Below are 72089 nucleotides of genomic sequence, written 5' to 3'. Positions count from 1 at the left end.
GGAGATCATGTTCGACAAGCTGATCAAGTTCAGCTGCAACTTATCACTGTATTGTCCTCCAGGAGTTTTTCAACACCTCCATGAATATTCTTCTCCATGACGTAGGCATTTTAGAGGATGACTCATGACAGCTCCCTTAGACATTCATCTTCATATGGAATGAATTGGTTGGCTGAAGCACACGTATCTTTCCAGTTACTGCAGAGGTGATTCAGTAATTTTCTTGTAGGACTTCCAGCTGGGGTCTGCCAAAAGTCCTGTTTTCTATCTGCCAAACTTATACAGGTGATGTGGCTGTGCTGTGCAAAACTGAGATCTTTGGCATCTTTAGTGACACTAAATTACTACAATTAGGCAAATGTATGCTATTCTGTCTGCTTTATGTGCCTACTTTGGTGTGAGCTGAATATCTGCCTGAATTCCACTATACTGGCTAGATCCATTTGCTCTCTAATGAGACCATACCAACTCACATGGTGGTACTTATCAGTCAGTCACCTGTTTCCAGACTTGAATTTAAATGTGTGGAGTCTCAAGCTGACTTTTAGAGATTAAATTAATTACAACTAGCTTTTGAATGGGTGAATGCCAAGTTTATAATATGATCATGCAGAATACCAAAGCAACACAAAATTAAACAGATACATTAACGTCAAGAAACAAACAAACAAAAAAACCAGAACACCCAAATTAATTCATTGTCTATTGAAATAGGGGGTGGGGAGAAAGAGGGAAGTGCAGTTTAAACCATGGTTTTTCTTTCCCCCTTTTGTGTTTGGGATTTTTTTAAACTATTCTCTGCTTGCATAGAGTTGATCTGAAAACTATCCTGGAATACGTTTTTAGCCCACCCCTTATAACTTCTTTTTATGTGCTAGAAATATTACATAGAAAAAGTCCACTGGCTTGCATTCCCATATTTCCTGGCTTCAAACTTTTTGCACTGTTCATAGGTTCTTTATTGTTTTAAAGCAGAGATACATGCAAGTAGTTTGCTTCTTAGTGGAGTAAAATTAATAAATAGAACCCCAAGTATTATAAAGCATGACATAGAAAAACAGAGATCTAATTTTTCTTTATTTTTGTGTTAATCCTTCTCTCTTCTAAAGACAAACTAAAATTGAAATAGAAGATATTGTGGGATGTTTGTTTGTCTTTTAAATTGAAATGTCTTCTTAAAATATATTAACCAAAATGGTAAATTGCTTTTAAATATGCTACATTTGTTTTTCTTTAACCTAAAAGCTTTATATCTCATAAATAAAAGATTAGTAAAAGGCAAAATTTGCATGGTTTTTTTAATTTTAAATATGAAATGGATTAACCAAACAGTTGAGGATAGAATAAAAATCAGCTATTAAATGTATAATAAATTAAATATACATTATTGAGAAATAATTGAAAAAGTTGTTGGGGGCAGAAGAGGAAAAAGAAATGGTACAGAGAAGGTGAGCAACATGTCTGTTGGCATTTTCACCATGAAAGTACAGCCCCTGCAAATGACCAAGCTGTACCCACTTTATAGACTCCCTGACAGATGAAAATCCATTTTTGGCTTATTGTTCAACTGCTTGCAGAATCACTATATTAGGTAGATCCTGAAACAGAAAAAATAATGCAAGAAAACCCCTCTGTTCATCTCAGCTTCCCTAACTGCTGGAGAGAGAAAACATCCCCCTCTCTCATGCTTCCCCACCTCGGTTGCAGTCATTATGTATAGGGGAGATGAGATAGCACTGTAAATTGAAAAACTGGAATGAATACTCTGTAAATGAGCCCTAGTACTTTAACTGTCAAACACTCTAGATCTCCATCCTTTGCATTCAGAAGTTGTTTTAGAAGTTGTTAATTTGGGGCCTTTTTGCAGCTAAGATGTAGCAGACTGGTTGCTTGCCCTTTTCTTTCTTTCAGTGATCTATTTTCTTTTAGATAGCTCTCTTGTAGCTGTTTTATGTGGTTCTATTTCCAATTGATGAAGCACATACATTCTGGGAAATAGGCAGCTCTGCTTTGAATGTTGATGGATTACCTGAGGACCAGAGCTGGTAAAGATGCATTTTAGCAGCAGTTATGAAGGGATTGGCATGTTTGTCACAGGTTTACTTAAACCCAGGGCTTAAATATATCCAAATTCTAAGTACTACTTTACTACTCCTAGGATTAGGAGTAGGTCCTAGGACAGGAGTTTCCTTATTTATTGGGGAAGATAATTTTTTTTTTTTTGTTATTCTCAGTATGCTGCAGAGAAAAATAGAAATTATATTTTTATTTATTTAACTCCTGAGTAGTGTTACAGTGTTCTACATTGTATTTTTTCCTTTCTATGGGTTTTACACTTAATATTTTTTATTGTCAGTACTTCAGTGTATTTTTTGCTTGTTTTGACCATCATTTGCATGTGAAAGAACAATCAGAGTGTATGCTTATTATATCCACTGCATCCATTTATAAGATCTAAAAATGGACCCCTTTTACCTTGGTGAGGCAAATTAATTATTGAATGATATTGAAATCTGCGTTATTTTCATGACATTTGGGTTTTTTTTCCTCTTCATTATCTGACAAATAACTTAGTTTTTATAATCTTCCATGTTGGCATTAGGGTCTGGAAAGTAAATTTTGCCTCTATTCTTCCATATGGACTTTCGTCATGGTTCTGCATGTTCTCCAGGGTAATTTCCAGGGTAAATTCTTAGCTGCTTCTTTTTGAAATGCTGATTTCCTGTATGTTTTCTTAACACTGAGAACTCATCATGTTGATATACATTTTTGAAGCATATGGATATTTAGGATTAAGGTAAATGTTTCTTCCTCTTAAAATAAAATTCCAAAGGAAAATTAGACTGAACAAGACATATTTGACTTGTGAAACAAAGCAGGATCCTTTGTTTTACTTAATATTTTAATTTTGAATGAAGTACTGATGCATTTTATGTTGGTCACGAGAATATCATCCAACATCAGCATTAGAAAAGTGAGGCTGTAGAGTAGTAATTTTATTATTATTATTATGTAAAACTCTCAAACCATAACAAACACCAACAGAAAAAGTTTATATTAGGATTCGTTCTTAGGGTTATGCCACTTTTACTTAACCTCTTACATCAGCTGGATTCATTCAAGTGTATTAAGGATTTATATTTACTTCATTACTGTCTCTTACTCTATAGGAATACAACTTTATGGATGTTGATGTAAACATTGTTTTGAGTATTATTTGATTTATATACCCTGATTTCTTAGGACTTAAAGTGAAATTATTGTAAATAAAAGAAGTAGTCACACACAAAAAATATTATGAGGCTAAAATCATACATTATGCAATGTTTCATTTCTGTTTCAGACCACAAGTAGAGTGATATTTTGTACTCCACATTTGTCTCTTCAGAGTCTGTTTATTTCAAAATCAATGAGAAATAATAATATCGAATTATGATTAAATGAATGAAAGACTTAGGATGGGACTATCAGTTTGTGATGTAATTCTTTGTTGTTGATACATGCAATTAAAAAAAATCATGTAATTCATGAAGAAGTATAGTCAAAAGCAAAATTAATCTCAGTACCTTGTGTCAATGTATTGGTATCACAGGCAGAACAGGAATTTCACACAGAGTTCACTGAATAAGTCCTCCCCTGGAATCACAAGGCACAGAGAGGACCCCCCTGCTCCCTGCTCACCTTCTCAGAGAGGAGCCTGGGTGTGCCTGGATCCATTTTCAGCCCCAGACTCAGTAATAGTTTATGACTAAAGGATTACATAGGTGTAACTAAACATTTATACAAAAGTTTGTCTTTCAGGATCAAAAATGGAAAAACACACTTTTGTAAATAAATAATTTATTTAAATTAATTTTTATAATGATTAGACTAAAATACTTTAATCAGAATTATTTATTGTACCGTATGGATAGCTATAGTTCACTATTTTTAAGCATACTGAAGCAATTATAGCAAAGCTAACAAAGCCTCACAATTATTATTTAGGTATTTACATCACTCACCCATACCATAATACTCATACCCCAAGAAAAAGTGTGTTAGGAATACCTATCATTTAAATGTGGGACTGGGCTTTTATAGCATAAAGTGTTTTTCTGTCAGTTATGTGTCAGCTAAGCATCTTTAGATCAGTTTTCAGTACAATTGCTCATTGGTTCCTTTATCAGATCTGCCACATCTTCACTACGAGGAGACACTGATCTTCCTCAGGGTCTTTAATGTCGAGGTTGATGAGTAAGGCTCTTACCAGAATTATTCAACAGCAAAAGCAACATGACACTCCCTTTTCCAGTCACCACTGATAGTTTTGCAAAAAGGGTATTTGTCAAGCTGTGTTATCCCCACCCCAGACGCAGCATCCTGCTACAACTGGGTGCAGGTGCCCAGGTGTTGGCAAGGGGGACAGCAAGGACACTGTGAGGAGCAGCCAGGGCTGCCCCAGTCTGGATGCAGCCAATTCCAGCCAGCTTAATTGGACCTGGGCATGACTGAGCCCCTCAGCCATGCCTGGGGCATTTAAGGGAGCTCAGCCTTAAGAAAGGGTAAAATAATGTGCAAGCAGTGAAGAGCAACTGAGATGCCGCCCTGTGAGATCTAGGGTCAGGGAACAGGACTGGGAGAAGGTGGTCCAGGTGCTGCAGAAGGATTTTCCTGCAGCCCATGGAGGACTGCTGTGGAGCAGGTGGACATGCCCTGGAGGAAGCTGCAGCCCAGGATGAGCCCATGCTGCAGCAGGCTCTCTGTTTCTCTGTTTAGCTAGGGAGGGAGAGTGGGAGAGCAGCTGTGTGGGTGTCTGGCAGCCAGCCATGGTCAGCCCACCACAGCCAATTTCCCTTTTATGTCAAGCCCCAGAAATATTGCTGTAGTGCAGGGAGTATTTTATTTTCTTCTGACATCCCTAATTAAAATGAAATAGTATGCATACAGCACTGAAGCGTGATACCATAGAAATTGTCCAAACTCATATAATTATTTGGTGTGGATTTCATCAACAGTCCTGGTCTTACTTCCTCTGAACTCAATTTATTGCATTCAGGGCTGTTTTTGTATCATTTAATGAAAATATTTCAAGATATGAACCTGACTTTTCTGTGTGTTTAAATGGGATACAGACCTCTGCTTTTCTTTAGTTTTCATAAATTTCCTTATTTCCACATCTTCATACTCCTGCTGTTCTTTGTATTTTTAACACCTCTCTACCACTCCATATTATTGGCTACCCACCGTTGTCTTCTTCTCAGATAAAATAAATATATCACAATGTAGCATTCATTATAATTCTGTAATGCAGAAATTAAACATTAGAATGTATATTTAGAATGTTATTTTCTTCCTTTTATAACTGTCAGGACCACAATTTTTTTTAATCATGTATCATCTCCATACAAGACCTAGTCTCACCCCCATGAATCAACCCCTGATTACAGGACATATTTGGCAGCCATAGTGCTCTAGTTACCATGACAAAATTAATACTTATATTTCATACAATCTTTCCACACTATTCATGTGCTTATTCTTTCTGCTATTTATAAATGGCAAACCAATTATAATTTAACTTCAGTTACATTATCTGCTATGTCTCTTAAATATATAAGACAAAAAAACCCCTAAAAATATCCTCACACCATGCCACCTAGTTAGGCTATGAAAAACAAAAGGGAATTTTGCATTTCTAATACTTATAATACACAAGGAGCACAGATTTGTCATGTCTATAGTATTCAGGGATCTCTTAAGTAGGAATCATTCAAAACACTAGTCAACTGAGTCTTGAATGCAATGAAAGATAGTTACCTTCAACATATATTTGCTCCAAAAATTCTGAAAATGTATTAAAAGTCTTCCCCACCTCCCCTCTCCCCCTCTATTTCTTGTTTCAGACCATTCCACATGAAAATTCCAGGGGTTTCATACTCTTCTTATCCATCAGGCATGTATCCAAAAACTGGATGATTTTTTTTTTCACCCTAGTAATGATAGAAAGGACTTAAATAAATATAACCAAACTTCTGATAATTTTCTTCTAATTTTAAATAAAGTACAGTCATGTTTTTCTTCAAGCTTTAGAAAACTCTTATAGCAATAATGATTTTTTAATAATATTATTATTAATAATAATATTAAGAATAAGGATATGTTTAATGTTTGTCCAATAAAACCAAGGAATTTCCAAAAGTGAAATTACCTGTTCTATCAGAATTTCAAGAAGTTTATAATTAATATCCTTTTCACTTCAGAGTTGCTAAATATCTTTAATCCCCACAAGTTTTCAATACCTCTGTTTTGTTCTATGCAGTTAATGTATACATTTTTAAATGCAGCAAATAAAAACATAATTTATTTTTCTTGTACATTGATAACAAAGGTATTGATTAACTAAATAGACATTTGACTGACAACAGTCTGATACACTTTTATCTATATTGTTTCCTACTGTGTACTTAGAACATAATTTACTTCAGAGTTAAGCAAATTGTGAAGTCTCAGAAAACAAAATGAATGTTCAGAATTTAATCTTATAATAGAATCTTTCTTAAGCTTCATTTACAGCATTTTTATCTGTTTTCCAATAAAAAAAACCCAGAAAATAGTAAATTTTATCTGTGTTTGGAAAAACACAGGCTTTCTTTAAACAGAAGACTGCTTACCAAGTGTTTAACAAGAAATTTTAATATTTCTGAAGCTAATTAATACACATTTCTGATGGATTGAATTTCCATGTGTAAGTACCCAATTCTGTATAGAATGATTTATGACTGCAGGAGCATCCTCAGACACTCCTTGGAATATGAATCTCATGTTTCTTTTACATGGATAAAATTGAAACCAACTCATGCAAATTTTCTTCCTCTCTTGTGGGCCAGGAGTCTTGTTAGTCATGAATCAACATTATTAAATTGTTCAGTTGTCAAATTATTCTCTACTCTAATCTAACCCTTTTTTCTTCTTATTCCTCTTGTAAATAATCAGTTTTTAAGGAGGCATTAAAAAATAAAGTAATAAGAAGAAACTATCATGAAAGTAAAATTCAGAAATTATTATTAAAATAAACCTATGTTTATGAGCAGAATTTTTTATGTATGCATGACTTAGGGGCTTTTTTTTTCATGCTGTTGTAATTTTATACCTGAACTACTTGAGACACTGTCTTCTAATGGAAGTGGAAAGAGAGATAACTAATTTTGATTTAATGAAATTTATGAGATGTGAAAGAACTAATAAAAATTCCCACAGAAGCATAAACAAAGTGTCAAAATTACACATGAGGAAATGAGAAGTGCTACAGAGAACAGCTGGATACAATAGTGATCTCTTTTTAGTTTTCTTCAGGACAGGGATAAAGTGTAAATATGATAATGCAGTCTGTGAAATTTGTTAGTTCTTTAAATAAGTGAATAATTCATCTTTTTTCCCTGTGCATAAAGACTATTTTTATGTGAAAAATACTCTCTCTATAAGGACTCTATGGCCACTCCAGCTTTATAGTTTTGAAGCTCTGTTATTCAGAGAAAATTTAAAAAAAAAAAAAAAAGGTAGCAATTTATTTCAGGGGAGATTTTATAAACTGAGTGCTGAACTGTCAGATATGGACATTGAAGTTCCAACTATTAAAAAATTGAAAATCTGCGTTAGTTTTTTTGTAAGTAACAAAACATGTTTTTTACAGACTCTTTCTACGTCTCTGCTTTTGGATTTTTTTTTGCCAGTACAATTTCTAAAGAAAAATAAATTGTTCAGACATTTGTTTCTGAAGCTGATAGAATGAAATCTCACAAAATAATTCTCTTTTAAAGGGATACTTTCTGAAATGTACAGGCAACTTTTGCAACTAATTCTGTGTCTTCAAGTAATTGCTCTGATTTCAAGAATATTGATTTGGAATCAAGCTGTCTTTTCAACAACTGAATGTCATGTTATACACATTTCATATTACATATGCAATAGTATTTGTAATATGATATAATTTTATATGCATATGCTATATGCTAAGATAAATTTTAATATGTGTATATACATTTTACTATCTATATAATAGAAGACATCCTAGAAGACAAGCTTTTTGTGATTTGTTTCCTTCTTGCTTCAGGGACCACAGTCAGTGGAAATAAACAATTATTTTAAGAAAATGTAGAATTCTGGCAAGAATTTTAAATAAGGTGTCATATGTTATAGAAGTGCTAATTTCTCTCTACTAATTTTAAAGCAACAGCACATCTACATATGATCACATAAGTCCCAGTCTAAGTGTCTACTGCATCAAATCAAATACCCTTAAAGTATCTATCCATATACAGGCACTTATTTCTCTTTAAACAGTTTTGAGTATGTACAACTTCTTGTAATTTCACATGTAATTTCATGTAATTTCACACAAGAAAGTGTGCTGGTTTTAATTTTTTCCAAACTCACTCACGCTAAAAGATTTTTAAACAGCAATTTCAAATGTATCTTGGGAAATATGAATTATTTAAGTCACTTAATTGTTATCTTCAATTAGGTCTTAAAATAGAAGTCATGTTTAATCGTGAGATGTCCTGAAAAGCCTGGTTTTCAGCAAAGTTGCAAAGTATTGTCTGTAGATATGAAAATACAAAGCCCTGTAATCTCATTGTTGTCCACTAGACCAAGATACCTTAAATATCTTAAATATTTCCTTCCAGGGACCTCACTCAGGTGGACTTGATGGGTGATGTTACATCTCTGGCAACTGTTTTTTAATGCATTGCTAATAAAATATCCTTTGTACCTTTAAATCACACTGAGGTTACAAGTAAAGTGCAGTTAGTGTGGGAGAAAGACTCCATGAAAAGCTGAAACCCATTTTTAGTGCTTTTCATTTGTTTTCTGGGCTTCCTGTTTCAGGTACACATTTTCCCTGCACTAGACACAGTAGTTTTATAATAGAGCTCAGCGAAGCATGAGCCAGGCAGCACCTATAAATCACATATATTTAGTCTCTGTCTTATTGAACATTGTTATATTAAAACCAAATAAAATAAAACAAAGCAAAACAAAAACAAAAACAAAAACAAAAACAAAACAAAACAAAACAAAACAAGACAAAAAAAAAAAAAAAAAAAAGAGAGAGAGAGAGAAAGAAAACCCCCATCATGGAGAAAGGAAAAAAAAAACCGTCTTCTGCTTCAATATCTTTTCCCAGTCTGTATTTTACTTGAAAATAAATTGGACCTAGATTACATAGATTTATGTTTTACCTCAAGAACGCTGATACTTCAAAAAAAAAAAAAAATTATAGTGTTTTCCAACTGCACAGGACCTTCTTTGCTAAGACTAATAGCAAGAGTAGCTCGAGTAGTGTTTGCTCAGCATATTGTGATTATGTTTTCCTAAATTGGATGGAGACATTAAATATTCAGAATTCACTAAACATAAAAGCATATAAAGGCAATATAAAAATATGAAAACATTTAAGCTATTTGAGTGAAAAAATTCTTTTAAAATAACTGTCTTTATTGCGAGATAAAATCACAGCAATGAACATAATGACAGCGACCCAATTAAACATAAAATGAAATTTAAAAAAAAAAAGAATGTGGAAGCCACTAGTGTAATCAGGCTTCTCAATTAATATTACATAACTTATAAAAAAATTCAGCTCTTCTTGACTGTCTCTACATTGTGCCTTAATAACTAGAGGTTCCTTGTTTGTATGGTTACAGAAAATCTCCAGTATGCATAATATTTTCTCCTCTCATGTCTTGTTTGATTTATCATCTGTTGTTCCAGAATGTGTAAAAATTGCTCAAATGAAAACAGCTGAAAAACAACAAAATCTTGCCCCAGAACATGTTATATATAAACAAAAGTTTTATGAATATAATTAACTGCAAAAAGATGAGTAATATCGTCTTACTCTGTTCAGCCTCTATATAAAGACTTGATTCTTACTGGAATCTGAAATGTTACAAACTTAAATGACTTCCCAAAGAATCAAAATTTGTCTTCTGTTTTAATCAGTAGAAAAAGTGCAGTATATACGGACAGATGGAAGAGTAAGCACATTAAGATTTCCAGGATATTTTGATGGTAGCGTTTATTAAAAATAATTGTCAAAGACTTGTTTAAAGATGACATATATAAACCTGAAAATTCTCTCACCTGCTATATTTGTCTCTAGAGTTTTTTATTCAGAGTATCAATGCTATGTTGCAAGGATTTAGGAGTATTTTTAAAAATAATTAATTTACAATCAAACCATAGGACCTGTACTTACTCTGATAAGACAGAGAAATGCTTGCCTGACCTACATTATTCAGTTTTATCAACATATGTTTCAATAGACTTGCATTAGAAATTAGCCAGTACTGTAAAATACTTCTACAACTTTGATGGGTTTTATCCAGAAAAATATTTTGGATATATTTTTCCATATCATATGCTCTTAATATGGATATAGTTATTATGAAAGCAGCATGAAAATCAACCCTTTTAAAACACTGAGTTTTATGATTCTCTCACACTGCCTCCCACATACCAAGACCTTTTGGGGTTTGATTAATCTGTAACTTATAGAGGAAGCAGTAACACATAATTCTCCTCCACTGGATAATCTATGAGCTATAATAAACGTTGCCACTAAAACTGTTCTTATAGTTAAGAAAAATTATAATACACTTCACCTCTCAATCATTACTTTACAGATTATTTGAAGAATCATTGATAAATCTATACAATCCATTTTTCATCACTGTCAGAAAAATAAATATCCATCTAAAAAATTAAATAAATTATAAGAATATAATAATAAATTATAATAATATAATTAATTTGATTCATAATTTTTAAGAAGGATCATTATCATTATTCTACATATCAATTCCTTTGAAAATGTAACAAGTTTTAAATACAGTATTAGTGGTTGTGCCAATTTTAATTGTTTGTTTTGCTACTGTTTGACCTGAGGTCACAGAAGAAGAAGGCAGATTTTTTGAATGACATTTCTTTTACCTAAGTTTTTACTTATCTAAATAAATAATCAAATATTAAACTAAAAAATAAATTACTTGTAATATTATTTCAAAAAGGAAAATTACATACTATCAATCAGGTTTTATTACATACTAGTAATAATCATGTCTTATATTACTATGAAGTATTCTGCCTCTTGGAGAATGGTGATAAATACTTTTCTAAAGAGAGATGAAAGGCAGCATATCTGATAACCTGGAAAATGCTTCAAACTCACAAGTCAGTCCAATGTGTGTCCTTATTTTAATGGTGAGATTTTGTTTGTTAAGCATAAAACATTTATCCCTTCAATTTCAATCAATCAACGTCTATTATGAATTCTCAGGGAAAAGAAAACCAAAAAGCCTATCTAAATGGAATAAAGGACATATTAAGATAAATATTTTTTGTTGCTATTTTAAATCACAGTAAGCAGTGGAAGGAGCATTAGGGCACCTGTATAAACACAAGAATGGGTAAATCTCTTCCCTTGCAGAAGTCATGATTTCTGTTATACCAAAAGACATAACATAGCATAACATAACATGTCAGGAAGCAGTAGACCATAAATGTATTGGTATAAAATGAGTAAATAGGTGAAAGAAAAAGAATGTGAGAGAGCAAGATCTATTTTAGAGCATATTTTGGAGAAAGGAGGAACCTCTTATAGTTTGCAGTTGTTTGTATCATTTGCCTTATTAATTCTCTGTGCTTATTCTATTTTAGTAATGGAACCTCTGAGTGGGGCAACAATTGGAAACAAATATACACAAGCCAAAGCAATATCTTCTAAAAATGCCAAAGAATTGTCATCACATATATCTGTAATGTATATGTGCTGGTGTGTTAGGAGTACTATCATTCTAGGTTTATGCTATATCAAACACTATCAAAACTTTCGAGCACTGATGTCTGCAATATTAGCATTTTGCTTTTCTGTGCAAGACCTTTTTGGTATTATTCAATGATCACCTACATTGGATTCATAATCCCTTCTCAACTCCATTGCTCCCCTCCCTTGCCATTCATAGCCAGTCTGACCCTTGGATTTAAGCATCCTAGTTTAGAAATAAAAACTGCCCTTATTTTCTCATCCCTTTTCTATGTACTCCCTCTCATTTTCTTCCTCCTCTCTGAGGAAAATGTTTCCTGCAAGCAGTGCTTCCCTATGAACAAGGAGAGGAGGAAAGGGAGCTATTGCACCTGTGAGGAAATCAGGTGAGGCAGAGGTAGAGTGGTGGGTCAGAGCATCAAAAACACACTGTGACAGGGGATGAAGGAGGCTTGTAAACAACTTCTGCAACACCTGTTGTGAAGTCCCAAGGAGAAGGTCCCAGTTTCCCAGGAATATCAGGACTGATGATGCAATACCTTAATAAAGAAGTAAGAAAGATTCCTGTATTCTCTTACAACACAGATTACCCCATCACATCCTCTAAACACTCCTTTGTTTGCATAAAGATTTTTACTATTGACATTTTCAGAAGTTAAAATGTACTCCCTCATATTTCTTAATCACATACTCCACTTATTCAATATGGTAAGTTTCTTCATGCTAAAACTGTGAAAAAGACCCAATGATCTTACAATAAAAGTAAAAAAATAAAGCATACAGTATAACCCTTTCAAAACACAGATATATTATTGATCATTTTCCTCAAATAGTGTATTTTTGTAACATGTAAAAGAAAAGGGATCATACATGGAAAGCATGCTGTATGAATTTCAATACTGCTCATTGTAACATCTCATAAAGTAGACAACAAGAAGCTATAGGATATTTGGTATAACAAATGTGGTTGCACTGTAAAAAAAGCATTTAAAATGACTTATATGTTGGAAAGTAATTGTTAACCTTAAAAAACCCATGAACCCAAATTATCAAAAAACTCTAAAAAACTCCTAATGCGACCAATCAAATCTTGTATTTCTCAGGTTCACAAACCATAAAGTCAATAATTTCATATTTTAATACTGATGACATATCAGAAACTTTCTTTTTTTTATTGCTTACTTCAAGGAGTCAGCAGTGGACTACTGAGATCTGCTGCAACAAATTAAGTCTGCATTCCCATTTGTGTTCTTCTTCTCCATAGATTTCTTTTTTTTTTTTTTTAACCTTGTAATTACTGCACGGGGGAAAAATCATATTAAAAAACTAGAGATTGTTGGGTTTGGTTAGGTTTTTTTAAATCCAGTTATAGAAAACTAAGTGCACTCTTAGTTTCCAAGAATAGTGTACAGGTTTGGGTTATGATAGAGCGAACAGTATTTGTTTTTCTATTACTCCTATAAAGAGTTTTGCTGACTCTTTGAAGTCTGCATTGCCCCTCTGCCACACCTTGGAACTGCCCTGATCTTTGTTCATCATTTTAAACAATGGAAGAAGTGTTTTAGTTCACATGGAAGGTTGCTCTCTGTAAATCAAATATTTCAGCTAGGCCTGTTTATCCCATTATAATAATGAACCACAAATGGATTCCAAAAAAAAAAGCACCTTGCATTTCAGTTTGTTTTCCTTAAGCATAACTTCAGAGATCAAAATGCAAGACGAAATTTTGTTGACTTGTATCCTTGGTGTATTATGACAAGTGAATTACTCCAGGCCTGGAGGAATACATTATGGGGTATATTGCAGTCCTGAGAGCCTGTAGAGATCTGCAGGAAGAGAGATTTTAGCTATTAAGTCTACGAGTCTTGTCAGGATGTGCTGCTTGTCTTCTATGAAGAAGCGCAGGGACCTCAACATTAGAACCTGGTTGTGATAAATGGGTACATTTGGATTTTGAGAAACTTCTCATGGGAGCTGAATTTTATTTGAAGTTGCTAAGAGACAAGGGGTTCATTAAAATACTCAGTTTCAAAGACAGTGAGCTAATTACACTTTCATCAAATTCATCAACTGCGAAGAATTTTATTTCTGGTTTGGAAAAAAACGTATCCAGAGATATTATTTATGGAGACCGAAAATGGGAAGCAATTTTCCCAGTCTAGGGGTCTACATATCCACTGTAACAGTACATCAGATTCTTTATGGAAGATAGACCTCCAGCTGAAACTTCACCCCAGTGAAATAACCCATAGGACAGCTGAAATGGAAAAAACTTCATAATATTGTTGCATTTCATTTCTTCCATGCTACACATGATCAGTAGGAAAAGAATTCCCATTAAAAGCTGTGAAGCCACCACTTCACTTACATTCAAACCCCTTATTAAAACATTATGATGATGAGGCTCATAGGAAGCTAATCACTAGGCAGGTGGCAAACTTGAATAACTTTGATTACTGATGCTACCTTGCTTAATATACCCATAATTTATTCAATGAATCCTGCAGTTTGTCTCACTAATCTACTCTGGTGCTTAGAAGCTTTTGGGGACTGTGATTAACATTTTTCTTTTAAATTTCAATCAAAAGACAAAAAAGATCCATTTCTAAAGACTTCATAATTTTCAAACTTTTCTCCTTTCTGATTTTTGATTAGCCCTAGAATAAATTTACAAACTTAATTTTCTCTCTTTGTATTCAGAAAATCAGAAAGAAAAAGTGATATTATAATTTCCTGTTTGTCTTTCATATTGCCATTGACATTTCCCATCACTATTTTGTGAAATTTCTTGAGTCAGCATGACAATGTCTCTACTTCCCAGACTGCATGGATCTTACATCCAATAAATTATATACAGTGACCATACAAGAAACAATATGGGAAGATTATTTTATATATTAAGATTCAAATACTTTTTCTGCCATGGCTAGAAATATTACTGAAAATGTACAACATTGCTTGATTTTCTAGAGATCAGGGACATCTATTAAGATATAGCAAACTGAGGTTTGTCTTCTTTTTATTTTTCATTTTTTTATGTCAAAATTAAGTAATGGATCACTTCCTGAATACTAAAAATTATGTAAAGAATACTTGGAAAGGAATTTCACTCTCATTGTTCTGAAAAGAAGGAAGTTGCATATGGGTTGTCCACTAAAGTTTTAACTTTCTGTTTAGCATTAGTTTGGGTTTTCAAGATATCACCATTCATGCTGTGATTGCATAATATAAACTAATCAGGGATAAAGAACACTTTGCAATCAATGTGCATAGCATATTGTGAAGTGTTGTACAAAATAAAAAAAGAGTGCTACAATGAATAAAGCAAAGTAGCAAAAGGATGAGTTAATGGCAGTGAGATATGAGAAAGAAAAAAGTAAAAATGTAACAGCAGTAAAGAAAAAAATAGCTTAGTTAATAATGAAGAAAAAAGACAAATTTCAAGAACTAGACCAAATAAAAGTATTAAAGGCAAAAAATGGTAGAAAACAATTGCCTTGATTTCAACTTTATTCTGTTAATAGGAGTTACACAATTAGAGATAATATTGTGTAAAGACCTCTAAATCAAATAAATGGACGGACCAAACCAGAAAAGATTACAAGCATTTAAAGCATTTAAATCAGACAAGCCAGCTGTAATAAAATGAAGTAGGAACACATTTAGAAATAAAGAATTAAGAAGTAATTTATGACTGCTCCTACCTGTATATATATAAATTACATAATAGACCACTGAAGAAAGTAATCTACAGAGCTATGTCTTCAACTGGTAAATGAGATGCAAGAATTTACTACTTCATGAACACTTGCTGAATATAGCGAAAATAATGAGGAAGAAAATGGCACAAAGACAAAATTAAAAGTTCAACTAAACCATTTGCATATGTGTTTATTGTTAATGGAAAAATTACTTAGATGCAAAACCAGAAACAGGTTTATCTAAAGACACATATCTAATTTATGAACCATTTAAAGTCAGCTATATGTAAATGCTTTCATGAACCATCTTCCTGTAAAAAGTATAACCAGACTTCCAAGTCAGACTTTTAAAAATTCAAAATCTAAATTCTGAAATTAGTACCATGAACGTCAATAATATAAAGTCTAAATACAAGAATGTGAATGACAATATTCCAGCAACATAGTATTCAGTCATCCAAAGGATGACCCAGGTAACATGACAAATAGTTTTGCAGTTATTATATTCTTAAAAGAAAAGAGGCAAAGATCCTCTTCTAAAATTAAGAATATTAGCTCTAAGGTAGAATGTCTAGTCTATTAATATTTCCCTTCTCTTTTTCACTTTTTTTTTCTTTTTTACCTAAAGGAATGCTCAGAATAACAACTAAACTTTAATTACTAAAGGGAAAAGAAAAATAGTAATTCAAAATTATTTGAGAGGAGTGTGGGTATTTTCACACAAAAAGAATGCTTTTACCTCTTCTCTGCTTAGAAGAAGTACTTAAGTAGTTAAGGCTCAAAGAACATTATTTGGGACACATTGCAGAAGGAAATGTCATATGCATGCCTTATGCACTGAAGAAAAAAAACCATAATTATACTAGCTCACTAATAAAATTGGGATCATTAGTTCACTAAATATAGAAACTGCATTAGTGAATAGACAGAGGATCTGTGAATTTCATTAGGCTTTTTTTGTCTGAATGTAGCAGGGCCAAAGGAGGGGATTGGTATTTGGGTATTTTTTAGTAAAAGTAAATCTAATTATTCAGGAAATACAATAAAGGACAATAAATTATATGTTAAAAATGGATTAAAAAGAAGGGCAAAACCATGATAAAAATAATAGGTGCTTGATTTTTGTTAAACATCTTCCTTGTGATTCCCAAAGATTCCATTTTCCACAACAGAGAAAGGAGTAAACTCCCAGAAATAATACTATGTTATAACACTGACCAGCACCACTTTGTCACATTAAGCCTGAAGTATTTGGTTCAAAATGACATTTGCAAGAAGCTAGAAAGTCTTTTGTCTGGCTGGCTTTCATTTAAGGAGTTTTCAGATGTAAGTCTTAAGAGTATTTTGAAATTCCCTATATTTACATTTTATGTTACTATTTTACTTTAATAACAATAATTTTGGTCTCAACAATGGCAAGGCTAAAAGTATTTCTCTAAGAAACTAGGGGAAGAAGGGGATAAAGCTACACTATAGCCAGGACAGACGAGACTATGGATAATATTGCAGGCTGCAGTTCAGGGAAATCCAAACAGCAACAATATGAGACACTTCAGACTTTAAGCCTTACTCGATAAACCCATTTTAAAAAATGAGGATAAAGTGTTTATGTTTGTGAAGCTTTTGATATGAAGGTTCTATCAAGTATCAATTCACTATCTCATCTGGAAATAGCTATTTTTTCAATAGATTTTGACAAAATTGACAAAGAGGTGTCAAACGCTACATGGTAGATTCTTAATGAAAAAAGATGCAACATCTAAATAACTATTCTAGGGTGTTAATTAGAACAGATGTTGAACTTTTATGACACTTCTATCAGCTTTCAATGCTTTGACTTCATACCAGCATATTTTTTCCCACTTTAAGTCAATAACTTGCATGTTTATATGATAAAATTCTGGGAACAGCAATGACACTTCAGTAAATTAATTAAATGGCTTAAATACTTTTGAGGTTACAGGTGAAAATTAATTTGGTCTTTGCTGTACTATTTCCAGTTTTCACAGAAAAACCTGCATTGTCAGAAATCTGTGCAAGGACAGGCAAAATTTGCTGCTTAGGAAATACTTAGAAATGGACTGCCAGAAACAGTAAGTCGTGCTGTGAAGTTGTTCTGACAAGACTCTTATCGTCTTTATGTCCAATTCTTTGAAAACTTTATTGGTATGCACTTTCAGAAGCAGTTCATTCAAATATGAACATATATATATATCATTGTATATTCCTAAAGAAAATTGTAGCTAAGTGAAGCTAAAAATTAGAGTTAAGTAAGGCAAAATTTCAGTATTTCTATGTAATAGAATGTCACACAGAATTAAAAAGGGAGCCAAATAAACAAAACAAAACAAGAAAAAAACAGAAAAAAAAACAACTAAAAAAACCCAACACAATAAAGCCAACAGAAATCTGATATACTTTGGCATATTAAAAAAAAAAAAAAACATGGAAAAATCATTACTTGCATATATTCAAATATAATTTAAAATCACGCTGTTTATATTCATATAAATGAACTTGGCACACTCAGATATAATCCTTGCAAAAAAAGACAACGAAAAAAATTTATTGAAATAATTTTATATTGGTGAAAAAGCTATTTTACACTTAAAATACTGTAAAAAATAGGCATTGGTGGGATCACAAAGAGCTAGAAATCAGATTTTCCCCCAAAAAGAGACAATCTGGTAGAAAGCAATATCAGTTTCAAAAGTGACTGAAAAAAACCCAAAAATGCTTGTACAATCAGGTAGCAAACAACTCCTACAGAAAGCTAATTTCACTCATTGATTCATTTGCATTGCCAACTTCCACTTATTCTTTTGGTTTGGGTTTTTTCAGTAGTTTAGTCTTTAACCATGCTTTAGCACTTGCTGCTGTTAACTAGAAAAAGTATAACTTGGTTTTTTTTCTGGGGCTTGTGATTTTTCAGCAGGCTTGAAACCCTTTTACAGACTTCTTAATGCACAGAAATCTTCCAAGAAACAAAATGGGTCTATTATGGAATTGTATCAAATAGCTGCTTGCAATTTTATTTGGTGTAGACATGAAAACTTGAGCAACACAACTGGATTGATTGAATCTTGCTTTGAAGTAAGAAGTTCATTTCAACCTAAAACTCAAAAAAAATAACCAGAGTACAAGACCAAGATGAATAAAACTAGTGAGTAGGAATTGTATAGAAGTTCTTCACATCAAACTGTAATTTATATGTCTCTGTCTGTAACTTATTTTCAATCATCTTTTTGATAAATTATTAGTTATTTTGAATTATAGAAAAACAATCTTAAATTCACAATTAATTTCTGTCATTCCTCAGATGTACTGAAAGTATTTTAAAGGAAATTTTGCAATTATACACCACAAATAAGGGATTACCTGGAAGTTAGAAAATAACATCTCCAATTATCAGATGGATGTTGTTAGAGGAAAATATAGATATTGCTAGAGGAAAATATACTGTGGCCAGGATGAGGCTGCCATGGCTCTGGGTTTAACCAGGTTTAACCAGCAGGAGGACTGACACCAACACAAGCACACAGAGCACAGGTACCAGAATCACAGATGCACAGAGTGTGCTGACACCAACACGAGCACACAGAGCACAGGTACCAGAATCACAGATGCACAGAGTGTGCTGACACCAACACAAGCACACAGAGCACAGATATCAGAATCACAGGAGCACAGAGTGCACTGACACCAACACAAGCACACAGAGCACAGGTATCAGAATCACAGGAGCACAGAGTGTGCTGACACCAACACAAGCACACAGAGCACAGGTATCAGAATCACAGGAGCACAGAGTGTGCTGACACCAACACAAGCACACAGAGCACAGGTACCAGAATCACAGATGCACAGACTGCACTGACACCAACACAAGCACCCAGAGCACAGGTACCAGAATCACAGATGCACAGAGCATACTGAGTTGGGAGGTACCCACAAGGACCATTGAGCCCATCTCCTTACCCCACAAAGGCCTGTCCTTAAAATTTATGCCAGGTACACAGGTAACAGGCAGACCCTCAGGGCACTCACACCTTGCTGCTCCCAAAAGGCAAACCCCACTCTGTTCCCACGCTCAGAGGCACACAGAGTGATCCTTCGGGATCTCCCCAGGATGGAGCTGAGCATACCCTGGCAGGACATTATTTGGTGCCTCACTTCTGGAATTGTCTCTCTGAACTCCCCTGTCAGTGTCTACATCAGCTTGTGTCATATAACCTAACATGTTGATTCAAAGGTGACTCAATTAATCCTCTTTGCAGAAGAATAAGAATCTTCAAATCAGAGTGAAAGGTCAGAGTCAGGTGAGCGAATTAGGACTCAGTGTTACATTTTCTTTGGCTAAATGCATATGTATTTTAAAGAGATTCTTTGGTCTGAGAGGTTCATCTAATGCGATGGAAAATTACTCATATGATGACATAAAATTCTTCAGGTTTATCCTGTATTAAGTATCACTAGAAGAGACCAGAATTTTAAAAAAAAGGGTTAAAAAAAGGGTTACATTTTCTTCACAACACTTCTTTTTTTTCATGAGGCTTTATTCTAACTAAATGCTGATTATTTTTCTATACATATCTACATGTATATATAGATATTTAGCTGCATTTTGATGAAATAAAATTTGACAAATCCTTCATTAAAAATCCTAGTCTATAAAATGGCAATTTTTTTCACTAAACAGTTGTGAAATTCTGTTATTAATGATATTGTGATTAAAAAATTGTTTTAAATTAGAAAGATATCTATTTCATTAAAATAATATTTTCTGTGAAGTAACTACAAGGCTTCTGTTTTTACAGATCATTAAAATTTCCTGAAGCTACTTCGTGGAATTTTGCCTAAATGGTTTCTTGGGAATTACACTTAGGAATTACCTAGAAATTTCTTTTTTTCTTATAACATATACAAACCAATGACAAACCATTAGCACTGAAAGTGGTTATTAAAATATGTTATCTTCTATTGCATGTCACCTACAGTTAAATAGATGCCTATCATTTAATTGCTTTATTTGAAATATATTTGCACCTGTTTATATTCTCCACATGAGTATTTTACACTTTTTATGTCTTTATGTGAATATGTAAGATATTACAGTTTTATGCTTTTAAAACTGATGGAGTTTGGATGCTTCCAGTATTTTTAATCAAAACATTTTCTTTGGAGAATGTACAAACTCAGAAATAAAGCATTTTACTCAGAGTTTGTAAAAATCCCCAGAGTTTAAGATTATTCATATTATTTCATTTACAAAGTACAGAGCAAACATTTTAATCTATAAAACCAATAACATCTATCAGATGAGTTATTTATATAGTGTCTATGTCACAAATTTTCTTATTAATAATATATTATTTCCATTCTCTTTTGCAATGAAACACTGTTTGGCTTTTACTTGCAGGACATGCCCCCAAGTTTGTTTATATATGTGTCATTTATCTCTATGATGTTTAGCCCCTTCCCTGTTCCCTATCCTTTTTTGTCATCTGTGCTTTCTGTCCTGGCTTTGACTAGCACAATTAGTTTTATTCCCAGTTGCTGGTACTTGTATTTTGGATTTATCATAAGAAAAGTGCTGATAGCAAAACAATGTTTCAGCTATTGCTAAGTAGTGCTTGCTCTAAGTCAAGGACTTTTCAGGTTCCCCTGCTCTGCCAATGAGCAGGTACACAAGAAGCCAGGAGGAAACAAAGCCAGGATGTCTGACTCTAACTTGCATCCTGTAAGGCATCATGTCCAGTCTCTAAACTGGAGGGATTTGGCTGAGAGCCATTAATTGCTGCTCAAGGACTGGCTGAGCATTGGTCAGTGCTTGGTGAGCAATTTAATGTGCATCACTTAATGTTCTTCAGTTTTATTTTTAATTCCTCTCTCTCTCACTCTCATTACTATTATTATTATTATTATTATTATTATTATTATTATTATTATTATTATTATTATTATTATTGTTGTTGTTGTTGTAGTTGTTGTTGTTGTTGTTGTTATTGTTGTTGATGTTGTTGTTGTTGTTGTTGTTGTTGTTGTTTAACAATTATTACACTTTATTTTATTTCAGTTATTAAGCTGTTCCTATCTCAAACGTCAAGATTTTACCTTTTTTTCTGGTTTTCTTTCTCATCCTTCAGGGGAAAGGAGAGGGGTGAGTGAGTAGCAGTGTAGTACTTGGTTGCTGGCTGGGGTTAAACCACAACACTTACAAGTCAAATAATCAACCTAAACATAAAGTATTAGTAGCAGCACGTGTATTTAGCTTTGAAAGCAGGTTTATCTGTTTCATTAATATAAAAAAAAATTATCTATGGAAAACTCTTTTTAAATCAAATTGGTCTAATAAAGCTATTGCCTGTCTGTGAGAATTTAATCTAGTTTATGTCTTTAAATCAAACCCACAGCAATGCCATCTTATTAAGAAAAGCAACTTATAGTTTTGCAGTATGAAAGCCACACATCTATAAACTGTAGATGTCATATGTAAGAAGCCTGAACATTCATAGACATAAGATGATTTAGCTACATCTATGCATCACAACTTTTTGAAGATTTGTAAGTACAATACTTTGCATCATCTACCAGACTATTGTAAACCCTGACATTATATCAATTCTTCTGTCTTGAAGAAAATTCCTCTTGGCACAGTTCTGGGTTTTGGGGATTTTTAAGACCCTAAAACATTCTGTAAGCCTGATTGGGAAAGAATAGTGCATAGAGAAAGTAGTTGACCAGTCTGGGTTAGTCTTTTCTAAATGAGATGAAACTACAAAAAATTCAATATTATTAGAATAATTTGTTTCATAAAAAAAACAATGTAGATTACTTGGTCAGTATTTTCTTTAAAGCCACTTTTACACAAGTAAGTCTTCAAAAACAGTCAAAATATTATGAATTTTGGGAAAATCAGACACATTTGAGAAACCAGGTGCTCAATTAAAAGTCTCTCTCTTCATTAAAATAACATTACAGCATAGTTAGCTCAGGTTGGCAGAAGTCACGTGGGAGAAGACAGATTTCCATCTGGAAGAAAGTCTAAAATAACTCCTAAATTAGCATGTCCTGACAATCCAATTTAAAAGCTTGGAGGTTGTAATTATGACACTATACATATGGAATTCTAAGCTAAAAAATAACAGATTTAAAAAGTAAAATCTGAAGTATTAAAGAATTTAATTACGCTAAATATTCAAAATCTAAAAAGACAGAAAGAAAAATATAATTTTTTTAATCCATAGTGTGACAGGATATAAAGCCTGTCTGCCAAAAAAGATGTTGGACTAGAAATACTGCATAGGAGCACAGAAAATCCAGTAGGATTAGAGAAGTTTCTGCCCCTTTATTGTTGGCTCTGGTGAGGTTGCATTCTGAATATTTTATTTAGTTTTGGTCCACTCACAACAACAGAGACATTGAGGTGCTGGAGCAAGTCCAGAGAAGGGCAGCAGAGCTGGTGGAGCAGAGGTCTGATGAGGAGCAGCTAAGGGAGCTGGAGATGCTCAGCCTGGAAAAAAGGAGGCTCAGGGGACACCCAATCACTCTCTAGAACTGCCTGAAAGGAGGCAGTAACCAGGAAGGGGTCGGCCTTTTCCCCGAGGTAACAAATGACAGGATTAGAGGAAAGGGCCTCAAGTTGCACTGGGGAGGTTTAGAATGGATATCAGGAAAAAGATTCTTCACTAAAAGCACAGTCAAGCATTGCCCAGCCTGCCCAAGGAAGTGCTTGGCTCACTACTCTGAAGTAATTTGAAATGTGTAGCTGCAGCGCTTAGGGACGTGGGTTATTGATGGAATGGAAGTGCTTGAGTTAGCAGTTGCACTTGATGATCATTAAGTCTTTTCCAACCTAAATGCTTTTGTGATTCTATGAAGAGATAGCAATGTTCCATGTATTGATAAACATGAAAATGAATAAAGAACTGCAAGAAGATTTTTTTTAAAGAAGAGTTTGATATAGTGCAGTTGTGGTAATTTTCTTTCAATGTTAAGCAGGCAATGCATTCTTAGATGAAGTTGAGGACTGTCTTCCTTAACTATAGTAGTGTTAAATTCCTTTTGAATAATACATGGGTTTATAGTGTCTCGAGATAAAGCTAAAAATTATTCTATGATTGTGGTTTAACCCACGAGGTACCTAAACATCACAGAGATGTTTGCTTACCCTCCTCTTGTCAGATGGGACAGAGAATTGGACAAAAAGTAAAATTCATGAGTTGAAATAATGACAGTTTAATGGGATAGAATAATATATTTAGTAATATATAGTAAAAACATATAATTGGAATATAAATAAGACATAGCAATAATAATAGAATGGGAATATTAAAAGCTTCTGAATGTTGAGGAACACATTTAGTGCCGGTGGCTCAGTGTGCAGCTGCTGTGTGAGCTGCAGGTTGAGCTCTGGGTGCCTGGAGCCTGAGACGAAGCCTTGAGCTGGCACCAACACTTTGGCATGAGAACCTGTGGAGATGAGCACTCAGAGACAGACACAGCAGGCGCTGAGGACTCAGCTGGAAGACCCCAGGCTTTACCATGCACAGACTGTGAGGGTATGAAAGCTCAGGGACTCCTCTCTTTAGGATGTCTCCTCAAAGGCACCATCTTGAGATGTTATTCTCTTTTTGAATGGCAGTTAAATTATTTTAAGGATCCAGATGTCTGAGATTCTGCTCTGTGAAACCTGGGGTTGAGCTGGTAAGAAGGCAGTGCATGTGGAGCTGCTCGCTGTGAATGTCCTTGGTCCTGGCTCAGGTGGTGTCAGTGTGATTGCCACAGTGACTCCTGTACAGTCAGACATGAAAGTTTCCCTCACAGTGATGCACAGTGCTATGGCTCACTACCAGCTGACTGATGCCCAGCCAGCTCCTAAGCAACATCCACTGGCCAGCCTTGCCCCCAGTTTATAATCTGAGCAGGCTGCCTTATGGTATAGAATATCCCTTTGGCTGGATCAGGCCTTCTGTCTGTGTCCCCTCCCAACCTCCTGTGCATCCCTTTTTCCTCCAGCATCCTCCCTGACCTGGACAGTATAAGAGACAGAAGAGGGACAGTGAGCTGTGTGGGGCTGAGCTACCTATCAGGACAAATCATAGCAGCTGTGCTCCCCACTCTGGTTCAGAGTTCTCTATGAGACATCCTGGACACTTACAGGCTCCATGCTCTCAGTTACTCCCACCTCTCCACACTAACTAGTGAAGGATGTTTGAAAGGACAGCACTGCTACTCCCAGCCAGATACCAAACTACTTGATATCTGTTCTCTTCCTGTGCTGAATGGAGGATGAGAGGCAGCACCTTTCAAAATTTGTGAGAGATTTCAGATTTTCACATCAGAAGATCTTGTCAAGATTAGCAAACTGTGAATGACATGACTACATCTCCAAAGTGGAATGAAATTGTAGTCAAGGACTGTTGGCAAATTAAAATTAATGGTGATTTGAATCGATCTATTTATTATTTTTGTCATTTACAGAATTAATTTTAATATCAGACCCTGTGACTTTGACCCACAGGTGACTCCAGAGGAAGTGAAATAATCATGTAACTTATTTTTGTCTTAGTTCATGTCCTAAGTATGTATTTTAAATTACAATCTGCTAGATGAGTGAGTAATGTAAAAGTTAATTAATTTCTTACAATATCTAATCAAAATCCACCTAGAGCAAAAATGCAAACTAACATCCAAGATCATTCCTCAAATTACAGCAAATCCAGTATGTATCAGATCAACATGTAAAGATTGCCTAGAAACCTTCAGCTTCTCACCTGCACATTTTCCTGGTTTTGGTTTTTCTTCTTTCCTGCGTCAAAACTAGCATAAATTATGCTAACAGGAATTGCTGTGTAGAAAAAAAACATGTAATGCAAAATACTTGAAGGCTTTCTAAACTGCCAGTATAAGTTCTACTATTATAAATTTATTTATCTTTTGTTTTCATATCTTAAAGTGATACATGGGGATGTCCATACAGTCTTTCATCTCCCAAATGTCTGGAGAAACAAAAAAGTATGAAAAGACATCTGCTTAAAAAAATATAGTCACATATGTTTGATACTGGCATCTTTTGAGGGAACTCGTACAAAAAGAATTTCAGAAACTAATGTAATCATAGTTATTGGCTACATTTGTCTATTAATCAGCAAATCTGTAGAGATTTTCCTGCAAAGGCAATTTTCATTGTTAAAATCTGTTAGCATACAATATTTTTTAAACTACATAAAGATCATTAATAAAAATAAATCTATGAAACACTGCACTAGGAAAATCAGGGGTTCTAGTCTACTTCCTCTGAGCCTGGGTAACTCTTTTTGACTCTAATGCTATAATTTCCATCCTGTGAATCCTGAAACAAGTTTAGTGATTAACATATTGGAGAATGAGATCAAATCTCTAAAATGAAAAGCTGATGCCAGACTATTGAAAAGCTGTTGGAAACTTGAGGTTATGCATAAATAAACCAGAATGTTTAGAGATGCCTGTAAAATGTCTGTTAAAATGTCTGTTACAGAACTTGAAATACCTGTGTACTTCACAGGTACAAAACACAAGGAGTTGTTGTCCTGAAAGAACTCTATCTAAACTTCATTACAAAACATCTAGCTGACTAAAGAATCACAGTGATCACTACTTAGCACTCAGTCTATATCCCTAAAGACTTCCTGTGTCTTGTATTTTTTTAACAGCACACAACCATATAATGGCATATTAAACAAGACTAGGAAGGAGAAGCACAGAGCAGCTTTTTTCCTCCATTCTTCATTTCTGCAATATCCTGACACTTCAGATCTGATATGTTCAAAAGTTCAAATTTTACCTACAAAGGCAAATAAATGGTGAGATTTCTAAAAATCTCTCAGTGGGAGACATTCAAGCTTCTTTTTCCTCTCCTTTGGAACAAGAATAAATTTGTCAAACACAAAATTTCCTAAAAAAATTATTTCATCATAAATATTTTTGATTTAGGGAGGGGGAAGATGAGAACATTACTTGTAGAAATACATATATATTGCAAAGATGAGAAAGGAAACTTAGTTCCCAGAGTAGTGCATACTTAAAAGACAGCCTGATACAGAGAGGGTATAATAGAAAAACACATTGTTTCTTACATGTTTGGTTGTTTGGGTCTTTTCACTCATTGAATATAACAAAAGTCTATTTTACTTTCTGTATCCATGACTTTACATAAAAATACTTTTCTCCTTTTTTTTTGTCTGCTCCCTCCAGTTCAATTTTTTTCTTCTTCTTTTCAATTTTCAAACTCTTGTTCCACAGCAAGAGCTGATAAGAGTACAGATATTCTTATATTATTAAGTACATTTATTTATTTATTTATTTATTCACCTACAATTGCAGAATTTTAAAACCCTTGTAGTCTGGCAGATTTAACTCCTTAACAGTAAGCTAAAAAAAAAAAAAAAAATAGTTTTACAGGATCATAAACCTTAACGTTTATTTGCATTTTACTCCCAAATGTTATTTTAGAGTCTTTGCTGAAGAACCAGAATCATAAACCAAAAGAATAGCATTCTTCCTAATTTTGGTCTGTACCCTGCACAGTTTTACTCCAAGTTCTAAGATATCAAGTACTTTCAAGACCACAATTTAATTATTCATCTGGATGAGCAAGAAGCATCTGGAGTCCATTCCTGGTGCTTAATGTTTCACACCAGATGAAAGAGATGAAGTTTATCTCTAAGTACTAACTGAAAAATCAAAATAAAATTTTATATGCTTACATTGATTTATATGACAGAAAAATTATGATATTTATAAATCATAATCTATAATCAGATATTATAAGAATTTATCTAGTTTACATTTATAGAACTGAATAAATATTTATAGCATATGTAAAATAGAGGTAGTTCCTGTGGCTGGCAAAGTCTTGCAATTACTGATATTGGAAAGGTAAGAAAGTAGTTTAAGGTTTTATGCTATACTTTACTGGATTTGGTGTCTTAATTACAAAATAAATTAAAAAAAAAAAATAAATAAAAAAAAAGAGGACTGCCTACAATCAAGATAATCTGATTATATTGTGGTTAAATTGTGGGTTTACTTCTGGACACAGGAAGATTATATGTATTTTGGGTGTCCTTGCAGGTTTTCCTAAGCCATGTCTAGATGTCCTGACTGCAACATTGATCTTGGCAATCTGGAAAGTCAAATCTTAATTGTCTTGAAAGAAAACCCAAGGCAACACATCCCATCAAATATAACATGTGGAGTAAACCATATTCATGTAAAACCTTGTAATTAGCCCACCTATGCCACTCAACATTTTTGATATTTTTTAGGTACCTGACTTGCCTGAATTGTGTAGAATTTTTGACCCACCTGGAAACTTATTGTCAGAGTTCCTGCAACATCAATAGAACACTGACCTCAAGACCTGGACCTGGACTTCCCAATGGACATTAACTGGGTGAAAAAATAATGTGTAAGGCTTTGAAGGTAGCAAGAAAAACAGAACAAGAAGCAATATTGCAGAATTTGTATGAAAGAAAAAAAAATCATCATTACATTTCAAAATGCTGAATTCATTGCTCAGTATAACTAACAGCTAAACACTGCAGAGCATGTACCATAAATTAGACTATCACCCTGGATATGTATCGCTCTGTATCTGGCAATTTATTTGCAAGATCATTCAGATGTTTTATGTTTATAGCAGCCATCAAGCCAGATCAGTCCCTCAATCTAAGAGCCATGTCTTCTCTCAGGGCTATCTAGTGGTCATGCAGAGAAATTCAAAGATGGAGGGTTTACTTTCTGGAGCCAATTAAAAATACTCTCAGAAAACATTCCTGTTCAGACAATTCCAAGGTGGAACTAAAGCACAGTGCTCAGAGAAAAATTCAGTTAAGAAGTAAACTGTCTCTGCTTACTTTTGTCCTAAAATGTGCAAAGAGGGAAAAGAGAACAGGAGCCTCTGTGCCTACAAGATGGAGAGCTTAATACCAGGAAGCTTTTAAAATTACCTTTGAATAATAGTAAGCAAAGAACAAGAAAACCTCACATACAGGAAGATATAGTTCTAAATTATTAATATATATATAATAATGAAATAGATATTTTGTTTGAAAAGTCTTATCTAGTATTTTGTGCTTTGATACCCTTAGAAGGTGCTTCTTTTCCTACAAAGTTATTCAGGAGCTACCTCTTCAGTGGGTTTGGTGCTGTGGATGACATTCAATGCCTGCCCTATGCAGGAATGCAGTGTCATACACTGGTGATAACATTAGCCAATGAAACAGACTGGGGCATAACTTTCCTGATATTTGGAAAAGCAGGCTTATGAAAATGTCCTGAATGTCACATGTCTTGATTTTTCTACTGAAGCAGCCATTGTTTTATAAAATTCTTGGTATTAAGATTTTTCTTCATTATCATAGTTGACTGTGAAAAAAATAACCACCCTCTCAAGTCCACTGTCCTATGATTCATGCCCTAGAGAGTTTGTCACCAGTGACCCTTGGTGAGCTACCCCCAGTTGCCTTCCAGATATTCCTTGTAACCATCATCTCTTCCTTTTTTAGCATTTTTGGTATACTGCAAGATATTGACATCAGTTGGTGCACATATAATCACTTAGTAGAATGGAGGTAGAGAGAGAGAGGTAACAGGGCAATGGACAGAGACAAGTCAGCCTTGGTCACTCTCATTTGGAGGAAGATCGTGTAACCATCTTACTCTTTCTCTCTTTGTGTATGAACAAAAGCAGATTTGCAGTTCATTGACGTTGAAGTTGCTTGTTATCTCAATCTTGCCTCATGGGAAACATAAAAGGACACCTACCTATGCTTGCAATGACCAAGCTTTTCTAGAGAAGCTACTGTGAGCCAGCAGCTACTCAGATGGAAGTTTGTATTCTCATATACTGAAGAAATGTGAGACTCAAAAAAGTGTATTTGTTAGACTTGAAGAGACTGCAGATTCCTCATTCATTCCAACAAAAAATTAGTTGAAATTTTGTGCCATGGGAGTTGATGTCTCAGTAGTGTAAGAGCAAAACTCATAATGTCAGGCTGAGTTCTTTCATGAGAAGCATCCTAGAGGATATTCCACTTGGCCTTTATAGAATTCCACAGTCTGCCTTCTCTTCCAAGTAGTCACCATTTTACCTCTACAATAAAACTGCAATGACACATATTTCACATCAGTGTTGTGATACTGCTTTATTTTAGGAAGACACAGATTTATGCAAATGCTCTTGTTACCATAAATTATGTCAACACTGTTGTCTTCTAGATATTCTATGCACCAACATCTGTTCTGTTGTCACACATTTCATTTGCAGAGGTGTATTGTGTATTCCTTCCTCTGTTAGTGACTACTTCTATTCACTCACATTTTATGTGCATTCATTTGAGAGCTGTAGGTTGCTCTTTTCTTTTTCACAAGAACAAAAGCTGTAGAGTACCCCATGAGTCAGCACAAAAGAGACTTAACTAGGCTGCTGTTCTCTGAAATTTTTCAAGTATTCCACAGTGAATCATCCGTATATTTTTTGAAATAATTTTCTTCTGTTTTACAGAGGAATTTATTTCAAAGAACAGTAATTTTTTAGCTTTCCAGCATACAGAGTCTTCTTATACATTATCTTTCTTTTGATGGTCTTGCCTAGACAATATGGTATAAATAAGAGTTCAAAATAAACCAAGCTTCCTTAATACAATTTTTGCAAGAACTGATGTCTGACACAAATTCTAAGTAATTTTTTAACTTCAATATTAACCTGCAATTCCCTTAGTCATAGAATTTTTTAAATGAATTGCACATACAACAACTCTCTGTTTTAATGTTGCATAAATTATTGCCTTCTTTAATTTAAAATACAGCACGACATTATTTATTTATCAGTGAAGTTCAAACAAATCCAATATTTTAGACTCTTTGTCCTAGTAAAAATTATTTGCTGCTTTTTTAACTGCATCAAAACATTGTTATGCCATTTATAACTAGTATTGTTAATAAAAAAGATAAAAAGTGTTTATGGCTTAAAAAAGTGATTAAAGAAAAATGTTTGTTTATGAAATAAAAAGGTAATCTCCCTATACACAGAAGAGTGTAGTGGTGCTGGGCAGGCAGTGAAGTGAAGAAGTGAAGGCAAATAACTTGGAGAGACAAACACTGCCCTGGCCAAGAGGTCAAATGAGAAGAACTTGTGTGTCTGTATGTCTGTCCACCCACACCTGAGGCACCTGTGGAAGAGCACAGGTCTAGAACCAGCCCGTGGATGGACTGTGTGTGAGATTACAGTTCTGGAGGGATCCAAAGTGTGTGTGTTTGTGTGTTAGTGTATGGCTACAAGGGGCTTGTACCAGAAACTGTGTTGGGGCTGCAGCATCAGGGCAGAGTGCACATTCCAGCTAGGGGGACTGGGAAACAGGAGCAAAGACAGGACAGACTAAATGTCTGAGCTAAATGGATCCATGTTGCACAACCTATATACAAATATTTTCCACCAACTGGCTGTTATCCTGATGAGTCACAAAGGGGAGAAGAAAGAGGTTGTTTGTGCTGTGTTCATGTGAATTATCTGTGTGGCTGTCTGAGATTGGTGTAATCAGCTGTGTATTTTTGTAGGTCTATGTCATTTGTGCCTGTTTCTGCACGTGCCCATTGAGAATTCATGCTGAACCTTCTTCCTTATTTAATGTGAGCTTGTGGAGTTGAAGCAGTCTTTTCTTCACTGGACTCCTCATTTGAGAGATACATAATAAAAAATGTAGATATTAGAATATCAAATAATATTTCCCTATAGGTTAGGTCTAAATGTTTAATTTGTATATCTGTTTTATTTTTGGTGTTCTCAAAATATTTTGTTTCTAATTCTAAACTTCTAAAATTTTTCCTTACAATTTTACTGAAGCTTGAAATTGTAATTAATATCATTATTTATTAGTTTGTTTTATAAATTCAGAGATGTTTACTTTGAATTAATCAAAATAGAGCTGCCAGAACAGTGTATGCAGAATACAGAACAGAAAACTATTCCAGGATAAGATGTACAGCCTTCTGTGCTGTTGTTTGTCACCAAATGTAAAAAGAAATTACTCAATGGCTCTCAAGAAAAAGGATGTTAAATTTTCATTTTTCCATTGGATGCCTTTTGCTTTGTTTCCTCTACCAAAATGAGAAAAATATCAGAGTTTAAGAATATCCCATGCAATGGGTTTTTTTAATACTTTCATGCAGAAGACTTTTAAAAATGTGGAGTAGTTGTTAACTCTGCTAAACAAAAAAAAAAAAAGGGTGGCCAAGCATAATTCAGTAATGAACTTCCTTATGACTTGCTTCCTTACCACTGCCTGCTTCTGCCTTGTGGTGTTCCAAAAATCATCTGTCCAAGAAAATGGCCAAATGTGCTTCAGAGGCTTTTCACTGTAAGGATCACTTCTGACAGATATTATAAATGAGGTTGTACCAAATGTGACTCTTTGCCTGTCCCAGGCACTTTAGCATTTTCAAACTATTTTTTATAAATTCACTTCAGTTTTGCAGGTAGTAACCTCAGTTTTTAGTATTAAAATTATCACTCTCATATAGTGTAAAATAATCCCATACTATCCTAGATACCTTGAAATGAGAGAATACCAATCCCTACTCAATAAACATTATTTATATCTTAGGTTTAGAGAGGCATTATATAGTTGACAGTCAGGATTAAAGGCAAAGTGTGGGCATAACAAGTCTGCAGTCCTATGATTTAAGTTGATTTAGGCATAAATGAACTCCTCTGCTTTTGTTTGGGAGTCATGGACAATTTCCTGGAGCATGTACATTTAACAATGACAATCTAACTTTCCACACATACAAGGCTTCCACAAGATTTATCTTCCATGATGTCTTGATGGTAGAGGGGGGTATGGGAAAGAGAAAAAAATGTGACACCTTCTGCATGTAAAATCTTGCCCTACAGCAGTTCACTGGGCAAGATTAACCTTACTAAGTTGCAACAATACCATGCAGAATCTATCTTCACTGAAAAAATACCCCCAAGTAAAGCAACAAAACAGCACGCTATGGGTACAGCTTCAGCATTTATTTTAAAGAATCTCTGTTCAAAGCTTGTAAAATAAGATTTTAAATATATGAACTTCCCGATAAAGGTAATGAATACATCTTACATATTTATGTGTGCAGCCAAATGTATTTTCCATGTTGGTTAGAAACTGCGGCACTCCCTGAAGCTAAATGAACTACCTAGCATTCCTCATGCTCTTTTAACACTAATGAACCTTACAGAGTTGCTCCCAGACTGGTTTTGCTTATGGCTATTTTTTTCTCAATGGACTTTCATATTTTAATCCACCCAAAAGCCTACCAATAGAATAATTCAATTTTCTGCTGATTTAAGAAGAATATTAAATTTCAGACAGGTGTGCAATAAGGCGTTCATGAAGTCATCTTTACTTAGGATGTTCTCTTCAGTCTGAAGCATTCCTTAATCTACTATTCCCTTGCCTGGACCAAAAATTTTAATTGCTTTATTAGGAAAAACTTTTATTTATTATAATTTAGGCATTTTTCACTATTTTTTTTTTCTTTTTAATTTATGATTATCCTTTGGAAAATAGCCAAAAAATTATTGTCAGAGTAGGCTGACTAGAAATAAGGTTTTGCAGTCATTATCCCAGATGGATTCAAGACTAAAATAGATGATGTTGTATGGCATTACCCCATATCTCACTGTTGCTTACATACAAACAATGCAATTCAAAAGAAATTTACAGAAATTTAAGAAGATGCCTTTTATCACATAGTATCCAAGAAATCTAATTTTCACTGGAAACAGAAAGGTATTATCTGTAGTTTGTAGGGGTTTGGGTTTTTTTTTGATTTTTGTTTTTTTGGTAATTGACTCATTAAACATAAAACTATAATTAGTCTCAACAACTGATTGCACTTTAATATGGAACTTGAGTAAATACCTCAACAGATGTGATTATTAAAAGGAAGTGTAAAATCACTTGATGTGTAAATACATGAAGAGTTTTTAGAAGGTTATGACGACTTTCACATGACAAACTCTATTTTGGTGAAAACTCTCAAGGAATAAAACTGACAATCTCTGTAAGGTCTCCAGTATAAACACATATGAGGTTACATATATAAGTTCAGGTGTGTGTAGTCCTTTTAAAAAGACATAAAGTAATTAGAGACATAAAACCATTTTCTCTTCCAGGCCTTGACTAGTTCAAAATGGGATTCCTTTCTGTAATTTTTTGAGGGATTCAGAAAAATTAATGAGCAGTGACCCAGGTAGGAATCTCCTCTTCCATTTTTTCTCTGTGTAAATAAAACACATTTATGCTTGCCTTCTCTCCTGGCAAGTAGGTAGTAGTAGTCCAGTGTTGTCAAGTAGACAAAATGGCTTTACAGATTTTCCAGTGATTTCTGTCAAAGATATTCAAATCTCTACCCTCCTATATTCATATCTTCCTAGCCCAAATTCCACTTCTGTCTTTTGCTATCCATGACATCAATACAGATTAGTTTCTTCCAAAAGTTTCATATTGAACAATCCTTGATGGGCAAGGTTGGGAGGGACCAAAATGCTTCATCTGGTCCAACCGTTCCTGCTCAAGCTGGGTCGTCAAAGAACACATTGAACAGGCTTTTGTTTTTTTATTCAATTCTTGAATATCTCCAATGAGGGAGACTCCACAACCTCTCTGGGCAATCTGTTCCAGTATGCAGTGACTCAGAAATGGAAGAAGTTCTTCCTTACATTCAGGTGGAACTTCCTGTGCATCGTCTCTGCCCATTGCTTCTTGCCCTATTGCTGGCACCACCAACAATAAGCTCGGTCCTGGCTCCAACCTCTTCCCACCCTCCCTTCAGATACTTTTAGACCTTGATGAGATCCCCTCTAAATCATCTGTACTTGAGGCTGAACAGGCCATGCTTCCTCAGCTGGAGATCTTAATTATCTTTGTAGCCCTCCATTGAACCTGCTCCTGGAGCTCCATACCTCTCTGGTATTGAGGAGCCCAAAAATGGACACAGTACTTCAGATGTGGCTTCACTGAGGCTGAGCAGAGAGGCAGAATCATCTCCCTTGAGATGCTGGCAATGCTCTTCCTAATGCACCTCAGGATATCATTGTCTTTCTTGGACACAAGGATAATGCTGGATCACGGACAGCTTGTCACCCACCAGGACCTCCAGGTACTTCTCCACAGAGCTGCTTTGCAGCAGGACAGCCCACAGCCTGTGCTAGTGCATGGGGTTATTCTTCTCCAGGTGCAGGACCTTGCATTTGCCTCTGTGGAATTTCAGACAGTTCTCTGTTCATCTCTCCAACTTTTTGAGGTCCTTCTGATGTGCACAGCCTCTCCTCCCAGCTTTGTGTCATCAGTGAACTTGCTGGGAAGCATCTGTCTCTTCATCCAAGTCATTGATGACAAATGAACAAATTTGAACCTTTGGGTGATACCCATAGTGATATTTCTGTCCTACTATCTCCATGATTTTCTGCTGATTACTGAAAAATGGATATTTTATGCATTTTTTTCAATTTCACATGTTAAAATTTCCATCACGCATTCCTTCCTCAGTGGCTAGATATACACACACATGTATTCATGTATGTATATATGCACACATATGGGACACTTCTTTGACAGTCTTCAAAATGGATATTTTATAATTTATCATTTTCTGGGAAAAAAACCCAAACACCAAATCTTTTCTCTCTTGATAAAGATTAAAAATCTTGAATATTACTTTGGAGATCTTTTTCCATAGAGACAAATATAAGGAAATGAGTTTTTTTGTGTGTGTTTTATATGCTGTTTGTGGGACACCCATTATTTTCCTGCTAAAGAAGTGGAAGTTATTTAATCATAGTTCAAGAGGCAATTGTGAGCATTGTTGGCTGGTGACATACGGTGATGTAGAACATTTTCAAAAGAAATGAGAGTCAAAAATCTGATATTCATAAGTAAAAATATTATATACAGAAAGCATTCATCATCACCCACTGAGGAAAAATTAAGCAGCAAAATACACCTGGGAGGATAATTAGAAGGTGTAAAAATAATGATTCAACATAATGGAACAATAAAATAAATAGAGTGACCAATAAAATTTTCTGAGTTTAAAAACTGGAGAAAAACTTTGGGGAAGGCATAGAGGAAAATCATATGAAAAAGAGACATTAGAAGAAAAACAAAATTAGATCAATTTATAAAGAGCCTAATCATTTGTAATATTATCTATCTCTGTGCTTTCCTCCTACTCACGCTTATTTTGAGCTCTCATCAGACAGCTAGATGCACCCTACTGTTTTTCTACTCTTGTGTTAGAAACACTGCCCAATAATTCAATAACATAAAATTACCTGCTGTGTCCTTTTCATACTGTGATAAGGGTGGACAAAACACTTTCTTGCTTGAGTAGCTCTGAACATTTTCCAGTCATAAAAGGCTTAAAACTTACTGAGATTAACTGCATGATCAATGCAAGTGAAAAGGTAATTACAAGTCAGAAATCATGACCAAGTTTTATGCAGTGGAAACTGATGAAAGAAAACAGGCACAAAATATTTGTTTAAATGATAATGGCATGTTTTGTTAAATAAAGTAATGTCCAAAAACTCGTGGCAGCAACTACTCACTGACTTTTGGTAGTATCTTTCCTGAGGAAGAACTCTCCAGAATAGTTTGGATATGATACATACTTCTTATATTAATAAACCCTTTTCTGCACAAACTGAGTAAAATTTTCAGGAAGAAAATGGTGTTAGGGGATTTTGGCATATTTTGTTACCATACAGAAATTAATGAACTGCACAGGACTGACGTTTAAAATGTTATATCATTTTGGAGAGATGAACATTAAGAGCTTCTTGTGAGAGCAGGAGGTGTAAGAGGACAGCTGGTAAGAAGTGACCAGTCAGCAAAGAGCTAACATGAAGAAAATGGAAATCTGGCCAAGCCCATCCAGGTTTATCCCATATTTAGCCACAAAATTTCATTTAATAGCATATTTTTCGTACAGCCTGACAAAGAGATTCAAACTTAATCAAGGATTTCAGGTTCCAGAAGTACTGAAAAATTCTGTAGTTCATGTTCAGCCATTCCAGAAAAAAATTCTACATCGTGGCCATGTAATCCCAGGCCTGGATGGCATTGTGCAGGTCCCTGGAAAAGTGAGCACTTGCAAAAGATTCAGCACAGTCCAAAAAGACTGGATATCAGTTGGGAGGTTCTTAAACTTGAAACTATCCTAAACTTACAGTAGAAGACTCTGTGATATTTCTGCAAGCAGGTAGCTCCTCCTCACAGCTGGACCATTCTTTCCCACTCACTGGTCCCCTCAAGCTTTGTGCACCTTTTTGGTGTGCAGCCCGCCAGTTGTGGTCTCTCCATCATAGGTAGTCACAGGCTGCTTGCCAGGCTTCATCATGGAGCAGCAAGGACATTTTCACTCCAATCATGGTGCTTTCCAGCACTGATTGCCTTTCCCATGTCACCCAAAATCTGCCTTGAAACTCCAGCATTAACATTTTTGCTGCAAAAGCAAAATGACAGCAATTCCAAAACGACTGGTTGAAATTCTCATAAGAAAGTCACAGTGTTTCTGAGACAGATGACAATTTAATAAAACACTAGAAAGATGAATGAGTAAATATCTGTCTGGGTGACCAGGACTGTCCAAGCTTCCAGTGTCTGGTTAGATAGTCCCTGTATAATGGAAGGATTACTAACAGGAGTAACAATTGCAGCTGGATTATTGATTTATGTCATAAAGGGCAGAGCTTTATCTGCTGTGTGACAAGGACAGGAGCAGAGATTGAAAGTTTGTGTGCTTTGCTGTTTTCTTGTGCTAGACACGATCCTGGGGAGAGCAAGGGACTGTTTTTGTAATGACATCACTCACACAGACATCAAGAAAAATTCCCCTTAGTCCTCCAGACAGGGCTAGGCCCCACATCTTCACTGAAGTGATGAATTTGAACATTGGTAATTTATAAACCACATATATAGAGAGATTTTTAAAAAATCAGTCAATGTTTGAAGAACCATAATCTTAAACTAAGCATTTACTCTGCTTAACCAGACACTGGTGCTTCAGAGTGTATAGGATAATGAACTTTATACGGTTGACAGAAAATAAAAACGAAATTAAATGAATAAAATAATAAAATAAATTTTCCTATTAAATACTTTGTCCCCTCTCCTTCCCTCCAGTTATATTAGTCACTGCTTGTTTAGGTATAAACTAAAAAGTATATCAAATGGATTTTAAAAAAACATTAATTTGAAATTTTTTTCTGTCATGAATTAATGTATGCCACCAAGATGTTTTACAATCAATGTAGAACTTCTATTGAATAATTTTCTTTAGGAAAAAAATATAGAAAATTTGTGTTACAAAGACAGATAAATATAGTTGAATTTGATTATACCAAATCCTGTATGCTCTAATGAGCTAATTTGGTAAGAGAAAGGCAGAACAGACAGTAGAGTTGATGAAGGGAAAGACCATTTAGTCTAGAAACACTCCTATTAATAGAAAATTTGCTGTGCTTAAATAAGGAACAGAACCTATTTCAATTTCAAATTTTTCAATTAGAATATGGACTGAAATTTGCAAGCCAAGTTTATTTTAATTTCTTCTCATAGAACAAACTTCTCACAATACTCAGGTGTGGTACAGACAGACTGTCACTAGTTTAAATTGAATTTGTGGATCCCTTCTGAGAAGGCTATGAATATGTTCTGGAATAGACTTATTCTACTAAATTCCCCAGTCAGAATACAAATTTAGAAGAGCAATTTGCAAATGACCACTTTAAGAATAAACATACATGAGTGGAAATAATCTTCTGGTATTGAATATAATTTGTCTGATAGTTGAATTTATTGTCTGAATAAAAAAGCTCAAATTCTCTTGTAGTGACAGACTAATCAGTCCCAGAAAATTCTTTTTAATTATAATAAAGCCGAATTCAAAATCTGTGTCTATTAGTTTATCAGATTTTTTTATCCCTTGTTGTTCTTTAACCTATTATAGATTCTTGGAGACTAAGACTATAGGTAGTGGTTTTCATTGAATTCTCTAGAATGTTTTCCATCTGACAGGTTTGTTGCAAATTTTAAAAGGTGTTGTTAATAAAGAAAAAAAAGATAAATAAGATTTTACTCTTTCTCTTTTTCTCTTCCCATTAAAGCACTTCTTCAGCTATTGTGTATATTTCCACTTTTAGTGAGAGCCAATAGATACACAAAAACATCAATATACTTTTCTGATATCTTGGTCACAACTGGAAAATCAATATCTTACATTTGAAAATGTGATTTTTTTAATATTTTTGAAAGCCTTGTATATGTATATGTGTATATGTATATGTATATGTATATGTGTGTGTGTGTGTGTATAGATATAGATATAGATATAGATATAGATATAAAACCAAATATATAACATATTTTTAATTAAAAACTGATTATTCTCTTTGCTTTTTGTTGTCCATAACTCTTTTTTTGTTTTTAGCCTATCATTTTCACAGATAATGAAGGGAAAACAAAAAAATAATGGGGAAAAGAAGCATGAAGAAAGGAAACTGTAATGAAAAAAGTGCACAACCTAAGGGAAATTAAGGGAAAGATAAATCTGCCACAGACTATAATCAAGTAAAAAAAAAGGTATGAACAAAGGGCATGTATTCTTAGGTTTACAGATTAGCAGAAATCTGATTAACAGAAATCAGAATAACTTTTCTAACTATAGTGCTGAAAATGAAAGGTGGAAAGTGTAATGCCAGTGCTCATGATTTACATAGACTAATATAAATAATTTTCTTTATTTGTCACATGCCACTATGAGAGGTGATGGTTTTTTTTGTAATTGGGAGAGTACAATATTTATGTGGTATTTTCTGCAGTCAATGACATGGTCTGCAGTAATGTATGCTGTACTTAATTAAAAAGTGATAACACTCTCAAGATTTTCACACGTTACCAGATTTTAGATAACATAACTTTAATGGCAGCAGAATCAAAACAGCTAAGACATTTTCAACGAAAAGAGAAAATTGTCAGTCTATTTCGAAATATTCCAAGACAATTGTGTTTTCCTTATCTCAGTTTGTTTCTGACAGAAGCAGACAGACAGGAAAGTAGTATCTCATGATGCTGAGCAGTGACAGGGCTCTCATTCACTTTGGATTTGATCAGTTTTCTATGGCTCTGTGGTACCAATATTTAGACAGGGTGGTGTTTTTCCAAAAAGAGCAGATGCAGACTCTTGCTGAGCCTTAATTAAGTGATCTAAGAAGAGCAGGCACTTGCAATTTTCTTAAGCAGCTGCTTGGACACTTCCATCAGACAGTTACTGTTTTGTGACTGCAGTGAGCTGACCACAACTGGCAGATAATCCCTGACCCAATTGCTCACTCACTTTGCTCCTGTGCGATGGAAGACACAACTGAAAGAGCAAAACTGAGAAAGAGCAGAGGTTGAGATAAAGACAATCTAATAAAGTTGGGGGGTGTGGGGACACAGAAATACCCCAGCACCTCAACCACTAAAAAAAATCCCAAGTGATGCTAATGCAATCACTCACCACCTCCCACAGGTACATGGATATCCATTCAGTGAACAATGGGTATACTGAAAAAATTCTCTCCTTGTAACTTATTGCTGAGTATGCTGCCATATGGTATGGAATATACTTTTGGTCAGTTGAGATCAGCTGTCCCATCTGTGTCACCACCCAGTTTTTTTTCTCACCCCAAGCCTACTCACTGATGGAACAGACTGGGAAACAATAGAGGTCTTGATGTTGCATAAGCATTGCTCAGCTGTAGCTAAAACATCATTTTGGTGACAAATCTAAAACAGTCTCATATGAGCCAATATGAAGAAAAATCCTGACTGACCCAGTGCAGTCTTAAAATCCATAACCTCAAAATAGAATACTTGAGGCCAAGGCTCAATAGTTGCACCTCTAACAAGAAATTTAAAATCAGCTAATTTGAAGCTGATGTAGTCAATAAATGTCCTCTAAAAGGGAATTTTCTCTTTGTCAAGTGCACTCATCTGGGGACTAAGGAAGCTGCATTATGACAACTTGCTCAGCGCAGAATTTCTGATGAAAAAGTGTATCCAAAGAAATTATACATATTAAAATCATCAAACCATTGACATGAAAATAACTCAGTAAAATTATGGTCAAATACATTTTGCAAAAAGAAATTAAACACATATTGTTTTAGGATTTTTTTTTATTCTAATGAATTTTCTTTTTTGCTATTAGTGAAAGGAGTTTTTTCCCCATGTATTTAAGTATGTATTTTTTAGTAAATGAAAGGAAATATTTATAAAAAAATAAGGTGCATAACCTCATTTTTATATCTTATCCTTATAAATCAATCATTAAAAAAAAAATAATATCAGTGTTTTCAGCCCATGTTGATAATAAATGGGAAGAAAAAATAAATACTCTGGTTGTCAGTGGAAAGAAAATATCCCCAAATTAGAAATATCTCCTTACCCACTGATTCTTTTGTAATAAATGTATGATGTTTATTTGGGTCCCATCTTTAATTCAAGAAGTCTACATTGCATTAGCTTTCTGATACACAGGTTACTTTCTCACAGATATCTTGACATAAAATCGTAAAGTAGAACTCATCTAAAAAAAAAAAACTTAAACAAAACTTTACTCTGTGCAATATGAAATTGGCTTAACACTCTGTCCAATGTAAAGGCCATAGAATCACAGCTACACAAACGATGGAAAAGGCCTCTAAGGTCATCAAGTCCAACCATTAATCTACTACCACAGTTCACCACTAAACTGCTTCCCTAAGTGCTGCATCCACAAGGGGTTTTAACACTTCCAGAGATAGTGATACTACCACTTCCCTGGGCAAAGTGTTCCAAAGCCTGACCGCCCCTTGTGGGAAGAAATTTTTCCTAATATCCAATCTAAACCCTCTTTGGGGCAAGTTGAGACCATCCCCTCTTGTCTTGTCACTTTTTACCAGAGAGAAGAGATGGACTCCCACCTCACTGCTACCTCCTTTCTGGTAGTTAATAGAGTTAATAGAGTTAATAAGGTCTCTTCTGAGCCCCCTTTTCTCCAGGCTAAACACCCCCAGCTCCCTCAGCCACTTGTCACAAAACCTGTGCCCCAGATCATCTGGCAGTCCATGGAATAAACTCGTATCTCTCCAATTTAACAGAAAGATTGCTGGGAAAATCATTCCAACTGTTTTGTTTTATACTATGTTATCTTTTTCTTTGATTAGTACTTAATCTCTGATTTTACTCATAGCTGTGATCATATAATCTCTCAGTCTTTATGTTCCTAAGCTTTACAAAAGAATAATTTTTTACTTCCAAGAGGGAAAATATATTCCTTATTCTTCTTTCTAATAACTTAATTTAATCTTATGGATATAGTCCAATTTATTAGCCAGGAAAAAGAATTTACAAGTTAAAAAATAGGGACATCTATAATTTCTAAATAAATCTAATTGTTTGTCAGAAATTTAGTTGGTTTTGAGCATATTTAAATCATCTTCATATTTCTTTTTTTTTTAAGGTCATCCTTTAATATCCAAAAATATATACTTACCTGCTTTTATTTCCATCTGTTCTTTTGCAAAGTGGTTTAAAACTGAAGGTGCAAATAAATATGCTATCAAACATTCCCATGATTTGATAGATCTCTTTGCACTTTGGTATAATTTGGAAAAAAATAATTGATTCAATACCAAATTTCTCTACTGCCACCCCCCCCAAAATCCATTTCTCATTCCCATGCTCTTTTTATCAGTTAGATTTTCTCCTATCTCTAGCTTCCACAAATACATACAGCTCAAGAGTTTGACATTTATACTAAAATGTTAGCCTAAGAGTGGTAAGCTGAAATGCCTGGCTGATAACCTCTATATTTAATTTTCCAAATGTTAAATTATTTTTTCGAGCACCAATTCCTATAATCATTGCAACCAATTATTCTTACTTGAGATTCTCAAAACATCATAATAGCTGCTGGCAATAGGCAGACTGCACATACAGGGAACAAGGACTATGGTGCTTTAAGCCAAAGGCTTTTGTTAAGTGTTCGTGTAAGCACAATATCCCAGAGGCACATGGAGGGGAGTTTGTCTGCTGACATGCAGTTTCCAAGGGTTTCCAGCTGTTGAGCTTCTGAGCACACAAATCTTTGGTATTCTTTCAGAAGAGACAGCACGGTCTCTTGGAGACAAACAGTTCTTTCTGTCTAATGTAGGGTGAGGAGATCTGGCATCATCTCTACATTTCCATCTCCTTTTGAGACGGTACATGGCAACATGCAGTAAACAATAGTTCACATTCACCTGCAAATGCTGAGTTATGTTCTAGCAATCCTTGTGCAATGCACACAAAGTCTTAAATAAATACAAGTATATCACCCTTAAAATTATGATCAAAATGCTGTGTAAAAAATAAAGAATAAAAATAATCATTATGATAATAATTATAATAATAATAAACATCATCATCATCATCATCATCATCATCATGTATCCTTCAGCACTGAAACTGAGCTCACTAACATCCCCTGACTTTCATGAGTGGTTAGTGCTTAAATTGAACACTCTGATTGACTCACAATTTTTCTTTGATGTAGGGCATAAAAAAGCAGCTGTTTTTTCTAGCTTACAGTAGCAAAATCATAGACAGGGTTGGAGTTAATGTGCACTTTCCAAGTATTATGATAGGCAGTTAAATATTTGTTATCATTAAATCCACTATTCAGATGAAGATGTTCTTTGAAGAAGTATATAATTGACCTTGGAAGAATAAGAATTTGAGAATTCCTAATATTTCAAGGCAAATATAGAAAAAAATTTTCTTAGAAGTATAAAAAGAGGTTTTAAAAACTATTTGGATAACCTCCCTACTCCTTGTTTTCTTATAACATACCCTTTATTTTCATATGTGGTCCATGCTTTCTTTGTGCAGACAATAATCTCTGTGAGTGCTACGTACAATATGTCAGAAACACTAACCATAGAAAAGGGAAAAACTTTTTCTTTATGATTCAAAATTTTTTAAAAATCCTCAAACTTCTGTGTCTACACAATAATGCTTTTTGTTTATAAATATTATTTGGTTTAATAAATAAACCCTTTTATAAGGATCCTCACAAATTTCTGAACATTTCCTCCTTACATGAGACAGGAACAGGTAATACTCTACCCTAAAATAAAAAATTAGTTCCGGTCCCCAGTTCAGAAAGTTGACAAAATGAATATAAATTTTTAAATTTAAGCTTCACTTTGATGCTTCTTGTACAGGGGCTACAAGAATTGTGATGAAAGTCTTTTATTCTGGTGGTATGGGGACTCTTGAGTGGTAGTTAGAGTGGAAAAAATAGGGTTAATGATACTACTCCCCAATTCTTCAGAAGAAAGTTGGGAAAAAACAAACAAACAAACAAACAAAGCAAACAAACATCCAACTTACAACAATATAATAGATAAACAAAATCCTGAAAAACAAAACCAACTATAACAAAAGCTGAATTGTTGTTTAGGATGTCAATGTTCTTGGAAATTAAGGGGGCTTTCATGTGCAATATTTCTCATGAAAGCTCCCAAAGGGTCAATATAGTGATTTAAAAACCAATCTTACCTGGGAAAGCAGCTCTGGCACAGAATTTCCTTTAGATATTCACAAGAATTTAAAAAAAAACAACTAATGAGACACAGGGATGGCTACCAATTTCAACACCTTCAGTCAAATATCACAGATTTTTTCACAATACAAAAATAAAAAGTCTAGCACACCATACTATTAGTTGCACTCTTATGCTTTTCTAATCTTGACTTTTAAAAGGGCTCTACAATTGTTTCCTCATGCTAGGAGGACACCCCTCACTATTTTTCTCTTCAGAAGGAATGAGTCTCATGGTTTACACATGGGGCAATTTAATAGCAGTTAGTATTGCTATATATTATGCATATTTTATAACATGAATCCAGAGATAATAATTTAACAAGATAATAAAATAAAAAAGCAGTACTTGATCTTACTGTGAATATTTGAAATAGGATTTGTAATTACCATTTCCTTTGGGAGATTAAAATATTAAAGCTATGCTTTAATAGCACAGACTGTTCTTAGGACTGTGCTATGTATAAACATCTTACTGTTTATTTTATTTCCCAGCATATTTAATGCAAGATATCCAGAATGGATGGGCAGATGCTGATGGCATCTGGCCCAAATCAGACACAGAGACACTACTATCAGGATGTTAAGTTTGTCTGGTCCTGCTAGCTAGAGAAAACATACTAGATCACCATGGCCCTGGAAGATGATTTGAAACTTATTGTAAGGTCAGAGCCACAAGTTTGGGTGGTTATTCTGCTTTAGATTGCATTGATCAGGTGTAAGACAGGAATGGTTGGCAGGAATCTCCAAGTCACCTGATTTTCATTATGTTGATTTTGGCTGGGGTAGTTAATTTTCTTCACAGAGGCTGGTATGGGGCTGTGTTTTGGATTTGTGCTGGATACAGGGCTGATAATGCAGAGATTTTTATTGCTGAGCAGGGCTTACACATGCTTTTCTGCTTTCTGTGCTGCCACACTGGCAATGACTTTGGGGGTGTGTGGGAGGCTGGGAGGAGACACAGCTGGGACAGGTGACACAAAAGGGATATTCCATAACATAGGACATTGTGCTCTGCATATAAACTGGGATGAAGAAGGAAGATAAAGAGGATGCTTGGAGCGATGGTATTTTTCTCCCTGAGTAACCATTGAGCATGATGGGGCCCTTTGCTTGTGTGTGCAGATTTTGAACTCCCTATTAAATTTGTCTGTATCTCAACATATGAATTTTTCTACTCTTAATTATTCTATTCTGTCCTCCACCCCACTGGTGAGAGACTGAGCAAACAGCTGTTTGGTACTTGGTTACTGGCTGGGGTTAAATCATGACATTATCTTACCAATCCTTTTCCTGTTTCTTGACCTTACATTGTATTGCTTCATATTGCTCTTTCTTTGCCCTTTTCTATTCTCAAATAAGCAGTCCATTAATTCCAACCTTGCTATGCCCATGCCCAAACTTGGCTTATCTAGTGCTGGTACCTAGAGCATCCCTTCCTAATGCAGTATCACAGATGGAGTTGGTGAGGCACTGCCTGCCCTGCTGCTCTCCAGAAGGTTCTCAGTGCTGACCTTCAGCTGCCTGGCATGTTTGGCCATTTGTCTCAAACCTCTCACTTAGCCACCCACTCAGTACCTTGGAATGCTATCTGTAACTGCTGTAAACTTCTCACTCTTATTTATTCTGTAACTCCTGGAAACTTCTCACTCTTTTATTTATGACTTCCAGCAATTTCTCATTTTACTTCTGGCAGTTTCTCCTGTCTTGTTATTTAGCTTAATCTCAGGTGTGTGCTGAGTCAGTGCCTCAGACCATTGCTTTTAGACCCAGCATAAACATCTACATTTTGGCACTGTGGGAAAAAGCAAACAAACAAATGTGCACAACTTTATTTTAAAATATAGGAATTTTAATTAAAACAAATCTTGAAGTTAAATCTAACAACAAATATTTACAAGACAAACTAAACTAGTAATCAAGTAATTATTTAGGGGAATTAATATTATTATGTATGGTATTGCAATTTATTAGTGGTAAGAAAGAAAAAGTAGTTCTTATTCATTACATTTATAAATTGGAACATTTGGATTTCTTTTCATAAATACAGAGATTAGGTTTTGTCTATTCAGTATATACTTTATCTTTTGACTTTCCTTTTGCAAGGTAAAAAATGGAGAGTATTTTTCTTCTTTTAGGACAGGTTGAGGATGAATCAAATTAAGAATGTTCCAAAGACATACAACTTTTATGTATTAGTCAAGTAAAATTTGAACTTGATTCAATTAGTAAAATATAAATACACAACTTTTTCTTCAATTTTAAATAAAAATATTTTAGGGAAAATAGAGAAATGCTTAAGAAAAAAAAAAAACAACCTGGCATATTTTTTACATATTCACAGTTGAAGAAGCCATCATTGTTTTGATACAGTTTGATAATTTTGTAGGACTTTATACATACTGACATGAGATACATGTTTTTTTTCAGTAAAATGAGAAAGGTTTGAAAATTAAGAACTGTATATTTTCTTTGGGACTGTAAATGCTTAGACACTGTTTTACTGGAATGTCAAAAATCTAAATTCATTATTGTTAATAAATTAGTCCTGGACTGTAAGTCCTACAATAAAAAGTGAAAAAATAAACAATCAAAATATAATACATCTTTTAAATCAATTTGATTTTTGATTATATTTATATTTTCCTATAATTTTGATTTCATTTTTTTCATCTTTCGACTGTATTTCTGATTTAATTTTTATCTCTAAGCCTTGCTACACATTATTCTTTTAATAGTTATTTTTCTTCTACAGCATTTTAACCTGTTAATTTATCTCATAAAATATAATACAATAGAAGTCAAAACTTAAATTATTTTAATTACTTGTAGTTTAATACTATCTGACACCATGTCTAGCTTCTTAATAGATATCCAGCCTACTTGTCCTACTTCCTCCTTATTCAACCAAGAGTGCAGAGTTTCATAAGATTTTTTTTTCTTTTGCTTTTTGTAGAGTGGATAATTTTCCCCTAATTTTAACAAAATAAAAAATCATAGTACCTTAAAAATTCAAAAGTGAGGAAATTAAATTTCTGCAAATGGGCAGCCTATTTAAGCAGCTAAAAACCTTACCAAACACTGAATGATCTAGGAATTAACATTCAATTAGTTGTTGAACTATTATTTTTTCACTACTGAAATGCCAATACAGTAAAAGAAACAGTGCTGAAAATGGGTAATTAAAGTGCAAACTGAGATATTCCTGTAATTCTATTCAATTACCTCACTAATGCTACAGAAAATTAATTAAATGAAAAGGAGTAAAGATTGAAAAAGCCAAATGTCATCTAAGATGTCTGAACTCAACAACTTTAGCTCAGACTGTTTCCTTGGCAATCATTGCAAGCTTACTATATGTATCTGAAATGCACTTTCTCAGTTATTTCAGAAGTATGAATTTCACAAAAGACTATGTAATATCCTGACTAATTTCTGGGGTTTTTTTAGTTTAAAATATTGTAAGTGCACACATACTTCTGTACTCTCATGTTAATAAATAACAAAAGAGAGAGAGTCATAAGCAACATACAAGACTTTGCATGGAAAATTGACTGATGTAATAAAAATCTAAAACACTGTTTTACAATGTAAGCTTAGTACCAGTGCCAATAATGTCAACAGTTAAGTGGTAAGGAAACCATCACATCACCTTTTATTCTAGGTGCTTGTATTCTCTGTGTTGTGAATGAACCATAACTGTGGCTGGAGTCAAAATTTTTTTTTTCCACATGGAGATTTTGATTTTTCTCAGTTTCAGTGGAAGAAGATAATTCAGCAGCTAAGAAATACAATATCTTAAGGTCAAAGCCATAATAAAAAATTCTGAAGTCTGTTTAAGTCTTCTGTTCTATGGGGTTTTGTTTGATTTTGTTTGTTTGCTCTTATTACAGATGATAGAATCCTCCTCTGCTTTTATATTGCTTTCTATACTAGTGGTTTTCTATGCTAGTGGTTTTCTATACTAGTGGTTTAATTACAGTTATCTGTCGAAAAACACTAATGCTTCTTTATTTCATTCATATCAAGTAATAAGTACATATTATGAAATGGTTTTTGACTTTGGGCTAAACTTAAACTTCAAGACTTTGATTTTCATGTCATCTAGGACAGTGATATTAAAAGCATCCTGTTCTAACTAGTCAAGACACTCTATTCCCCCCAAATCCTTCTAATCCACAGTGAAATAAAGAATATTCACAGAATGTTTCACAATTATACCTATTTGTTAACATTCAACATTGCTTCCTATTCTTTTTTGAATCTGATTCACATATTTTAATATACATTTCAGAAAATATGGATTCGGGGCTGCAGCTTACTGCATGATATTTTTGACTAATTGTATGAACTATTGGAATTTGTGATGAGTGCTCTAAAAATGAGGATCAAACGTTGTATGGAAAGACATTAATTCATCTCTTTATATATCATAAAGTGGTTTTCTGTTCACAAAAATCATAGCACAGCTGCCTAGATGAATTAGGAAAGTTGTTGGGTGAAGTGTTTTTGTGTATCATCATTCAGCAACGCTGCCAAAGACTGGATATTGATAGTAATGAACCAATAACGTGTGCAAGTGAGGTAAATTGCCTGAACTACTAATTTACATCCTGGGTTAAATCAGACATAATAAATTGCTTGTATTGTCTTGCATTGTTTTCTGTAAAGCAATACTAATAGCTATTTTTTGATCAGTTAATTGTTAATATAATGGATAATTTATCCTAATTGAAAATTTAAAATTTTCTTTTTTAGGCAAATTATTTATTTAATTTTCTGATAAAATCTACTTCAATAAAATAGAAAAAAAACATCAAAACCAAAACTCCATAACTCATCGTTTTATGCTGTATGCAAAGCAATATATTGCAAGCAAATTTCCTCACTGCTACAAGTACATCATTTCACAGTTGCAGAGAAAGTGGTCAGCAATATTCTGGGCTGTAAGAACATCATCAGTAGGTCAAGGAAGATCATCTTTCTCTTCTACTCTGCACTGTTGAGGCCACATGTGAACTGCTGGGTGCAGGTCTTGGCTCCCCAGACAAGAGACACCTGGATATACCAGAGCAAGTCCAGCAAAGGGTCAGGAACATAACTGAGGTCTTGGAGAATCTGTCATGTGAGGGGAAACTGGGAGAGTTTGTTATCACTTATCACTGTGATAAAATACCTGGGGTGGGAGTAAGGGAAACAGTCAGTCCCTTCTCAGTAGTGTCCAGTTAAGAGACAAGAGGAAATGAGAGCAAACAGAAATGCAGGAAATACCACTTAAATAAGAGAAAATAATATTTTTACTATGAGGGTTACTATCTGCTGGAGCATGTTGACCAGAGAGGTTGAGATGGAGTCTCCATTCCACCAGATACACAATTCCTAACTTGACACAGCTTGGGACAACTTACCTTGGCTCAATATGCTTTCAGCAGAGGGAATGGACAGGCAATTTCCACAGTTTCCTGTCAACTTCAATGATTTTGTCATTCTGTGAAACCCCTCCGCACTAAAAATAATAAATTTGCAGAACAGAAGGCTATTTTATTTTTCTGTTGATTGGGTAATTTATTATTACAATTCTAATGTAAAGCTCGAAATATGTGCATGTGAGCAGGTGTCTAAAAATCAGGCCTTTAGGAAGATTTATAGCAAGTTAAAAAAATGAAATATGATCCTGGTCCTTCTGGTCCTGATATTCCTTCCCATGTTTATTACTATTATTTCTGAAACCTTTTGTTTCAAGCATCAGTGGTTCAATTAATATCATTGAGTTTCATTTACCTAAAAGGCAATTGTGAGCTAGCTTTTGAATCTATTGAGTATTTTACATTTGTTAGGAGTTGTAGGTATCCTCGCAATGTAATTTATTCAGTCTAAATAAATATTACTAAATTATTGAAGTCGTTTTCTGTTTCTATCTTTTTCCACTAACAATAGAGAGACTGCAAAGCCTAGGCAGTAAAAGAGTAACAGGCCTGTAACATTTATATGAATGATATAAAGTGAGAAGAGCACAGAAGAAGGCATGGATAACTCAGTAAAGTGCCCTACTTAAATCTGTGTGCAGATGCAGGTGCACTGTTAAAGGTAAAATATCTACAAAATCCTACGGTGTTTTCAGTGGGAACAGATACTCTGGGCTCAATTTAGTTGTGCCAACCAAATATTCAGTATTATTTGACATACTGAGGGCATCTGAGACATCCTCAAAGAATTTGCAGGCATTTTACAGCACATACACAGTTCAATAATCCACGTCATTCTGGAGGCCAAACATTTCACATGGAGGCTTGTATTGCACCAGATACCTCTGTCTGCATGACTGAAATGAGTCTGTCAAAAGAATCAGGCAATCATGAACCCTGTCACAGTACTTGGTTCAGAACATGCTTAAGAAGTTACTCCATGTGTAATTGTATTTTAAAATACACGTACATGTGTATTATTGAAATGCTGAACAAGCTATTAGTCAGAAACATCACACTCTAGGGAGGAATGCAAAACTGAAAAAAGGACATAGTGACATAATTTAGCTTATTAAATGCTGAATATGAATATAACCTTTTGACACAGGATAATATCTTGAAGAACATTTAGAGAAGAAGTTTTATCAATTATTTAAATCTTATACTTTGCAACTGTCACAGAAGAAGATATTTCCATTAATAATATAAATGAAGAAATTTACATCTAGGTTTGCCACGACAGCTTGCTAGTGTAGCTTGTGGCTTGTCAGAGTAGTGGAACAGATTTTCTTCTATCTTATATTTTGTTTGTTTTGGTTTTGTTGATTGGGTTTTTTTGTTTGTTTGTTTTTGTTTTTTTTTCATAAGTAGAAGAAACAGAAAATGTATTTATTTATATCTTTTATATATTGTAATATATTTTATAAATCATATTTTATAATAATTTCAAACTCCAGTTAAGTACAATACAATTAGAGAAAGGATACTGTTATTTTAAAGTGAAGGGTTTTGATAAATCTCCCACAGGTTTATTGTGGTGTTTATGTCTAGGAACTTTTGTTTCCAAAGCCAGTGGGGAATCTTCCTTAAAAATGGAAAGCACAGTGTGTCTTAGCTGTGTAAATATAATATCATTCTTATCCACTGTTACTTTTTTTCATTCAGTTAATGGTGGGTGCTTAGTTATTTTGTCATTATCAAAGGAAAATTAGATGCATTATATTTTCTATGATGTAAGATATATTGCACATTATATTAAATTATTTTAATAAACAGTAAATAATTAGAATCAATTTAATTTTGAATTTTTTTATACTCCAGAAAGGTTAGGGTCTCACATGAGCAAACATTGTACCGAGATTTTGGATACATAACTTATAGTAAGCACTTTTTTATATACATGTGCAAATATCTTCCCCATTTTCTTTTTATATTATTCAATAAGTCTCAATTTGACTACTGGAAATACTCCCCTTTTTCCACAATTTCCACTGTGCCACAGGCCCCAAAAACTCCTATGATGGAAAAAAGACCAAGGACAAAACATGATCATGCTTAGTCCTAAATACAATCATCACTTTCTATTTGGGGCTTGCTTTGGTTTGAGGTTCTTTAATGGGATGAGTACTTGCAGCACCTATAGTAAAAACAGATGGAATAGGTAATAAAGGAGTGAGAACAGCAGGTGATATCACCTCTCTAGATACTTACAGATTCCTTCTCAGTGCTTGGGAGACTGGTATATGCTTCCCACTCTTGTTCACAACAGATGTATTTTCTTCACTAAAATAAATTCATTTAGTTAGTAATGTGCACAATGAAAGTATCAGAAACTCCTGGAAGAAGAGGCAGAGGCAGGGCAACATCCCTCAGGCATGCTGGTGTCAGAGAGACCATTATGTTGTTCAGGTTTCCTTCTCCTGACTAATGACATTTTGTGGCTGAAGATGGAAATTATAAGTTCTGCATGTAACCTTTTGAGGTGGCTTATGACTAAAATCTGTTATGCTAGGTAACATATACAGCTCTCAGTACTGTATATTGACCACTTTTAAATTCTGAATGAATTTCTTCTCCTACCTCTTTGTGAAACATCTATGTTTTATTTTACACCCTCACAGAAAGCTGAACTGAGACAACAGCAGGGAAGGAGGTGGCTGTGGCTCAGGTCTTTCAATAGCTTGCTATCTAAAGCAGTAAGTAAGCTGGTGGTACAACTATATCAGACATTAATGAAAATCCCACTAATATTATATGTCTTTATGTTTTCAATTATCTTTGAAAAATTAGCCTTAGGTACCTGTGTAATATAAGGAGTTTACAGCAGAGCTGGGAGTCAAATCCAATTTTGCTGAATATTAGATTAAGTTCCTTAATCACTAGAAAATCCTTTACTTTTGACCTAAAAATCTATTTAATTCTACACTTTGGCTTAAGAAAAACATCATTTGAGGCATTCCATGCAGATTTAAGTGAATGCTCATCTTCAGCAGCAGGGACTTAGAAAGGAGAATTATTTCTCTGTTCTTTCATAAATTTGTAAACATTTAAAATAGACTATGAACAAAGTCTCTGTCCATGCTTTCCAAAGATATAGTCTGCTTATCCATTTAACAGAGTATTTTTTATAGACATTACTAGGAATATGTGGCCAGTTTATATCTTCTCATCCCCCCCTAATGAGTATTCCTGTGCTCCTGTGTCTTTTAACATTCCTTGTGCTCTCTTTGCCAGCAGGCATTCATTGCTGCAAATTGAAACACATTGGTAATCCATTTCACTTGCACATTTGGGCCATTTCCTCTGCATGGAGCAGAGAATGAGCTGCTGGTCTAACTGAGAGCATCAATGTCCATGTAAGCGAAATAAATTAATGCATCGAACATGCCTATAGTCTGTATTTGTGGGCACAGATTCCTGTGAGCAATTAACTACTCTAGTTTAATTCTGGATGTGCTAATCTATAAGAAAATACAGGCAAGGTCACTCAATGCTGTACTCTCCAGCTTCTCTGAATAAGGTTGTCTGGGATAATAAAAGCATATTTTAGTCTTGTTTCTGTCTTATGTTGTTTTCCTCACATGGAGCTGAGGAAAAGAGGAAACAAAAATATAATATTCAAATGGGAAGAGATAAAAAACAGAGCACAAAGTTTTATGTATAATTCCTTTACTGAATGAGACTAGTTAGGAAAAGATCTGATGTGTTCTAAATATCTCTATATATTTTCCCATGGTTTCACTTTTGACCAAAAATCAAACAACAATTTAAAGAGAAGTACAGGAGCAGTCCAACTCATGGCATACATAAGCAAGGCTTCAGGAAGCCCTTCCAGTACTTAGAAGTATTTGTGGAACTTCTCCTATCATTATTCCAACTGATTATTCCAAATCAACTTGTACGAATAAATCTGTTTAGATTTTTCTTAAATTTCAGTACAGACAGATGAAATAATATCTTCTTTTGCAGAGTAGGTAAATTACAAGTTTATGACAGATTTCACAAAATCCTTCTTGCATTCTCAAATGTAGTAAATATGAATGCTAGGGTGACCAAAGCTGATAATACTCTATAGAGTTCTTTCTGAGGAATTTACCTCAAATTTCCATGACTTTGCAACAACATGGTGTCACTTGTTTATACATCATTTTACATGAACAACCTTTCTTCCACATTCTTCAGTCCTTAGTTTTGTTATATCAAAAGATTTAATTCAAGACAGATTTTTTTCTTTTTTTTTTCCCAGTGAAAAAGACACTGCAGATATGTGAATTTTGTAAAAGATAATTACAAGATATGTAATAAGCATTTTCCTTTGAGTATGATATATATTCAGATTTTATTTTATTTTCAGTGTTATCTTAAAAGCAATCTCAAAATTGCAAGACTGTGAAAAAGTTGACAGTCTCTTACACAAAGATATTAAACTACAGGTGTGTGCCTAGCCACAAATATTGGTTCTACATTCTGATACTGACATTGATGAGTTCTGTATATTGACAGCTTCAGATGAAAGACTGAAACACAGACACAAATAATCCTCTAGACTTGAGTCCCTTAGCAGCAGAATATTTGACAGCTCTAATTATCTTGACTGGAAAATGGATGTCTATGAGCTTAGATAGGTTGTGATATTTTAGTAGTTTGTCAAAACTTAGGCTGTAAAGAAAGTGAATCTCGTTTCTTGGAGGAAAGATTGTCATTGCCTACATAGCATAACTTGAAAAATATTGAAAACATCTTACTTAATATAAAATTATTTATTTTTCTAAATAAGTTTGAAGTGAAATTAGACTACTACCTAACTTTGGATGGCCTTTCCAGGGGGAGATATTTATTAAAAAGGTAGATATTAAGATTACAATGCAACTCAGGGGACATAAATGTAGGTGCCAAAAATCCTGTGGTTTTTATCAGCTTGCCCAGGAACTGGTTCTCAAACAGGAAAGTAGCTCCATGAATGGGTAGTTGTATTTATGTCCTTATTAATATTTCCTGTACTTTACAATTAAAATCATCAAAACTCCTAATCTGAGTATCTATCATATGACAGTCAAATAGTACTTACTATTGTACTTCACATAAGAGTATTAAAAAACACTTTATACACAGTCTACATTAGCCTATGTCATGCAATGCAAGTTTTTAGTATCACTATGAGCCTAGTAAGAACAAACTCAATTACAGCATTGATGTTTTGTAAATATTTTATGTCTCCAATGATTGATATAGAAAATACCCTCATTTATTTTTAGATGCAAATAACAATAACAAAATAATCGTCTAAGAAATACATATTCACTACTCTCATCAGCATGTTTTGTGTTCTTTCTTTGTATGATAAAAACTTGTGTTAATAGTATAGTCAAATTTATAAACTAGGTACTAATATATACAGAAAGCCGCTTTAGTGCTGACCTCTTTTTGATCTGCATTTTCTTGACTATGCAGGAATGAAATTCTCATCTCCTTTCATAATAAAATTTGAACCATACTTCAAATACTTCTATGTTTTTCTTCTAAATTGCATTGGCATAAACTTCTTTATGATCTAACATTACCCAAAATGTTTTTTATCTACTTCTAAAACTTCTAAAATAACAAAATCTGGAACTTGCTGACAAAATGAATGCAAATATTAAACCAGAACATTTAAAAATTATTATGGATATTCAGCAATAGCACCTAATCAAATTACCCCTTTGTCTCTTCTGCATAAAAATGCTTTGAACTTGAAGTAGATCCAAACACTCAAATGAAACAGCCAAGATTTCACACTGCACAGATTACTTAGGTTTGTAAGTCAAGACCTTTGGATACTCCCATCTTACACAGAAAAATATGATCCTTAACTGTCCCAATCATTTGAGGTAATCTAGAAAATTTGTGTTTGCCACGGTGTTGATTAGCAATAGCTAATGATGCTGAGTTTCCAGAAATTAGTCTACATACAGGACAATAACTAGAGAACATTATTTGCTTTTTTTCATTTTGAAACAGCTGTGTCTAAGGACATCTATTTCAGAGGTGCATTTTATTCTCAGGCACATGGTGATTCTTCGAGATGTCCCATGCACGGTCAGAAGCTGAATTTCATTAATCTTTGTGGGTCCCTCACAACACAACATATTCTGCAGTTCTACTATAAATTGTTTCAATTTTGTGAATGACTTGTTGAAAACAAAACTTATGCTAACATGATGAAGTACAAAATACTGTCTTCAGTAACAGGCTGACCTTGACTGGGTGGCAGATAGACATCCTGCCGCTCTCTCAATTCCCTCCTCAAAAGGAAAGGGAGAAAATAAGATGAAAGATGGGTCAAGATAAAGATAGCAGCTGGGGGAGGTGATATCATGGAACATCCATATGCTGAAGGACTATAGACTGTGGGGGCACCCACACTAAACAGGGAAAAAGTGTGAGGAGAAAGGAGTGGCGGAGAGGAAGTTTTGCTGACCATGAACCTTCATTCTCAGAGGATGGGCAGATGAGTTGGGTATAAAGGAATAAACCTGAGCCTGAGCATAATGGGGATTGCAGAATGTGGGGAAGGTATCCAGAGTTTTTGTCTTTTTTTTTCTCTCTCTATCCAAATGTCCATTTGTTGGCAATAAATTAAATTCATTTTTCCAAAGTCAAGTCTTTTTTGTCTGTGTCAGCAGTTGGCAAGCAACCTCAGTGTCCTTATCTGAAATCAGCAGCTTTTTTATCTTGTTCCCTTCCCCTGTACTATTGAGAAGGGGAATGAAAAGCAACCTGGGTAGATATCTAGCAGCTGGCAAAGGTCAACCCACTACAGTTACTTGTGAGTACAAATATACTTTTTGTGGTCCTTGATGGGCTTAAACAACACATAAAAAGCACAGGTGAAACACTTGGTAAGAATTTTTCAAGCTGGAAAGAACCAATCTGTGCCTGCTGGCTGTGAGACTTTTTCTAGAATTTTCTTGTAACAAATATTGTCAGACTGAGAATTTTTATCAATGAAGTTTTAGCTTGATGTTAATTTCCCATATCCAAGCACTGCTTCTCTGTCTCAACAATCTCCAAGATGTGCTTTCCCTTAACACATTGAAGCTTGTATATTTCCACTGAAGTAAGTTAGCTATTAGAGAAGTGAGGATAAAAGCATTTCCTACATAACAAAAATAATGAGGAAGGAAAAATAATGTATTTTTGAATATTTTTTTTGTCTTTTCACTGAAAGAAAAAAATAGTTAAATCAAATATATGAACCCAGCCAGTACTTAAATACTTACAGAACTGTTTCCTAAGTGGAAAGAAATCAGAAAGCAAACCAGAAAGCCATAGTTTAAAAAACAGATCCAAATGAATAAGTTTTCTTAATAATGTCACTGAAAAAACCCACAAGTTTTTGAAAGGTTTGAAAGCCTTTCAAAGCAATTTTTTGGCATCTGTAGCCTTGTTTCAATTACTGTGTGAAAATCTGGCAAGTTCCTTTTTCAAAGCTTAAAAATAATTTCATATAACAGATCCAAATCACTCTAATTTGCAAAAATCTTAATGATTTTTGAGGTCCTAGTTAATTTAAACTTATTTTTTTTTTTCTCTTAAGACACCTCAAAAGGATATACTTGTTATCACATTTTTATTGGCACTAAGCTCTGTCATGTAGAGGTGCATTAATTTTAAACTATGTGACAATTACTAATGTAAAGGTGATTACTTACAACAGAGAATTTAAAATGCAGATCCAGTTTGAACTAAGTTTCTTAAATGAATATTTCATTTCAATGTTTCATTCTGAACAAATGAAATAGTGGAAGATTTTCAGTTCAATTAAGAGAAATAAAGTCTATTAGAGTCATCCAAAAATAGTCAAGGAATTAGAACCTATATCAAAAATGCTTTCTGAATAATAAAAGGTGTTAGGAGATAGCAGACCATGAAGGTTTTCACAAAATGAAATGAGAATTGTGTCACAAATGACTGACACCTAGTTATTGACTGATAATACTAAGGGTAAGTAACAGTCTTGGGGAAACAAGTCTAGATAGTCAAAACTCCCTTGTACAGACTATTCAAATTATATTAGCTGGAATCCATTTACTATAGCAGTACTGAGTCCTTACATGCCACCTCTTGTGAGCTGTTTCAATCCCACTGTACCCTATTCAAACCCAGTTAATATATGTATACTAGGTTTATAGATCATATATATGTATATATATAGTGTTTATAGATACATAGATTAGATATGTATGTGCATGTGTATTCATGTCTGCTTGGATGTGTCTCTGTGAGATGTGCTCAAATTTGCTACTCCTTTTTTGGGTGGGTGGTGGGTAGAGGACAGGTTTGAAATAAAGAACAGAAAAAAATTACCTACTGCAGAATCCATAACTCCCTGATCTCCATTCTGTGTACTAGCCACTTGACTACTTCTGATTTCCAAGCAAGAATAAGTATTTTATTTTCAAAATAAATTTAAACCAGGATACATATTTTTCTCCACTGAGTGGAAACTGGAGTGTTCTAGCACAGTGACAGATGGCAAAACCAGTGTCTGTGTATTCACCATAATTTGAAAATGCAAAAGCTAAGAAAAAAATCAGAACCTATTATAAATTAGTCATTATTTTTTTCAATTTTGTTTCTAGATGATGGCTCAAGTTGCAAAAGAATAAATTTAAAACCATCTATTAAAGGGCAGTTATGCAAAAAAGACTAGTGTGTGATGAATTAGACTCTTCCTATACAGCACTGAATTGATTGCAAAACAAGGATGCAATTTCATGCCTTTACAACTAATGTTTCAAAAAAGGTGTAATTTGAATTTCACACTTGTCAGCAGTGATTATGATCTAGCTTAGCCTTTTGCTGGGTGAAAATGTTTTGCCACTGGATTCATAAGTTTGTTAAAGATTCTGTCCTTCTGGTGTTAACTTCAGTTTTGACAGTCACTTCTAATTAACTCTGGCCCATGAAAGTGTATTAGACACAAACCCATTAGTTTACCAGAGTGGTTTATGTTCTCTCTTTCAAAGAAGAATTAATACATGGAGTTTCTTTTATAAGGAGGAAATCTTAACCCTGACTTATGACACTGTTTGAGCAACACCAGTTCAATTGGACTACAAGTCATTCCATGTTTTCTCAGCCTGAGTCAAGGTATTAGAACGTACATGATAACTATCATTTTCTTGCATTTTTACTTTATATTATATTGCATTGTTCAGGTGTTTAAGCAACCATTATTTCCATGGGCTTTATTGTTTGCTTGTTTGTTTTTTTAGTTACGTATCATATACCATGATCCTGACAATTATGTACTTTCCAGAGTCTGCAAATAATAAAAAAAAAAACCACAAATCATGAGCCTCAAGGTGCCAAAACCTAATTACAATGAAATTGTAATTAATTCAATTACAATGTTGTGTTTGCAGCTGTATTTTCAGAGTTAACAGTTTTGTCTACCAAGTATTTATCATTTGATTTTGTATTATGCAAGCCTCTTAACTCAAATACATTACAATATGTAGTAGAATGTGTAAGAGCAACATAAATATATTATGTTAACATTACTAAATTTATCAACCAGATACATTTTTTTAAAATAAAATAGTCAATTACTTCAGTAGATCCACTTTCCTTAGCCTAATTTTGATTTTTATTAATTGCACTGCCCCACAGTAGAATTTATTTTCTCTAAACCTAATCTTCTTTTTTTTTGTTTTAATCAACAATGTATTTTAGGTCATTATTTTTGCAGGTCATCTCCAAATTGGTCAACGCTCTGATTTTTTTTTTCCTTTTTCTCATAACACACATAACCACATTTTTGTTATTACTTGTGAGAGATTGGAAGGATTGCTGGCTTGAAACATTTTGGGTGCATTTGTGGGGGAAGGGAGAGGTCAGGATTTGCCCTGGTGAGGTGATGCTCTGCTCTGCACACCCCACCTCCCCAGCCCTGTTCCCCAGCCCTGCAGTGGCACCATCCCTGCACACCAGAGGCAAAGCTCCACAGCTGCCCCTGGAGCCCCATCCCAGCTCCTGAGTGCCCAAATGGCCACAAACCCCACCTGGGGCAGGGCCCAGGAGAGACAAAGGTACTTAAGCCAAAGGAGAGTACATTTCTTCACTGTTCTTCCTCTTGCAATTTCTATCAGCTGAAAAACCCTGAGAACAGGACTGCTACCAGCTATACTTGCTTTTTTTCTATATATTTTCTGTCTTCCTCTCTTCTCTTGCTGATGCTAATCTTCTCTTCTTGGAATTTTAGATAACTTAAAGCTGAATGAATTGAAGATCTGAATGGGCTAAGTTAATGTTTTGTAAACTGCTTTATGTTGATTGAATGCTGATCTAAACTTTTACTGAAGGTCTTTGATTTTCTGAAGTTGCCAGTAAAGTTTTTGTTGTGTTCACCTCTTGAACCTCTTCTTCTGTGTGTCTAGCTCAGAGTACATAACAACTGTAAGCCATGTTAAGAGTCTTATTGAGTGAGTTTTCTGGGGCCTTACAGTTGTATTGATTATGTTACTGTACATATCTAACAATGCAGTAATGTTAGATGTAGGATATTATTCCAAATGTTATCTTTAAAAGCTCTTTCCCTAAAAAATGTTAGCTACAGCAGCTTTCCTTCTGTGCTCCTTTCCTGTCTCTCCATTTTTTTTCCAAACATTAAATCCTAATTCTTACTGCTGTAAACTCTTTCCTCATTTCAATCTGGTACCTTAATTGATGTTTTTTACCATTTCTTACTTTTTTTAAGTTTTGAACTCATTGAAGTGTTATTGGAGATTAAGGTGAGAGAAAGATAAAAAAATTGACCTCTTGTCTGCATATAAGGACAGAAATGAAATCTCACTAATTATAAATAATTTTGTTAATTTAAAAAGCATTTGTTGTACTTTGCTACCAAAATATTTTATGACAAAATGTATGTTCTTCCAAAGGTCAGTATTATCTTAACCTTTTAAAAGTTAGTTTCAATGTTAACTAGTCAGCTATGCCCAAAGGATTGTAGAAGGAGCCTCTATACCTTGATAAGGAACTTAGAAAAATAAACACAGTTGGTCTTAAAAAGTCTTGCCTCTTCTATAAAAGAAAATTGCTTAAGAACCTCCAAGTAAAACATGACATTCAGATGTCAAATACTGTGAGAACTGGTCTACTTTTTGCTCCCTAATTTGTGACATCTCTTTAAATGAGTTGTGGAATGTTTATAACCCCAAGAAACAACTAAGTTTATTAATATAACACGTGGTGCTATAAGATCCTGAAGGAAATTTTTCTACAAGTACAAAAGGACACTACATTGACACATGGCTTCTATTTCCATTTAACCCATAGACCTGTGAGGAGTTCATCAGTTAAAAATAATTTCCTTGGGTCATGCAGACAGACAAGGACAAAAACCATATTTGTTACAGGTTTCAAAATCAAGGTAGCATATCTGGCCCTGGGATAAAATATGACAAATTTTCATATGATAATTCCCTCAAAATTGTTTATTAGGGTTGTAACTTCTAAGACTTAATAATATCACTTGTATTATTAAAGATTTTTTTCTCCCAAAGTCACTGCTCTCTTTGCCTTTTTTTTAGAGCAAGCATTCAAAGTAATTTTTTCTTTTAATGGCAACTAGATGTCAATGTCAGCTTTAAAGTTCATGCAAGTTAAAAAGTAGACAGGGTATGGTTCTCAGCTCTAAAGTTTATGCAACTTTTTAAGTAGACACAATGTTTTTCTTTATGTTTGTTAATGACTATTCCACAAAATTAGTTCTCCAGGTCACCTTTTGGCTCTAGTGTTTTCAAATGTGATATAAACAGATAAATGTGACAATAACAAACATTTCAAAACAACATTTTAGAGTAGTAGATATAAATACCTGATAGGTATGGGAGCTCAAGCACATACAGTAATGTAATGGAATTTCATCATTTTTTCCTTTAAATTTGCAAATGTGCAATCTTATAATAAAATCATTTTCTTTTAATCCTCTTTTTAAAAATTATATAGCTTAATAGGAAATTCCAGCTAACTTTTCCATTTTTTTTAGCTTCATTCTGGTTTTTTATAATTTGCTTATTATTTAATTTCCCGTGTTTTCAGTTCAAAGTGCTTTGTAGTCTTTATACAATTTCAGTTTTGATGGTTTGGACAGTGTAAAGATGTCCAAGGCTGCATAATGTCTTAGAAGATTGTAACAATTGTTTACTTATTTACTAAACAGTTATCAGTGGGATTGAACTGATTTTTTAATTGAAGTGAGACCCTTGCATAGGAAGAGTAGAGAGCAAGACAAGATGGGGTTTTGTTCAGTTTAAAGAGGATTAGGAGGGAAAGATGTCACAAGGCATAAAATTGTGAGAAAAATGCTCCAGTTGGACTCAACAATTACTACTGTTAATTTTTTATAAAGCACTTCTCTTATCAGTGGAGTGGAAAATTATGCAAAAATAAATTCAGAAATTCCGAAAAAAAAAGTAGTTTAAATTGGAAAAAAATGTGTAATTGAGTGATTGAATGTGAAACTAATGGAAAATCATAAAATTACAGAATGGATCAGGTTGGAAGGGACCACTGTGGGTCATTTGGTCCAAATTCCCTGCTCAAGCAAGGTCACCATAGGGCACATTGCTCACGGTTGCACCAGATGGTTCTTGAATATCTCCAGTGAAAACGAACATTTAATTCCTACAGTATTTATTATATGTTGTCTGTGGCCTTCAGTTGCCGATTTGATAACAGCACATTTTCAAGAGACTAGATTTCTCTTTTGACTTTTTTTTTTCCTCCACACAAATCTGAGATCCCAGCATCACAAAAATAAGTGACTAAGGTAAACAACAGGTTTGAAATAGTCTGGCAACACTGAGAGTTTTGTCTGACATAAACAACTAACCTTTCACTTTCAAAGTTTGAAGTACCTCTGCAGTAAAGACATTGAATTTTACAGTTATTCAGGCAGTCTGGCCTTTCACAATACACCCAGGAAAGGGAGGATGTTGGCACTTATCTTCAAGAGTTCACCTCTTACTTGCTTTCAAAGTCCTGTTTTTCAGTTCTGCACGTCAAGCAGGGCTTCTAGCCAGCAAATACTTCTGATTTAATAATTCCCTAACAGGCAGTCTGTAGTCCAGCTCAATCAAGAGGTGTCAGAATACAGCAGAGTAAACACAATAGAAACACCAAGGAGAAAGACTTGTTGTGCATCATTATTATTAAAATTAATTTAATTTAGAAGGTGTTTGGTTTGGAACTTTTTAGGTATTATATAGTCAAAACAAGAGTTCTTACATTGACAAATCTTAGTAAGCTTTTCATATTTCCTTCACAAAATTCAGTAAAAATTTAGTTTCCTTGCTGTCATGATTTTCATTTTGATTACATAATTGCCAAAAGCACAAATCAAATATTCTGAACACTACTTCTAACTATGAAATAGCATTTCAGCTCCAAGTCAAAGAACATAATACTCTGACAGACATGCATTTATGACCTAATTTCTACAAATAGAAGTAAACTCTTATTGCAATTAAATTCCAATCTGTTTGTAATACCATCATATCTAATTTATTTCATATATCTTTGTCTTTTCCAAACAAACACTCAAGGAGGAGGGTGTTTAGTAATCTTTTTTTAAAAACAAAGGTCACAGAATCACAGAATGTTTTGTGTTGGAAGAGACCTTAAAGATCATCTAACTCTGCCCCTCTGCCATGAAGAGGGACACCTTCTACTAGATCAGGTTGTTCAAAGCCCCATCCAGCCTGGTCTTGAGCCCTATGGTTCAAGGTCAGCAGCTACTAAAAAGTCTCAAGCAATACAATCTTAGCAGGTCTTCACATCAGTAAAAATATTTGTTTTATACCAATGACATTATTACAATATTTATTCTGTTTAACCCTTGACAAAGCAGTGAAATGATACACTGAAATGCCTCCTAAATGAAAGATAATAATTGCTTCTCAGGTACTCTTTAAAAGCAAAGAATATACTGCAGTTAACCTCTCAGCATAGAAACAGCCTAATAAAAAGCTGATTTGGATTTCAACATGTAAGGGTCAGTAGAAGAAGACCAAAATCAAAAAACATATGCATTACACTATTCTCCAGGCAGATGAAGAACTAGAAGAACCAAATGTCAGTGTACGTCTGTATCTCCCTGTGTCCCCAGTTATCATGGTTTAACCAAAGGCAGCAACTAAGTTCCACACAGTTGATTTTTCACTGCCCACTCCATCCCACTGGTGGGATGGGTACAAGAATAAGGAAAAGATAAAACCAATGTGTTAAGGTAAAAACAGTTTAACAATTTAAATAAAGTAAAATACAGTAACAATAATAATTAGAATAGCAACAATAATAGTAATCATAGGAGGAGGAGTAATGAAAAGAAAAAAGAGAAATAAATCCTAAGAGAAAAAAGTTTAGAACAATACAAGGGCTTAGCACCAGCTGACCAATGCCCAGTCAGTCTCTGAGCAGTGATCAGTGCCTCCCAGCCACCTCCCCCCCAGTTTATATACTGGCCAAGGTGTTGTACAGTATGGAATTTCTCTTAGAACAGTTCACATCAGTTGTCCTGACTGTGTTCCCTCATGGCTTCTTGTGCACCTGCTCACTGGCAGGCATGGGAACCTGGAAAGTCCTTGACTTTGGATAAATACTACTCAGGAACAAGAGAGCATCACTGCCTTAGCAATATTATTCTCATACTGAATCCAAACGACAGCACTGTACCAGTAACTAGGAAGAAAACTGAATCCCTCTTAGCCAAAGTGAGGATACTGTTGCTAAAGTACATTCATTAACAGGTTCATGCAGACAGTCTGAAAAATATAGATCATCACGAGATTATGGATTGCTCTTTAAAATGTATAATGTTCTAAACCATCAAAAGTTTAGTATGGCATTGGATATATTAGTGGTTACATTCATGCAAGCTGTTTATAGGTTATTTCTGAGACAAGCATTTGTGCTGATGATAAATGGATCAGAAATCTCACTGCTATGTGCTGCCTTAGCAAAGGTTGCATAGTAACCATAAATTTTCTCCCACTGACCATTACAGCAGATAGTTAAAGTTAAAACAAAGGCCCATACAGTTTGTTGCAGCTCAGTTTATGGATTTATACATCAGTTAGGGAATTGAAGATTTTTCTGAGGGCAGAGATTAAAGTGTTGATAAATCAAGCTGTTTCAAATTTGAAAGCAGTCTTTTGCTGAACATTAACAATATGCATTAATAATACACATTACAATTTACTACTTGATCACTAACAAGTGTTATCAGCACATAAATGGAACAGCAAATTATTACTTAGCAAATTTGTCCTAAGCTAGCCATAAATATATAAAAGCATGGAAGTAATTTTTTTAACACTGATGGCTGTGATTCGTGATCATTCTTAGTCATCAATATCAAAGTGATCGTGCTCTTTGGAACAAAAGTTGGGATGTATCCTTTTTCACCTCTCTTTCCTATCTCCTTCTCCTTCTGTCTCTATCCCCAAAAGAGAGGGAAGTTATCTCATCTTTGGAAATTATTTTGGGGATCATTATCTGCCCCTCGAGATCTCTTCTCTTAAGAAGATTTTACTTCTTGCACATACTTTTATGAAGTTCTTTTGTCTACTCCTAGCTTAATGTCTGTGGCTATTAAAGGTGCTAAGATATAAATACTACAAAATATCCATATAGTGTCACCAGTTATGTCATGATTAGATGTTGCTGTCTGGATACACAGCATTCAATTATGAAACCTTGGTCTTGTAGAGAGGTCCGTTATTAAAAGATAATATTTTAGGTTGAATGAAGAGTTGCATTTTAAGATCATAGAAGTCCAGACCCCTTAGATACTTAATATTTCAGATTTCATGTAAAAACATTATGGCTATGTTTGTTCCACTGCACTACTGAATCCAAGACCAAAACTTATCAATTCCTGTCCACCAAATCAAGTAGAATTTTATTTGGTTGGCTAACATAAATTATATTCACAACTAGACTCAGTCCTGCCAAGCTTTTCATGGAGACAGTTAGTTCAAAAGAGAACTAGGGCTTGAGCTACCACTTAATCTGCACTGCTGGATTTTCTTCATGGTGAACACATACTTGCCAGCTCCTATGCTGGACTTTGTGAAAAGTTCAGAGAAGCCTAGTGCAGGAAAGATAAATGCTTATCCAGGGCTTATTGGCCAATTCCATCTGTTCTTTCAAGGCAACAAGTTTCTACAGGCAGGACTACTTAATTTTACATTGTACTATTATCCCTGTTGCTTTATTTGTAGCAAAAAATCCGTACTCAGTTATTGCAGCTACCACTGCAGCAACCCCCCTTTTTTCCTTCTTGTTGTTGTTGTTGTTGTTATTTGTTTGGTTTTTTGCATAGCATTTGCTATCCCCACAAGAAACTCCTCTTTGTAAATGAAATTACTGTTATTATTCAATGTTTTCTCAGGCCAATGTATTGGCAAGAGTATGCTTTGCAGTGTCATTTCCCTTTGGCTGCCTTAGATAAATGCTAAGGACTCCCTTGAGTCTTCTCTGTGTCCGCCTTCTTCTCAGCACAGGTTGGTTATTTTTTGCCACATTTATCTATAACAGTTTGACTTTATTGGGGAGTATCTGCCATTCACAAAATGTTCCTTTGCAGTTCTGTTGCTCTAATATGTTTTAGACTTACATGAGATAAATTGTGAGCAAGAACAAAATGAGAAAAAGGAGCATCCAGTCTATTAGCAGCCCATATCCTTGTTACTAATTATCTATTACTTATGGAATGCAAAGGGAGAACACTTCAGAAACTATTTCTGCTAGGTATGAATTGTATTTTTGTGAGGATTATGGTGAAAAGAATTGGCTTCTCTCTTTTTGCTTAGCACAACTGGTACCTATGTTAATTTACCTAATTCAATTGTAATCATCTAATAAAAAGTTAACATTTGTAAGCTAAACTAAAAAAGTTCCAGAGGCATCTTGAAAGGCTTGAGAGATGGGCCTGCATGAACCTCATGAATTTCAACAAGGCCAAGTGCAAGGCACTGTACCTGAGTTGGGGCAAACTCAAGCACAAATACAGATTGAGCAGAGAACGGATTGAGAACAGCCTTGGGCAGAGTGACTTGGGGGCATTCATGGATGAGACCCCAAACATGACTCATTAATGCATGCATGCAGCCCAGAGAGCCAACCACATCCCAGACAGCATGAAAATGAGTGACCATCAGGTCAAGGAAGATAGTTCTCGCTCTGTAATCTGATTTTGTAAGATCCTTCTTGGAGCATCGTGTCCAGATCTGGGTACCCCAACACAATAAAGATGTGATCTCCTAGAAGGAGCTCACAGGAGAGTCCCTAAGTTGATCACAGGGCTGGAGCACCTCTCTTGTTAGTAAAGGCTGAGAGACTTGGGGGCTGTTCATGCTGGAGAGGAGAAGGTTTTAAAGTGATCTTATAGCAGACTTCCAGTAGTTAATGTGGCCTACAAAATTGTGGAGAGGGAGTTTTCTTAAGAGCATGTGGTGACAAGATAAGGGGGAATGTTTTCAAATTGAACAAAAATTGGTTTAGACTACGTATCAGGAAGAAATTCTTTACTGTGCAGATGGTCAGACACCGGAACAGATTGCCCAGAGAGGCTATGGATGCCCCATGGCTGGAATTGGTGGGATAAAAGTCAGGGTGGGATAATGTCTTAAGCAACCTGGTCTAGGGAGAGGTCTCCCTTCTTATGGCAAAGTAGTTGTGAATAGATGATCTTCATGATCCATTGCCATCCCCTACCATTTTATGATTTTATGATTCTATGAAGCTCCCATTTAAAATGTCTCAACAACATGGAGGGTTATGAAAGTAGAGGTGGACTGAAGACACATTTTTTATGGTTTACTTCAAACCATTTCCCAATGCCTGGAGTAGTTCTGTTGATGTCTTTTGCCCAACCTGGAAATGAAACTCAAGTTTAGCAAGGAGGTAATATAAGAGGGGGTCTTTAAGGAAAGCCTTCAGGGGCAGTTATCAAAAGGTGTCCACAAAAGCCCACTCCTACAGGGATGAGTACTATTTTATAAGTTTTAGGAAATTAGCATAATTGATAAAAGGACCAATTAGGAGGACAAATGGTGATGCAATTTCCTCCCAGGTCAAGTCCCTTCTCTGGAACCCCTCTTCAGCTGCACTAGCTGTAGTTTGTCCATGAGAATGGATCTCCAGGAGTTGCTCTCGACCTGGGTTCCCAGGAAGAACCAAGAGAGCACTGGGGCCTTGAACCTCCAGGAGTTTGGAGCTCTGGAATTTGTTTTGTCTTTCTGCTCAGGAAAAGGCCATGGAAAATAACTGGGAAAACTAGCTACTAATACAATAGGTGACAGAGTTACAAATATGCATGTGAAGCATACAGAGAATGTATGACGGAAAAAGGCAAAATCCAAACAGCATCACTATGGCAAAGCTGGATCCAGATAAATATTTTAGGCAAGATTTGATCTCTGGTGGGTTCTGTTTCCCATAAAGGAAATCCAGCCAGGCAGACAGGTCATCTGGTCAGAGCAATGAACTATGTAATATGACAAAACTATCACCTGCCCTGCCCCACCCACTCTTTTGGAGGTGCGATAGGGAAGGGCAGCAGGTGCGACACAAATGGCTCCTCCTGGATCTATTAGGCTGTTCCCACTGACTGTTTACCCTTTTTTATCCTTTTGCCTTCTTAGTATACATTCTACATATTGCCATTTTTTTCCCTCACTATTAAATCATACAAAAGTCTGAGTGTGACCTTTCTTCCTGAAGTAGCTGAGAAGTTCCATTTCATGTATCTGTAATCCAGTTGTTTATTGCTTTTTGCAGAGATTTAATAGAAGAAAGCTGCAGTGAGACCTCATACTACTTTGAAGTTTTGCTTCAGTAAGATACACATCCCTGATTTATTAGCACAATTTGCAATTATATTGTAAGTAATTAAAGTAAAAACTCACTTGTCAAAATAAATGAGCACAGTATATTTTGTGTGGAGGCAACCTTGATGGCTAATTGGATTTGCGTCCTCAGTCATTTGCAAAAAAAATGTTAGCAATGAGTCTTGTATTACTATGAATTAATTTTTTTTTCTTCTGCATTCCTTTGCTAAGTGTAGTCAGAGTTTCATATTATTATATATGCTTTCCAAGATGCAATTAGCAAGTTCCAATTCTACACATTTTTAATGAAACATTATGAAAATCTGAAATGTATTTTGAAAACATCTCTTGATTACTTTGCTTTGGGCTTACATAGCTCCAGCTTGTAGGAGAAAATAAAAATCCAGCCTGATTACTCTCATGCACAAAATTATTCAGTGTATAAAGGAAGAGCAGACAATGTCATTTTATCTTGACTTTAGTGAGCCTTTCCCCCCTGTTTCTTGTATTTAAGTTGATATATTACAGTCTGAACAGGCAGAAAACTAGAGAGGTAAAACCTGTTGTGGGTAATGGGTCATGCTCTGCCTGGAGGCTGGTATCAATAAGGGAGCTGCAGGGGTCTGTATTGGGACATGTCCTGTTTAACATCTTCAGCAGTGATCTGGAGGAGGTGACACTGAGCTATCATCAAGTTCACCAGTGGCACCAAAGTGTGAGGCATGCAGTAGCTATGCTGGAGCAAAGGGAAACCATTCAAAGCAGCTTTGACAGGCTGGAGGGATGGGCCAGTGGGAATCTCATGAAATTCAAAAAGGACAAGCAAAAAACTCCGCCCCTGGGAAAGAAGCAACAAACTGAGAGGTGACCTCGTTGCTTCCCACAGATTCCAGAGAAGTGATAAGGGAGTTGCTGATCTCTTCTCACCAGGATTCAGTGATAGGATGTGTGGGAATGGCTCAAAGCTGCAACAAGGAAGGTTGAGAAAATACTAGGTAATATTTCTTTACTGAAGCAATAGCCAAACACTGGAACATGTTTTCTAGAAGAGGTGGTTAATGTTCCATGCCTAATTGTGTTTAAGAAGCATTTGGATAATGCCCTTAATAATACACTTTAGCTTTTGGTCATCTCTGTAGTGATCAGTTGGAATAGATTACTGTAGGTAATTTCCAACTGGAACCATTCTGTTCTAATAAAGGGTAGGGACAGATAAATTTGGAATAATCTCAAGGCCCAGAAAGACTCTGGGAGAGCAAGCTGAATGTGATCCAGTTGCAGAGATAACTAACTCTATCTGGGGCTGTGTGATAAGTACAGGCAGCAAGACCTGGCTAGAGATTTTGCCCCTTCCTTTCACTTGAAACTTCATGAGCCTTGTAAAGGTTCATTTCTCAAGCATGTCCCAAGGTCCCTCAAGGGGGCATCCCTTTTCTCAAGCACATGAAGTGCACACTCAGCTTGATGACATCTACACTATCTACTTCTCTGTAACTAAAGTTTTGGTATCAGTCTCTGTGCTATTCATGTAGTGTAGTTGTACTTCCTGTACTTTTGCCAAGTTATCTTTAGATTTAAATAACACAAATTACTTATATTGATTCATATTTCACAGAACCTCAGACTTTTCACAGATCCTGGGATTCTGCTAAAATTTTCAGGATTATTATTATTATTATTTTTATTATTATTATTATTATTATTATTATTATTATTATTATTATGAGTAAATAATGCATTCTATAAATAATAACAGCCAACCTACAGAATACCATATGCATGATTGCTGTATTTTTGCCATCCTGACTTGTGCTACTTATTTTTCTCTTATTTTACAATCAATGACAGTATTTCTATACCTTTCTACATAGTTTTCTTGTTTCTTTAAAAAAACAAACAAAAAACAAACAAAAAAACAAACAAAAAACCCCAACACAACCCTACAAGGACCTGTTAAAGGATTCTTTAATAGTTGGATGCATTTTTTCATCTGTTTATTCTCCATCCAAAATACTTATCATGCATACAAATAATTTTGGAGATTGAAAATAAATATATGTCAGTTTTCCATTGTTGTACTAATTTATTTAATTCTATTTCAATTACTTCTCTAGCTCCTGAAGGCAAGATAAAGATCATTTGCATCAAAAACATAGATACTTGTAACTCAAAGCTGTGGAGACAGATAGGTTGTTTTGGGGATCCTTGGCAGAACGACGACAGCACTAAGCTTCAGTTATTTTTTTTAAAACAGATTTTTCTGATTAGCGTATTTTAGAACTTTATGATCAGAATAGTGCATATTCTTATAAACAGAATCAGTGTAGTATAGTTTTATAAGTAGTGTAGCAGAGAATTTTAAAGCATACCATAGCTTACGGTTCCTAATCACCTGGACCCTCCACAGATGAGGTAGAATCTCAATACTTGGCCTGCTGTGTCAGTATAACAGTCTTTTAATGGAGATTCCAACCAAAATATAGAACATGAGTCACTCTGTCCTCACAGGAAGCAAAAAATGGCTGAGGGGGAGGTCCTTGACTACTGGTGTAATCACGGTTTTGCCATCCAAGCAGTTCTGGTCCAGGTCCCATTAGGACATGTAGCTGATTGGTTTTATGAACTGTGGTCTGTGTGCCACTACATTTCCCTGTCCTGTGATGGGATCCTCATCCCCTGATTGGTCAGGTACCTGAGATCTTCAGGGCCAGTTGGAAGGGAAACAGCAGTTCAGTTTGCCCACTATTTTGTCTACAGGAATAGCGACAAGACAGGCCACAAAAAGAAGGTGGAAGAGCTGAGTTTCCTTCAGACCCTTACCATCTTCTCAAATTCACTATAGTTTTACTATAGTTCTAAGATGGTGCATCCCTTGCTGTTCTTTCCATTATTTGCTGATATCCTGCTGTTAATTAATCTGTTTAATATAATTTCAAACCTATTGGTATTGTCTACTAAGACAGCAGTCTCACAGAAATTCATTGCCTCTTTTGCAAAGAGGTATTTCCTTTTATATATTTAAAATGTAGTGTTAATTTATTTGCCATATTCATGAATTTTTAAAGCTTAACCAACTTCCTTGTCTGTCAGTTCTCTAAAGTATATCCTAATTGTTTTCATGCTTCATTCTCAAAGCCAATGTTCCATCTCCTATACCATTCTGTTTTTAATTCTTTGTACCTTTTCTTACTCTGCTGTATCCTCCCTCAGGCTCAAAAGTGCAGAACTGTGCAATTTTTAATATGTCAACACAACAAGGTTTTCTACAGCAGCAAGATGATCTCTATTGTATTCACATTACCTTTCCTGATGATCCCAAACATTTTGTCAGTTTATTCCGTGGCAGATGTTTCACTTTGAGCCAATGGTTTCAGAAGGTGACAACAATGACTCTAAGCCCCACCTAAAAGTGCTTGCATTTTTACCATTCTGTGTGTGTATACATATATATAAAATATTGATTTTCTAAAACCTTTATCTCAAGGTCATCTTTTATAACTTCCCAGGAATATGCAGTTATGTTGATCTGAAAA

This window comes from Oenanthe melanoleuca, chromosome 1, assembly GCF_029582105.1.
Source record: "Oenanthe melanoleuca isolate GR-GAL-2019-014 chromosome 1, OMel1.0, whole genome shotgun sequence".
In the NCBI taxonomy this organism is placed as follows: Eukaryota; Metazoa; Chordata; class Aves; order Passeriformes; family Muscicapidae; genus Oenanthe; species Oenanthe melanoleuca.
Note: the sequence above shows the minus strand (reverse complement) of the source record.